The following is a 69314-nucleotide window of genomic DNA, read 5'->3' as shown; positions in this document are numbered from 1 at the left end:
CTGACAACTGAAAGAAAAGCTGCCAGCAGGCTGTGAGGCAATAAGATGATATGGGTGATTGGAAACAACGTGCCCTATAAACACGACACGTTAGAGATCAGTTTAAACAAGCTACGACAACCAGCCATTGTGTATGCAGGTGGGTGGGATTACATCCAGAAAAATGTAGGCAAAAACGAGCCCAGATTTCTGTGCAAGCCTTAACAAGTGGAGAGGAAACGGGGTGACTCACAGCAGTGGCATAATTTCTATTATTGTGCTACTGCATAAAGCTGAATTAGCAGCTTCAAACGGCATCATTGCTTGTTAGAAATGCTTTTGTTGGTACTTTTCTAATATAATGAGATGGCAAGATGTCAAAATGAGCAAAAGCACCCAATTAGCTCAGGTCAAACTGGGTCAGGTCATTAGTTTGAAAAATGAGGATTGTGGCAAGAAGGGTCAAACAGGGACATACAGGGAGGTACAGACACATTTCCCATTATTCTATTTTTTTACTCACTATTTAAACTTCTGTTATTCTATCGTTACCCATGGAATTTGTTCACATGAATTCTTAGAATGTTCTTAATGAATTAACTTTATTATGGAAAATCAAGATTGTATTTACAGAAATTTTTAACAAAGTTTAAAGACACTGATGTCATGAATTAATATTTACAAAGATAGTATTACTAACATATTTTTCTTAACAGGTGAAGAAAACCAAATTTAAGGCTTCTCTTTTGTAATACGTAAGACCATCACTAGGTGTCGCCAAATTGCTTTTTGCACAGAATATTGAATCCAAGTTCCTTTTATTTGATACTGTGTGTGTCCAAATGTTGAGGACATATAACCAAGTTCATCAGACTAAAGTTAAGAAATATAATCTTAAGAACTATCTACCTGCCTGTTTATTTAGTTAATTTATTTGATAAATGCATTTTAAAAGTGTAAATATGTTAAGAAATACTGGCAAATAATTGTTTTTCTAGCAAGAGAAATATTATACCAGCCTTTCAGTTGCTATATTTATTCATTTTGGATTACAAATGAGAAATGAACTGGAATTGGCAGTGATTGTCATCCTTCTCTTATCACCATTTAGGTTACATTCTACACAGACATTCTAGAATGCTGCTACTGGTATGCATGCTCATGGAGCATTATAGCATCCCTAAGCGTACAGTGCAAACCAGCCAACATCATCCTATCATATAGAGCAGGGGTGTCAAAATAAATTCCCAGGCAGCCATAGTATATGGGTTTTTGTCATTTCCTTTCAATCAGCCACCAATTAAGTCCTTGAGAATGTGTGTGGAATCTTTAGCCAATCAATGGTCAATCACTGTACTTGCCTACTCTTGAGTACACAAGTTGAACACATGTTGCATCTCAATAGTAGGTAAGTGTGCTGATTCGGACACAGTGAATGACTTAAATGAACTACTGATGAGTGCTGAGAACACCTGAAAACCAGAAGACACTGCGGCCCTCCAGGACTGGAGTTTGACACCTGTAATAGAGAGTAATTACCTGAATATCGACCATATTCAGCATATTCCTATAGGGAAACCTGGACGGAAGGGCATAGTATTGACTATTGTGATGCATTAAGATCGGCCAGTAACTCAAATAGCATCCAGTCTGCTTTCCTGTAAGCAGCATTATCACTGTAGGGTTACTAGTATAATTTTCTAATATAATGAGATGGCAACATGTCAAAATGAGCAAAAGCGCCCAATTAGCTCAGGTCAAACTGGGTCAGGTCATTAGTTTGAAAAATGAGGATTGTGGCAAGAAGGGTCAAACAGGGACATACAGGGAGGTACAGACACATTTCCCATTATTCTATTTTTTTACTCACTATTTAAACTTCTGTTATTCTATCGCAGGGGTGGCCAACCCAGGTCCTGGAGAGCCACAGGGTCTGCTGGTTTTAGTTTTTACTCTGCACTTAATTGATCAATTATAGCAGTTGATTACACAGTTAACTCACCTCACCTGGTTCCTTCAGTCTAAGTGGTTGCTGTATTTAAGGTGAAAACAAAAACCAGCAGACCCTGCGGCTCCCCAGGACCAGGGTTGGCCACCCCTGTTCTATCGTTACCCATGGAATTTGTTCACATGAATTCTTAGAATGTTCTTAATGAATTAACTTTATTATGGAAAATCAAGATTGTATTTACAGAAATTTTTAACAAAGTTTAAAGACACTGATGTCATGAATTAATATTTACAAAGATAGTATTACTAACATATTTTTCTTAACAGGTGAAGAAAACCAAATTTAAGGCTTCTCTTTTGTAATACGTAAGACCATCACTAGGTGTCGCCAAATTGCTTTTTGCACAGAATATTGAATCCAAGTTCCTTTTATTTGATACTGTGTGTGTCCAAATGTTGAGGACATATAACCAAGTTCATCAGACTAAAGTTAAGAAATATAATCTTAAGAACTATCTACCTGCCTGTTTATTTAGTTAATTTATTTGATAAATGCATTTTAAAAGTGTAAATATGTTAAGAAATACTGGCAAATAATTGTTTTTCTAGCAAGAGAAATATTATACCAGCCTTTCGGTTGCTATATTTATTCATTTTGGATTACAAATGAGAAATGAACTGGAATTGACAGTGATTGGCATCCTTCTCTTATCACCATTTAGGTTACATTCTACACAGACATTCTAGAATGCTGCTACTGGTATGCATGCTCATGGAGCATTATAGCATCCCTAAGCGTACAGTGCAAACCAGCCAACATCATCCTATCATATAGAGCAGGGGTGTCAAAATAAATTCCCAGGCAGCCATAGTATATGGGTTTTTGTCATTTCCTTTCAATCAGCCACCAATTAAGTCCTTGAGAATGTGTGTGGAATCTTTAGCCAATCAATGGTCAATCACTGTACTTGCCTACTCTTGAGTACACAAGTTGAACACATGTTGCATCTCAATAGCAGGTAAGTGTGCTGATTCGGACACAGTGAATGACTTAAATGAACTACTGATGAGTGCTGAGAACACCTGAAAACCAGAAGACACTGCGGCCCTCCAGGACTGGAGTTTGACACCTGTAATAGAGAGTAATTACCTGAATATCGACCATATTCAGCATATTCCTATAGGGAAATCTGGACGGAAGGGCATAGTATTGACTATTGTGATGCATTAGGATCGGCCAGTAACTCAAACAGCATCCAGTCTGCTTTCTTGTAAGCAGCATTATCACTGTTAAAGAGTAGAGCATGAATACCTGCCTGTGTTCCTAGAATATAATCTAATCTAATATATAAATTAATACACAAGATTAAGAAGATCACATTATCAGTTATGCTCAATAATGTAAGGAAGCAGGAGAATATGGATAGCCAGCATCCTCCCAATCCTGGCTCCAGCCATAATAATAATAATAATAATAATACTTAGTAGTATTTTTAATAATACAGATTTTTATGGCACCTTGTCACACAAAAAGCAGCCTAATGTGCTTTATACAATCATAGAAGTAAAAAATTAATAGGAATAATAATCAATAATAAGTGAAATCAGTCTATCAAATCAAAAATGATAATCCCAGGGTGCATTGAAAACAAAACTAAAAAGCAAACTTCAATATAAAGAGATAATTTAGCGATAAATAATCCTCCCACATATGGGGGAGGTTATCGTAGTGCAGTGATAAGACTTATATCTACTTATATCTAGAGTTATACTGTAATTGGATGCAAACGGCCATGGCATTTCCCAGAAAAACTTTCCAACAGCTGGTGGTCCGACGCAAATCTCAACGACAGGTTCAACGCTGGCGGAATCTCAGCGACAGCTCTCACTGCACAGGCTGGCAGAGCTCAGACCACGCCCGTCTGGCTGCTCTCCAGTTTGAAACGCTGCCACGGAGGCATACGCAAAACATAGCACAGGAGAGCTCCGACGCACATGGGCACGCAACAGCGCGGCTAGGCTCGCGCCGGCCCCCTCGGCCGTTAGTCCGACCGCGACCGAAACGCACCTAGCAGCGCTCCATCGGCGCCTAAACGGTCACCGCGACTGGGGAGGCGGGAGGTGAACGGGATTTCACCTTGGCAAGATTCTACACGCAGACCGCTCCGCTCAACAACAACAAAAACAATCTCCACAATGTTTCTCTTGAAGCGGGATGACAGGTTTTCACTGGACTGTCAAGTACATTTGCTATGGTGTCTTAACCAGGCCCCGCTCTTCTTTTTATATAAAAGTTAAGCTTATTTACTGAATTACTGATAAGTGAGGCCTGTCTAATTAATCTTTCTCAGAATAGAATACAACTTTATTGTCCAAACAGGGCTGGAAAATAGTCTTTGATCCGATCTCAAGACCATTAAAAACAGATTGACAGATTACAATAAAACCGAGAAATGCTGAGAAATATGGACTGAACACCGCTACCATACCGTCCCCGAATAATCATTGCGTCCTAGGTGTGAGCAGGTTAATTGCATTAGGGGCCTTAAATTACCTTCTGCACAGCCTACAATTGCCAATGCTGTTTTTAAAACCACATCCAGGAGGGAGAACCTCAGTGGTCAGAACGGAGAGGGTGGTCACGGTCATTTACTGCAGCCTGAGCTTTCCTGTGTCCGGCTGAGTCACGAAGGGCTTTAGCCGCGTTCTGCCGCCTGCCTACCAACTTACCAAACTGCCAACTCTGTTCAGCTTACTCTTTCAGTCAGTGCCAAGATCTCTAAACCATACAGTCACATTAAAAACAAGGATGTTTTCAACAAGGACAATGCAAATCTTCTCAAGAATACACTGACTGACTCCAAAACTCTTTACACTTTCTTTATCATAAACAACCTCTGTTTGCCTTTTTCAAGGCTACCCTGTCAGTGTTGTGTGCAAAGCTCGGCCTGTCATCTGTACAGCTCTGCCCCCAAATACTACAAACATTGTGCCGTTTCAACTGATTGATCACAGAAAATAAGTGATGGGGGTGGGGGTCACTGCTGTGAAGAATCAGTTCCTCAGTTTTGTCCACATTTGTCAACAAACAGCCGGACCGACACCATCCCTGAAGTCTGAAGACCCGCTCAAAGTATTTCCGTCCATCACAACCTCTGCTCTAAGCACATAAACCAACCAAAGCCATACTGACTGCATATTTCAATAACTACACACTGTTGTCCTGTAGCCTCATCTCATTGGTATAGCTTCTCCCTCCGACAGCTGCACCCCAAAGCAGACCTGGCAACGCTGTCACGGGAAGCTTCACGCTCCTTACGAATATCAATGGGGTCCTTCTGCAGCTCTGGATGAGACAGGGGAGGCCGAGCATGGGATCTGCCAACGGGACAGTGCCGGAGACGGGGCATGTGAGGTGAGAGCGGGAACCTGCCCAAGAATTCCAGTACCTAAAAAGCAGCACAAGAGTGCAGAGCGCGGGCCCCCCCCTGCTCCCGCCGGGGCCTGGCAGCGGCTTCTGAGCGCGCGGCACACAGCCGCCACAGGTCCTTTCATACGGCACAACAGAGCCCTTCGAGAGCCGACATCCTGCTCTCACAGAACTTACATAACGAGAGAGATGAATAGCCGGCTTTTCCCCAGCTGTGTGGTCTGTGGACTCCTCACGCACAGTGTAAAACTACCAGGTGGCATCGTGCTCTTATTAATACCCCCTGTTCTTCAACCAGCCATTAGATGGACCTCCACAACTTACACTACCGGGGGTGGTGCGGAATGTTTCCGCAACGTGCTCATGCAAACGATTGTTTGCCACCATTTTATGTGACTGCGTTTCATGATATCAATCTGCCAGTTTCCGCTAATTACCGCTAATTACGCTCCACAGAGCACCATGATAGACAACGTGCCGGATCCCTATGAATCAGTGTTTGATTGTCAAATTGGTAACCTTGTGGCGAATGAAATGTCTTTTGAGGACAGGGAGTATTGGGTAATATAAGCGTACCAGCAATCCAGTGTTAGTTTTTTGACAAGGGCCTTTCTGTCTGGTCCGTTCCAGACACACTCATTTTGGAGATTTCTGGTTGCATGGAACGTCCACATCCATTTTATTGAAGTTCATAAACAAATGGGGAAACATATTTTTACTTATATTAATTTACTTGTAAAAATTGGGAGACTTTAAAATAAAACCAGGAACAATAATAACACTTGGGATATTACATAACCAAGCAGCAATCTAAGGCCTGCTTGATTAACTTCTGGTTTCAAATAAATTTAGATTTTTACTGCAGTAGTGATGGAATTACAGCCAAATTAATGCAAATGCTTAAGAAAAAAAAATAATTGAGTCCAACAAATTTTTAACGTATAAAAATAAAACATATTATGTGAACCCTCTGGGTACTGGTGATGGTTTCTCTCAAGTTCCTGTTTCTTAAGAAGGAAGACATCACAAACTTCACTCTTTGGGTGGAGCTGATGACTCACTTTCTTAATTTGTGAAACCATAACTATAATAAGCATTCACTCTTATTACAGTACTGCTATGCTAAACTGATATTCGATTTCAACAATTTAATTACTCTGAACAAAAACTAAACATGAAATAAAACGGATTGAAACTCACATGCTACTAGCGTATTTTTGAATAAAGCTATTATTTAGTAGGCTACAGCGGATCATCTTTCGTGTGATATTGCAAATGTAACCTGTGTTTCCTGTTCTTTTCTAATTCGCTGCGCAGCCACAGAGAACATATTTTTTACAAAGTTGCTTTTAATATTTTAGCCTCTTAATACTTGTTCTACTCTTATTTATATATTTTTTTTAACATCCTGTTATTTACTATATTCTTTTAATCTTGTATCTGTATATGTTCCTCTGTTTGGCCCTCTTTCATGCTGCTCCTATCTTCATGTTAATTTATTCATATAATTTGTTTTAATGTGTCCCTTAAGCTGTCGTCTACATCTTGTATTATTTTATTTCTTTTTATGTGTGTAAAGCACTTTGTAACTTTGTTTCTGAAAAGTGCTATACAAATAAAGTTTATTATATTATTATTATTATTTTCTTTATTGCAGCAGGTCTATTATCAACGCGTAACTCACAAGCCTTTGGTTCATTTTCCTTGTTATAACCTCTGACCCGCAAAAAAACCATCGAGATAGGCTTGCATGCCTATGACTACCATAGTAACAGATTGCAGGTTATAACTACTTCATAATTTGTATCATTTTTGAAACCTACACTACACTTACAGTCATTGCCCAAATCAGAAATAATTAAATATCTGCGCTAACAGGCTAATCAAAACGCTCCTGAACAACACTGCCGCCAACTGGAATTATTCAATAAACCTTGCTTCCATAATATAGGCTATGTATGTACAGTAACTTGCCCATTAATTGAAATGCAGAAATCCAATAAAACCTCATTACGCAATACATATGAATATAAGAGGAATATAAGAGTTCGTTATAACAGACAATCATAAATGTCCATATTATTTCATTCTTATCCTGCTATCTACCCAACTGCCATTGTTTGTAATGCATGTGGAACATTGCAAATACGATTTTGTTTCAGTGTACTATGAATGGTATGAGGTCAGAAAATGAAAAATCTAGTATCAAGCTTTTCCTAAATCGTGCTATAAATTTCTTCCTTTTTTATTTTATTTATTTATTTATTACTTTTTTTGCGAATAGCTTGTGAAAGCGCGGGGGTTATCACTCTCATTTGATGCTTTAAGACATTAGTGCCCCCCTGAACACATCGCACTCTCACATTTCTCATTTGCTGTGTTGTGGTATAACTGCGAACTTGGCAGCGCTTTGATTCTACGTTATGAGACAGATTTGAAGTCTTTCCAAACCGCCAGACCATCCCACCTCTCTCCATTCCGTCACCTCCTGAAAAGTCTGGCTTTAAATGCATCGGAGGGAACGCAGCTCAGCCATCTCCAGCAATTGCTTCCAGGATGAGCAGATCGCGCGCAGACACTCGTGGGCAACTGTGAAGTAGTCGGAACCGATCGGGACAAACGAATTTTGGTTTTCGTAGAACATTCATCTACACTCTGTCATAGACAGCTGAGACAGGATATAGAATGGCACTTCTGAAGCAAATGCGGCATCTTTACCTCAGGAGACCCTCAGGCAAGGCGGAGAACAGACACTCTCTGCTCTGCGCTCTCGGTTTCCACAAACATTCTGCAAGCCAGTCTCCACCAACAGTTGAGGAAAATGTGCTGCCCGGAAACGGTATTCCTTCGGCAGCAGCAGTCGGACAAGACACTCCAGTAAAGACACTGAAAGATATGCCAGGACCAAGCACTGTCAGTAATATTATTGAGTTCTTTTATAGAGACGGTTTCAGTCGAATCCACGAAATACAGGTAGGTCTGGTTTACATTGTGGACAGCTAACATAGCAAAACTACACTAAAGAGTGCATTTAGGGACACATCCATACTACACACGTGCGCGCACTTTGTTGCCAACTTACATTTACAGAATTGTTTAATTGATGGAGAATTGTTCACAGCGATTTCTGCTACGTTAATCCTGACAAACAGACCACATTCGTAATTTACAGTTTTTTTGGGAGATTACCTATTTCGAATGAGCAAAGGTTTTACACGACAATCTAAATATTGTTGCACTTTCTTTTTCTTCCATTGGCAACCCCCTGCAAAGTACTCAAATTTCTCTTGTGGGGTAGGGGTAGAGGTCAATTATGCAACTCAAACTTGAGCACGCGCCTTTTTCAAAGACCTAAGCGCACAGGGCTCGGGCTCAATACACGTCGCCACCTCCGTCTGTACGATACATTCTGTTCAGTGACATTATGCTAGAAGGAAGTACGAGGAATAAAATATTTCATTGACGTCTTTAGGCACGCGCAAGCCCGTGTCTCATGTACGGATGTCATGTACCTCTATTTGCAATTAGAATCGCGCACGGAAAAAGGCGCGTGCTCAAGTTTGAGTTGCATAATTGACCTCTACCCCTACCCCACAAGAGAAATTTGAGTACTTTGCAGGGGGTTGCCAATGGAAGAAAAAGAAAGTGCAACAATATTTAGATTGTCGTGTAAAACCTTTGCTCATTCGAAATAGGTCATCTCCCAAGAAAACTGTAAATTACGAATGTGGTCTGTTTGTCAGGATTAACGTAGCAGAAATCGCTGTGAACAATTCTCCATCAATTCAAATGTAAGAACATAATGTTATAAAGCAAACTAGGGGAAAAGGCAAACGAGGTGAAACTCCCTAAATTAACTTCTTTATACGTGTAGGCTACTAAATTAGAAACGAATTCAATTGAAACGAACTCTGACCATATAGTAATTTAAATCCACGCTTTCGTGTCTATACAAACATCAAATACCTTCAGATTTCCGCCCCGAAAAAAAACATACGTAGTACATGTCTATTATTATTATTATTATTATTGTTATTATTATGAATAATGTTTAGCTCATGTAGGCTATTGTTCGTCGGCTAGGCTACACAAGATTATTCCAGAGAAAAATAGAAAATCGCGCCTTTAAACCTCTAGTGTAACAGCTAATATATGGAATTTATGGATTTTTAACTTTCTCTTGTTAGCTTTGGTCTATACTTTATACACCGCAGTAGGGGGAATAGCAGTGACACAATATCTATAAAACCGTAAGCATACATTTCAGAAGGCGGCCCAACTGTTTCAATTCAAAAAGATATATATAATAAATGTATTTTTGGGTTACAAACAATCATAAGGTAGGTTCACATATGTGAAAATCGAAGAGATGCCAGCACATTTTGTAAAATGTATTCTGGGTGGTGTTCCTAAATTTTGTACACAGTCTTTCTGATTGACCACTGGTGTGCCAACATCACTTTCGGCACATTCAAACATCGCAAACATGCTAGCCATTGAAAGGAGATGCTTCTGGGCCGCTGTTTGAACTGCTTAAGGTATGTTTTCGCTCTTCAGTCACGTTTTTGGCCCCTTGCGGCATATCAGCGAAATAATATGCTTACTCTTGGTTGTTAGGAGGACCTCACAAGCGAACATCCTCGTGAGCTCGAGGAAATGCACCAATGGAATGCGCTTCTGTCGTTTTTCCCTGGCATATAACAAATTCTATAAATTGTGCTTCAGGACTACTGCTTTAAATTGGTTTGAGATTCCTAGAAAATGTTGCCACAAACCTGGAAGCTCTTGGCGTCCATGGTTTTATTGTGAAGCTAAACTACAAAAAACACAAACGCATTTTGCATCTCAAAGAAACTGAGGTTTGGCATCAGTTGAATTTACTTGCCACGCTGAGAGAGATCAAATTGCACAGTGTTTATTCACATGCAGACACATTGTCCCCACTGCACAGTGCCTGCTTGTCTCTCTCTTTCTTTCTCTCTCTGTGATGGCTCCTGCCAGTGCTCTTTGCAAGAAGGTACGGTTTCAAAGCAGTCCGTCCATGTCACATGGGGACGGGGGATTGATGGGTGTGGCCGTTTATGAGTGCCAAGAGGAAATATGGGTACACAGAGCGTCCTTTGTGTGCATCTTGAGCCACCCAGTTGACAAGAGGCTTGAATGCAGACCCCTAAATACTGCAGATCAAATCACTCGCAGCTGTGACAGCATTGTTCAAATATGGGCGGCTGCATTCAGTCTAAATGAATTGCCGTGTTTTTTATCTTCCATTAAAATATTATTATTATTAGTAGTAGTAGTAGTAGTATTAGTATTAGGATTAGTATTAGTAGTAGTGGTAGTAGTATTAGTAGTAGTATATTCTGCTTCCTGCACAGTATCACAAGTTCAGCGGTTACTGAATCCACCAACAGCACTGCAACAAGAAATGAAATTGCAAAAAAAACTTTCTTGTGTTCCAGCCAGAATACCATAACCATAACCATAACACTCTTTACATGCAATTAGGGGAGAGGCATATTTCTCAGTAGTGACAGCTGGTAGCCTGCAGCTCTCCCTGAAAAAAAGGCTTCTTTGGCTTGTCTCCATAGTGGAACCCTCTATGGTAGGTGTGAAAAGTGTGAAAGCTCCCCAGATCAAATCATTTTGCCCACCAGAGAACCCCAGCACCAGAAAGGGCTTCTCTATGGAGACACAGAAGAACCTCTGAAACCCTTTCTTTGGAGAGTGCGGACGCTGGAGGGTGTTGTTGGGACGCACAAATGCAGTAACCCACACCTCAGGGGAGCCTCGTTGACGTATTAACCCACAATAGCCCTGGGTTCAGCCCAGTAGTGTTCCACCACTGCAGACTCCTTAGTCAGCTAAGGACAAACCCCAGCCATGACTCGCACCCATGACTATGACACCATCTACGAGGGTTCACCTTCTGTGTCAGTGGACACACTGTATTCAGCATCGGTGTTAACGGTCACATCGTTGAGCCTTTTTGCGTTAACAAAATGTTGTGCCCCCAGTATTAATCTCAGTGCCTCCTCTTTGCAGCTACAGCACAGTCAGAAGTACGGAAGAATCTTCAAGTCGCGGTTCGGTCCGCAGCTGGTCGTGTCCATCGCCGACAGGGATATGATAGCCGAGGTTCTAAGGGCGGAGGGCGTGGCCCCTCAGCGTGCCAACATGGAGTCATGGCAGGAGTACCGTGACAAAAGGGGACGTGCCACGGGCCTCATCTCCGCGTGAGTGTGTTTCACCTTTGACCCCCATCTGCTTCTGTTCACCTGAACATCTCAGGGCTCGATTGGTGGCTTCTGAGAACCGTCTGTACAAACAAACAAAGACTTGCATTTCATTTTATTCCACTTGCATTGTTACTGAACAAAAAAAAAAAAAGGTTTTCCAGATGGAATCTATTAAGCGCAAAAACCCCAAAAGTTTTCAGGAAAAGCTTTCCCCTGTCCCCAGAACGCAGATGGAGAGAAACATATCGCAAAATAGCGATATTATTCTCGGGGTAAATTCAAAGGCTCTCTGGCGGTTTGAGGGATGGACTTTGCCAGGGACTACAGGCTTGGGGGTATGGGGGTCTGAGTTTGACTGTAGCGATGTAGGGTAGGGGTGCATGCTTTCTGAAGGCACTGTTGGTGGCATGGGTGGTTAAAGGTGTCTGTGTGATTCTTGTACCCGACCAAAACCAGCAAAAAAAACGTTTTGAAATTTCAGGAAATAAATTAAGCGGTAGATCAAAATAGAAAAATGACACTTAAGGTAGGTTTGGCAGTGTCGTCCCTGGGAGTCGGCTGAAAGTCGTTTCATTGGCGGGTGCCTGACGGGCGTTGCTTTTTCCCGCGCCGAAGGGAAGGCGAGGATTGGCTGAAGATGCGGAGCGTGCTGAGGCAGCTGATCATGCGGCCGCGCGACGTCGCCGTCTTCTCCGACGACATCAACGGCGTGGTGGCGGACCTGGTGGCCCGGGTCCGAGCGCTGCGCGGCCAGCAGCCCGACGGCCTCACCGTGCTCAACGTCAACGACCTCTTCTTCAACTACGCCATGGAGGGTGAGGGACGCACGGGCGGGGAGAGAGGGAGCCGCCGCTGGCCTGCGTTTGGGACGCACGGCTATCATAACACGTGTGTTCCACCAGTGTGAGGCTAGGCTACACACCCCAGCTAGCTAGCACAAGGTGGGCTTGGTTTTAGACAGATTGTACGTAAGGAATGTCAGCCGTGTAAGTTAACAGCACTTCTATGCTGCAGGTGTTATAGGGAGAGTTTCGATTCGGAATTAGTCTCATAAATTACCAACAAAAAATTAGGGATACCAATAAAGGGGTACAATTATGAACTTTGATCATAAATAACAGGAGGAATTTAGAGACCTGATTGAAGTCATACAACCTTATGCAAAATAAAAGTTATTCAAAAAGGAATCACAAAAAGGCTTAACATTTATAAAGAGAATGCTAGTAAAAAATGAAATGAAAAGACAATCATCAGAAGATGAGGAGGAGTTCATAGTTTCTTCAAAGTGATGAAAGTAGGCAACCGTTAGGGTCGGCAGAACTGCAACCATTGCATCCTGTCAGGTTAGCTTGGTACCTAGAGTCCAGAGCAGTGACTGAACTGAAGTCCGCGATGTCGGCGATGGGAATTACATTACATTACATTACAGGCATTTAGCAGACGCTCTTATCCAGAGCGACTTACACAACTTTTTACATAGCACTTTACATTGTATCCATTTATACAGCTGGATATATACTGAAGCAATGCAGGTTAAGTACCTTGCTCAAGGGTACAACGGCAGTGTCCTTACCCGGGAATCGAACCTGCGACCTTTCGGTTACAAGCGCAGTTCCTTACCCACTGTGCCACACTCCGTCCGTCCGGGAATGCTAACAGACGTTGGTTTTGGGGCTGCAGGCATATCCGCGATCCTGTACGAGCGGCGGCTGGGCTGCCTGGAGGAGCAGATCCCCCGGCTCAGTCAGGAGTACATCGCCGCCGTGCACCTCATGTTCAGCTCCTTCAAGACCTCCATGTACGCCGGGGCCATTCCCAAATGGCTGCGCCCGCTCATCCCCAAACCCTGGAGAGATTTCTGCCACTCCTGGGACGGCCTCTTCAAATTCAGTGAGCAGTATTATGGGCTGGGTGGAACCTTTTGTTTGTTTTAGGGGGTGGGTACCCATAGAAGGGTGGGGGAAGGGGGAAGAGGGGGGGGGGGGGGGCTTGTGTGTAGTTTGGTGGTTGGGACTCAAAGAGGGGAGGTGGGTACCCACAAAGTGGAGGAGGGCTTGTGTCAAACCGACCCCTGAAATCTAGACCGATTAAAATTAACTCATGTCATCAACAAAAGCCCAATTAATTTCTCCATATACATAGAATGTAGAATCAGTGTAACCATCATGCATCTGTGTGAGTCTCCAGCATCAGGGTAGGCAGGAGCACCTTGACACACCTGTGTTTAGGAGTATTTGGCATAACGGTAAGAGTGGGGCCTCCGTTCTGTCTGTCCACAGGTCAGGTCCATGTGGACAGGAAGTTGTCAGAGATTCAGGCTCAGCTGGCTGCTGGGCAGGAAGTGAAGGGTGGGCTGCTGACCTACCTTTTGGCAACCAAGGATTTGACTTTGGAGGAGATCTATGCCAACATGACAGAGATGCTACTTGCTGGAGTGGATACGGTGAGGACGGGGGACGGGTTGGGGGGGGGGGGGGGTTGATGAGAGGGTGAGGGACTTCTTCCTCATCTACAGGGGTTTAAACAAAAACAAAAAGACATAAATGCATTGGAACAAATATTATTAAGTAGTGCACTGAGGGAAACAGAGAGAAACCATGCATCAGTATTGTGTTATAACACACCGTTCTATTACACAGAATTAACTTAAAGTTAATCATTTGCCCACTTAATAAGCTCAAAACAAAAATCATCATCAATTACATTTTTGTTTAATGAAACATCTCAAATGACCATGTTAATAGTCTCCTTTTTATGTAACTGGTGCTCTAGGTCTACCAAAGAACCGTAAAATTCCTACATTTCTCTACACACAGAAAAGGCTGGGGCACAGGCTGGGATACACACCGATCCGAATGTGTTCCCTGTTTGTGTCTTATGCACGTCAGTGGAATGAAACCTTTTGTGCGCTTTAATGTATGTATTGCACAATTTTATTACTGATACTGATGCCATAACCGAAGTCCCTTCGGGAAAAATGGCATTTTTCTCTTCCATTCAACCTGCGAACAAGAGACAGCAAGGAAGTAACCAACGCCCAAACGAAAAGAAGAAAAAGATCAAGTGGAACGTGAGACATGAGCTAACACTGAGAGAACACAAACGCCTTCAGCACACTTCCAGTCAGAGCTGAAAACGCAAAGAGTACATGAAGATTTCTTGGAAGGCTCAGCAGTGAATTCACTCTTTGAACTCAGATTATACACTTTGTTTATTCAACTTTTTCCAGCCAGTTGGGCATGGACGAGAGGGGGAGATGGATGAGGTGCCTGCTGTTAGAAATAGCGTTGGAGTGGAAGTGTGTGGTGGCTGGGGGTGGGGGGGTGGGGGGGTGGGGCGGGGGCTATATCAACAGAGCAGTTTAAACTGTAGAATGGCCAAGGCTGTCTTGCTTTACCTCATTCTGTGATGTAAGACACAATTGATCATCACAGCTATCGTGACTAGGGCCTCTCCGGTCTGATCTGCGTCGGGTTAGTTTCCCAGGCGAGGATGGCTGGTGGCTCTCGTGCGCGAGGCTTAGTACTGCTCTAGAAGACTTGTACATATACAGTCATTGTTGGTAGCCCGTTGTATATAAGTGGAATAAACCCCTCCGGGCTGTCCCGGTTATTAGAAAATAATGTAGGCTACTTCGGTGGTAGTATGGGGTTACAGAAGAAATCATAGGGCAGATGGACGGACGGACGACAACGTCGCTTTTTCATACGTCAGTGGGCTAATTTGCCTAATCTTCGCGGGACTTTAGACCGCGGTGGAAACGCAGACAACCATGGGCTGAAGGAACCTTTTAGTTCCTTGAAAAGTAGTTCCTGGGACTAAAAGTTCCGGGGTAATTTTGGTGGAAACGCGGCTTTGGTTTTGGTTTGTGGTTTGTTTCTGTTCTTAGTTCTGAGGTTTTATACTGGAGTTGGGAGCTCCTGGTCCTGTTGCAGGGGGCATGAAGTAGAAGCTTGGTTCTTTGATGTGAGGCTTGGTTCTGATACGGGGGCCTTGGATATGGTTCTGGTGTAGGGGGAGGGGGGGTACTTGGGTTTCAGCTCGACGTGGCTGCGAGCACAGCTGGCCGAGCACCAGGGTCAGGCCAAGGAAAGCGAAGCCGGGATCGTTCTCAGGGCTTTCCTTTCATTAAACTGATCAGTCTGGCAGTCCTGCACAGGGGGGGCCTTTGTTTGCGCCGACTTCAAGAGCTGTCTGACACCTCTTAGCGTCTCCCTTTACCCACAAGCCCCCGGGGCTGTCAGGGGGTGTTATGTGCCGTCAGATTTATGGGAGTCCGCGGCGACGCTTTCTCTTTTGTGCGCTTGGTCAAAAGGGCATGGCAGATCGGGCCGAGCCGGGCGATGCCCCACTGCGTCGCTCACCTCTCTGTTCTGTTTGACGTGTCGCCAGATGAGGTGTTATTGAGGTTATTATTGAAATGTTGGATGAGTTTTTCTCAGTGTGTGAAACTCCAGGGCTGGCTTTCTTCTGATCTTTTTGTTTGTGGGGACCATTATGGGCAGTTTCCATGGGGAGTTTCTGACCCAAGCCAAAGCTAATGCGTCTCACGTTAGGGTAAATACGTCAAACAGGCTTGAGTTCAACTTAGACTTAAAGCACAGGAGGGGCCTAGCTTCCTGCCAGTTTTGTCCTGCACGACATACAACGCAGTGCGTTATCATGTTGGATTCACAGCTAAGCGCCTTGTTTCGCATCTGACGCATTCAGTGTGAAACGAGGCGGCCATTACGTTTCCTCTCAGAGCCTGACGGTTTCTTGTCTCCTCCCTCAGACTTCATTCACTTTGGCCTGGAGCACCTACCTGCTGGCCCTCCACCCGCAGGTGCAGCAGCAGATCTACGAGGAGGTGGTGCGCACGCTGGGGCCCGACAAAGTCCCCGTCTCCGAGGACATCCCCAGCCTGCCCCTCATCCGAGGCCTGGTGAAGGAGACGCTCAGGTGCTCCCTGTCGAACAGGCACACGTGCAGGCATGGATGCAAGCAGGCGTGCATGCACACGTGCAGGCATGGATGCAAGCAGACGTGCATGCACACGTGCAGGCATGGATGCAAGCAGGCGTGCATGCACACGTGCAGGCATGGATGCAAGCAGGCGTGCATGAACACGTGCAGGCATGGATGCAAGCAGGCGTGCATGCACACATGCAGGCATGGATGCAAGCAGACGTGCATGCACACATGCAGGCATGGATGCAAGCAGACGTGCATGCACACATGCAGGCATGGATGCAAGCAGACGTGCATGCACACATGCAGGCATGGATGCAAGCAGGCATGCATGCACACATGCAGGCATGGATGCAAGCAGGCGTGCATGCACACATGCAGGCAGACGTACAAGCGTATACAAGCAGATGTGCATGCGCACATGCAGACAGGCCGGCATCCATGCACACATGCAGGCACACACACACATTTGTTTAACCAGGACAGATGTATTGTGGGTGTGCCTCCTGAATGTAATTTGACTGAAATTAGCTCTCTCCCTGCGTGATTCCTCATTATTATCCAAGACAAACCCCCAAATTCCAGGAAGCGGATGGGGGTTGAGAGGCCTGTGGGAAAGTTATGTGACTCACAGGTTCTTTGTTCTCTTCTCCTCTGCAACTCTGCTCTCCTCTTTCATCCGTCGTCTTACCTCTCCTGTGATCCCCGTCCATCTGCCGGCTCTCTCAGGCTGTTCCCGGTGCTGCCGGGAAACGGCCGCATCACGCAGACGGACCTCGTGGTCGGGGGCTACCTCATCCCTGCAGGGGTAAGAGCCGGTACACGGTGAATAAGAGCAGAGAGCCCGGCCTCAGACCGTTAGGAGTGTGATGCCTCAGAGCCTCAGAGACAGAGTATAATGTTTGGCCTCAGATCCAGTGTACAGAGTGTTGGCCTCAGAGCCAGCTTACCGAGTGTTAGCCTCAGAGCCTCTGAGCCAGCATACAGAGTGTTGGCCTCAGAGCCAGATACACAGTGTTGGCCTCAGGGCCAACATACAGAGTGTTGGCCTCAGAGCCAGATACACAGTGTTGGCCTCAGAGCCAGTGTACAGAGTGTTGGCCTCAGAGCCAGTGTACAGAGTGTTGGCCTCAGAGCCAACTTACAGAGTGTTGGCCTCAGAGCCAGCTTACAGAGTGTTGGCCTCAGGGCCAGTATACAGAGTGTTGGCCTCAGGGCCAGTGTACAGAGCGCTGCTGTGGGGATCATGTTGCCTCATTACTGTGAGATGTTGGACCTTCATTCTCAAGGGTTTGTTTTGCTGGTTCTGACTAAACAAGAGTAAACACATTGTGCAACACACACAAGCCAAAGCTTCAAGTTACACAATTGTCCTGTAAGTGAATAAATGTGAAAACTTTGAGGGCTAGGAAAATATTACTCATGCAGCCCAAGCATAAAAGCTTCAAAGGGTTTTGCTTCTCAGTGGTTGGTGCCACGGTACGTAAGGGTCCTGCTTAAAAGGCGCGTGATGCATTGTGGGTCCACTCAGCCGGTCTCCCTGCCTCCACCCGCAGACTCAGCTGGCTCTGTGCCACTACAGCACGTCCCTGGACGAGGACACCTTTCCCGGCGCCACGCAGTTCCAGCCGCAGCGCTGGGTCAGGAGGGACCCCACCGACCACGTGGACAACTTCGGCTCCATCCCCTTCGGCTACGGCATCCGCAGCTGCATCGGCCGGCGGGTCGCCGAGCTGGAGATGCACCTGGCCCTCACGCAGGTACGCCTGCGATCCTTTCACTCCGTGACTCTCGCAGGTACGCCTGTGATCCATTCACTCCGTGACTCTCGCAGGTACGCCTGTGATCCTTTCCCTCCGTGACTCTCACAGGCACACCTGTGATCATTTCCCTCTGTGACTCTCACTCACGCAGGTACGCCTGCAGCTTCTCTCCTTTCAGATACATCCTTTTCTGTGTTTTACTGTTATATTCTGACATTCACAAACTGTGTCCAGTTTTGTAAAGTCATGCATGTGCTTAACGCGTGCTTTTTTCTAAATCCTTAAGCTGGGGTGACTGCTTACATGAGGAGTAGTGTCACAAACGGTTTGATGGTGGAATTTCTGTTAAAAAATAGCACTTGAGGAAAGTGTAGCAGACATGAATCCATTGCTGTAAAACACGGAACGCCTTGAGCTCCTGTTCAGCAGTATGCCGGTGCCTTGCCCAGCCGTGGTTGAGCTAAAGGAAAGACAAAGCGGTGCTCTGGTTTTGTGATGCTGTAATGATGGGCTGGTATGGTTTGTTGCAGCTGATCCAGAAGTTCCGTATCCAGGTGTCACCGCTGACCCAAGAGGTCCACGCCAAAACCCACGGGCTGCTCACCCCCGGCGGCCCCATCAACGTCCAGTTTGTGGACCGGCAGTAGGGCCTGCCCTGCTCAACCGCCTCGTAAAGCGCTAGGCCATCTACCCCTGATACCCCGCACTGTGGGACAGGGGCATCACTTTTACCCCTCACTTCAGGACAGGGGCAACAGTTTTACCCCTAAATGTGGGACAGGGGCATCACTTTTACCCCTCACTGTGGGACAGAGGTATCAGTTTTACCCCTCACTGTGGGACAGGGGCAACAGTTTTACCCCTAAATGTGGGACAGGGGCATCAGTTTTACCCCTAAATGTGGGACAGGGGCATCAGTTTTACCCCTCGCTGTGGGACAGGGGCATCAGTTTTACCCCTCACTGTGGGACAGAGGTATCACTTTTACCCCTCACTGTGGGACAGGGGCAACAGTTTTACCCCTAAATGTGGGACAGGGGCATCAGTTCTACCCCTAAATGTGGGACAGGGGCATCAGTTTTACCCCTCACTGTGGGACAGAGGTATCACTTTTACCCCTCACTTCAGGACAGGGGCAACAGTCTTACCCCTAAATGTGGGACAGGGGCATCAGTTTTACCCCTCACTGTGGGACAGAGGTATCACTTTTACCCCTCACTGTGGGACAGGGGCAACAGTTTTACCCCTAAATGTGGGACAGGAGTATCGGGGTTAGCTATGTAGGCTGCACTGCATTGTCCTCCTCAGCCAATCTCACCCACAGACTGCCTAGCCCCAAATGAGTGTGCCGATGACGATGATGACGATGATGACCCTGAACCAATCCCAGTGAGGGTCACACTTCAGCCTCCTCGTTCTTCCTTCTCTTCCTTTCGTCTTCACAAAATAATCTTAGTTAGAACAAGAGAAACTCTTAGACGTTGTAAAGTGAAGGTGCTCAGGCGCTGATTGGCATTGTAGTTGATGACGAAAGACAAGTCAGAGGATGTCTGTCAGTTTAACGGGAAAAAGATCTCCCTCCTCTGACACCGTCCCACAAAGAGGAGCTTTTGGTTCGGTCAAGATGACATTCTGTCTGATAAATTTAACAGTAAATGAGTTTTGTAGACACTGTATGCTTATAACAATGACATTTTGATATGTTAATTATTAGGATCACTACGACATGTCCTTAAGAGGATGTACTTAATGAGTAATCGACTACACCATCAATTCCAAAGATATTAGGATATGTAGTCTCCCATATTATTTTTACAAGATTTAAATATAGACATATGTATTCAGTTTGTGTTTCCTAAATTTCATATTAGATTTTATGCATTGATCTTCAGAGTACCAAATAAATCAAGCTCTTATTAGTTCATGTAGTCTTTACAAACACATAGACACACAAAGAACTCACAGATAAACGTGTTTTGTTTCATTTAGTTAAATTTCTAATGTAATAATTTCTGTTTTGATCTTTGGTAGATGTAGATCCATTATAATTGGCATGTTAGACACTGGATTTATTTAACAAGTCATTACAGCTGCTCGAATGTGGGATAGACCAACTAATGAAAGACATTTGGAAAAATGAACCTGTTAAAGCTCTTAAGAATAGAACTATTTAATGGTGGAGAGTAGGCCTATGTCTAAAAGTGTGTGCATGTAATTAGGAAGGAAATGCAAACAAATGTGGCAAAAGCTTTAGCATGTTGGCTGAAGGAAACTGTTACTCTAATTTAATTCACTGTGTCTAATTTAATCCATGTCATTAAAAATGATGACCCCCAGGACTAACCATGTATGTTTCACTGAACAGAAGAGTCTGAATGTTCACATGTTTATTTGAAATTAAAGTGCTTTGTAGGAACTGTGAGATGGCTTTGTTACTTCTGTAAGTTGGACTGTGCTACCTACAATTGAGGTTTTCGAAATGAGAGACCAGTGCTTCAAACTGCTCACTGAATTCACTTAAAATGTATGCAGTTTGAAGACATGACTTCTGGTACAATGATCAAGCCCTCAGGTAAACGCAAAACTTGCACAAGTCGCTGTAGACCCTTTAATGTAATCCTGCCGTCTGGTGGTTTGGCTAAATTACTGCATCACATTGGTTCAGAGGGACCAGCAGACGTATCAATACTTTAAAATCCCAGTGTCTCCTACTTTATAAATTGGCACTGCAGCAAATTACCAAACGACTAATCGATTTTTTTTTTTAAAGAATATATTATGTATCTTCCTAATATGTATCGCGCGCATTTTCCTCAGTGCCATGCTATCTATCTGAAACCATTCACCTCAATTCAGGGTCATCAAAAATAATTAATACAGCGTCACAACGTAAGGGCATGCGTGAACGATTAAGAACAATAAACATTTTATTTATATAAATGAGCTGACCTTCAGTCCCGTACCTTGGTGATATTTGATGCAAACGTCGGAGCTGAAATATCACTCAACTAATTCACATCCATAAACTACATGGGTGTGTCTGTGTTGAGGATCGCACTCACATACACAAGCACTGTATATTGCATGCCTGACTTTTCAAAGCAAGCAAAATTAATAAATTACCTACAGCCTATTTGCAACGTATTTTGTTTATAATATGTAGCCGGGTACGTGCACGTTATTTTTTGTGGGATGAATTTGGTAGTGAGCATGCAGCCAGAATCACATTAACTGCACAGTAACTGTTTCAGGTTTGTGGCAAAATGTCGTTTTGCCGTCCTTCACAAAGATTTCTTCGCCACCTAATTTGTACATTAAGTCACGATGTTCACTTGGCTTTGAGTAGTTCCTGCTGTGCACTTATCATGAGTAAGGGCTGTAAGTTATATCCAAGAATGCCTTTCCCTGTCGGGATTTTAAAAACAAGTGCTCATTTTTTAACCTCACGTGACAAGAAGTGTCACTCAAATCTAACAGTAGCTGTCCCTGGTGCTGAACAACCCAAATGTTGTAGCCTATGACTTCAGTTTAACCAGGTATTAAAATGTAACAATAAGCTCAGATTGTTCGGGGTCTAAACTCAAAAAAACTGCCTAGACCTAAAAAATGATTCCACATGTCATGGCTTTCATATGTTGTTAGTAACTCTTGAAACGCTTATTTTTTGGTTTGACGAATTTTCGCGGGACTTCCCCGATAGGTTTGTTTCTCAAACTAAAACTATGTCCTTACACAGGCGATTTCTATCAATCAGACTGAGGAGATAACCCGTGGGTTTGTTTTCATAAAAAGGACATTGTTAATGCAGCGAATATTCAGCGAATAAGATGAATAAACCGCCGCTGTCTTACGTCCACTTCATAAACATAGAAACTATAAAAATCAATGCAGTGATAGGACATCGTTCATACGACCACATTAAGACATTCATCTGTGGGCATACTGTGAGACCCTAGGGGATAGACTAGTTCCCTGTGTTTATCTCGCGCAGTTTTCATGATCAGTAAAACACGAGAACCTGTGACGCTACGTCTGACACTGGACCACTGTCGTCCTCCTCGGGTCTAACATACTGTGCTTCCATCTGCTGGACAAAAGCGACATTAGGCTATCCGGAGAGATTCAGGGCGCCTCGAAACTGAAAATATTTATGAAACAATGATGTTCTTTGCTGTGTATGTGGAAAACATTTTTTGGGCTTGCCGCCTCCCTCTACAGCTATCCCTCTGCATCAGAGCCATAAAACTCGACGTTATAGCTCACAAAAATAAATCAACAATTCAATTTAACTTAATTTTTGTAACATTTAGCAATCCCCAGTGTGAATTTCTGACAACCTACAATACAAACACCGAACAGGGCGGAACTATTTCATTGCCTTACACAGATGCATTCTGTTGCGTTAACAGCGAACATCATTCTGTGTCTTTAAGAGGCCATAAAACACAGTACGAACGCTGGGAAATTGCTCCATATTGGGCCGACTGTTCCGTAGCTTCATGCTTCGGATGAGAGGCAGCACAAATACCAGGGTGGTCTGATTAACCTTTTCTAGAAGGGTATATTTAAATACCACTTTTATTCAAATAGAAGGACATATATTTGCGAAACTTGGCGTTTTCAAACCTTTAAAAATCAACGGAAAAGGCGTAGAATTGGCTATCTAGCTCTAGCAGACCGTGTGGTGTGCCTTTAAGAAGGTTCACCACCCCCAACTGAACGTAGTACCAGAGCACAGTATTCGCGGTAGCTACGTCCGTTGTTTTTTTCTCTCGACGTTTTTTGTCTCTTCATTATCATCTCACATCCCATTTTATCTGATCTGCTTGTTGAGCCTAAAGGAGGCAAGATGGCAGAGAAAGGAGTCACTGCAGGGAAACTGGCAAGCAATGTACAGAAGAAATTAACCAGAGCGCAGGAAAAGGTAAGGGGTATGGGATAGCAATCAGTAGGTAAAGGCTGCTACATTTAGCTTATGTGGTTGCGGCAGAGCAATTTGGGGTTACCTTTTCCGAATTGTCAGAGCACTCGTGTGATGCCTCTTAGATGCTGTTCGCGTGCTCATGAAAGACAAATGATGGGCTGTGCGTTCTTGCAGGAAGAGTAGTCTGGAAAATATATTTTTTAAAGCTAGATTTTGTAGCAGTACTAACCCGTTTTCTATATTCGATAGCTAGATAATTCATTAACGCGCAGAATTGTCCATCAGAGATGTGCTGTTGAAAATATTTCTTATAGCTATCTAATATGCGGGCTTTCGATGGCTGGCTTGTTTGCAATGTTTTGAATGACTGTTAGTCACCATTATGTTTTCATCATTGGGCTCTGTCAGATAGGCGACATTTTCACCACACCGTCATTTCTGGTTGTTAGTTTTTTCGTACAAGGCATTTTGCGGAGTCCTCATGGAAGCATCCAATGTCATAGGACTTATGAGTCATGTCGTTAGAGGAAGATTTCCATTTCCTGAGGACTTACTAGCACAATTGTAAAAGCGCTCTTGTTCTAACGTTAGCCAGCGTTCTATTGCCAAGGTGCTGAACGGGTTTCACTGTTTATTGCCTGACGAGGATTTGACCGTTACCGGCGCATGAAAATGTAGTTTCAACGTCCCCTCATACTCTCGCTGCTAGGATAACCGGGATTTCCAAATTGATTATCCTTATAGCTTCATATGTGGCGTCCTGTGTGGTTGTTAAGCGCAAAAGGGGGGTTGAGGTTCGGAAATTATTCAGCTGCAGAGGTCGATTGAAGTCAGCGAGCTCCTGGTATGCATGCTTCAGACAGTATTTATACATCATTGTTTTCTTTAATGAGAAGATGTACCAGCGTTCGCTAACCCAATGGGCACATTCGGTTTGTAAACCAGATTCTACAGATGGACACTCTGAGAATCCTCTGAGCCTCGGTCTCCTCGTCTGGTCATCTTGCCAGCACATTTAGTGGAAGCTACAAATTGTAAAAGTACTCGCAACGAAGTATTTGTAGGCTAAATACGCTGTATTTTGGAGAGAGGTAAAAATATGAAGAAAAGGGGAACCCCCTCCCCCTTTCCAGTATGGACATGGGGGCAACCCTCCCCTCCCCCTGCACAAATGGCCGGCCATGTCAATGCTGCAGTGCAGAGCAGGCCCAGTTATGTTCGCTCGAGCTTATTTACGTCCGTGCGCGTTTGATGCGAATCATCACGCTGGTTTGGGGGGTTGGCCAGTCCATCTCTGGGAAAGACTGTGGAGTCATTACAGCCCCCGCCCCTTCTGTTTTAGAGCCGGTTGCCCGTTTGACGCAGGGAGAGGGAAGCCCTCAAGGTTGTTCAGGATTTCATGTCCGCGGCAGCCGTTCTGTCCTCGTACACACTCCTACTCTTCCTGTTCTTCAGCCCTATCTGTGACCTCAAAACTGTACGCCCAGAGAGAACACAGAATCCCTATAGCAAGTCTGAACAGTGTTCAGGTTTGTACTGAGGTCCATTGATCATCTGAGCTCATTTTCAGGTAGTAGTAAGCCAAGCCAAACGAAAGACTAAAACTCGAAGTGTTACCCAACCCTACGACATGCACAGCAACATTGGTGTAAATTAGACATAATTAGGAGGACAACCCCTAATTAATGACAGGCACGTCATTAACACAGCTGAGGTATGTGAAGGATGCATTTTGAGTTCCCCCTCCAATCAATGTAGAGAGATCTTCTCAAACCTACAACCACTAGAGTTCAAATAGACTCCATCCACCGCACATCTGTGATGGTTTGCATACACATTAATTGCCCTCAAAAGTTTGCTACTAAAACCATCTTGAGATTTCCCATAAATCTTTCCTTAAAGGAAAAGTTCACTTTCTCAAGTTTTAAAAATGTATGATTTCAGTTTTAGTGTCGGCCTGTGTTTTCAGTTGGTCCAGACAGTTTTTCTACGCAGTGAAGGATATTTTACGGACAGGTTCTTATGACCTGCTGGCTTTGCAATGGAGGGTATCAGGGCAAGTGCAAAGCAAGAAGATATAGCCTACTTAAAGTAACATGAAGGTAGGCTGAACAGCAATTCTCCATTAAAAATCAAATAAATTTAATGCTCCAGAAAATTAAATATGCCCTTTAAACTTGAACTGAACCAATTTTAATGCACTTTAATTTCAATTACAATTATGTTTTCTACCTACTTGCTAAAAAATAACTTAAGCCTAAATATTTACCAAGCTTAAGTTTAAAATTAACCATTACAATAATACACATTGAGGAGAAATTAAAGTGAGTTAAAACCTTAAGTGACCTGTGGAGGGATCTAAACTGTGAATTCACTGTAGAAGAATTTGAAGAAATATTAATTAGATCATTTTCACACACTCTCACATACACACATCTACTCTGTGCACTCTCTCATACACACATCTACTCTGTGCACTCTCTCATACACACATCTACTCTGTGCACTCTCTCATACACACATCTACTCTGTGCACTCTCACATACACACATCTACTCTGTGCACTCTCTCATATACACATCTACTCTGTGCACTCTCTCATACACACATCTACTCTGTGCACTCTCACATACACACATCTACTCTGTGCAGTCTCTCATACACACATCTACTCTGTGCACTCTCTCATACACACATCTACTCTGTGCACTCTCTCATACACACATCTACTCTGTGCACTCTCACATACACACATCTACTCTGCGCAGCACTGCAGCTATTGAAACAGAAGTTACAAATGTCAAAAAAATGTTCAAAATGACACCTGACTTCCAAGGATGGAAAGAAGAATAAGCAGTTTTTTTTTTTTTAAACCAGCTGGCTTTCCAAAAATACGTTGGGTGATAGATGGTGTACACGTTTAAATGTTCGCAAACAAGTTGGTGCACCTAATTACTTCACTAAAAGAGCAAATCAAGTAGGCTATATCAGGGAAATATTCAATGCTACCATACATTAGCTCTTTAGATCCAGGCAAGACTCATGAGAAAAGAGATCACATGAAATGTAGGACAGAAGTCAAATGTAGGAAGTGTTTTTTTTTTTTCTCACTGTCTACTGGAACCACATGCTGTTTCCGTGGTAACTGAGGAGAGCATTTGTCTTTTAGCCATTGCTTCATACTGAAGTCTACACTAAAACCTAAACCCAGCTCATGTCAACTCAATGGAGAGCCTCAACAGAAAGTGCTCTGTAGCCCAGGAATAGGTTTAATCTGGCTCTGGGAAACTGACCAATAAAAGTTCAGCTTTACAAAAGCAAACAATGTTTTCCTTTGGGTAAATCATTTTAATGACTAGGGGTGATACTCTAAGTTGATCCATGCGATTAGGCTCTGATGTTGTTTATTCAAACCCTGTCCCTCACATACCAAGGTTCTGGCACTGTCAGTACACTCATGGCTCAAACCCTTCTTACCATACTCAGAGGATCAAACACTGCCTGCACATCCATGGCCCCGCCCCATCACCTATCTCTGTCCCGTATACTTCTTGTAGGATGTATTGGGTATTACTGAATACCCTACAGGGTGACAGGGCGCCAGTTGCTGGTCTGTTCCCCTGGGACCCCAAGGAGAGAGGTGTGGAGGCTTGTCTGTGTGATATCTTAGGTTCTGGACTGAAACTGAACACCCAAACTGGGCACCATTAAAACAGAGACAGTAAACCTGCACCTACCCCTCCCCCATCTCTCCCGCCTTTCATCTGTCCACAGCTTTCCTGTTAAAGGCCCAGACCCGAGGGGTAATTACACCCATACGCAGCGATGTCTGGTCTTAGGGGCAGATGCGTGTGTGTGGGAGGCAGGCTTGGACTGAAGGATTATAGCTCTCCTGAGTACGAGCAGAAAGGGCTAGAATGGTGGATACGTGCCCAGCAGACTGCTCACACAGCGGAAAGTTCTGATGTAATTCTTATAAAGAAACATTCTGGTGATGATTAGACTGGAGAAGTAAAAGAGTAGCCTAACTAACGTGAAGATTTTAAGGTGTTTCCCCCCCCCCAGGAATGTGTGTGGCGGAGTGCCTGGGATCATCTCGGGATCATAAATCCATGGCTGCTCTCACAGACCGCCCTGTGCGATGGAAGTGGGGAGGGGGTAACTCACTGCGGTATTTTGGAGATGGGGTGCAGGGTCATGGGATGAACTGGCAGTGTGAGAGAGAGAGAGAGTGCAGCAGGGACGTTGATGGAATTTTCAAAGGCTGTCCGTGTTTGCATGGAGACCAGCCGGTTGGACCTCCTGGAAGCCCACTGTATTACTTCTCTGATCGGGTGAAGATTGTTGACTAAAACCTCCCTTTTACCCCTCGTCCTTGAGTCTCATGCAGAGGCCGTGATGGCCTTAGAACCACACGACCGTCACTCTTTCAGAGCCAGTCCAGATCGAAGATTCGGAACGCGACAGGCCGCAACTGCCGACTCTGCAAAACATATGGTTTGCAACATTCTAAAACTGATCTGTTCAATGTCTGAGATGAGACATTGTTTACAGTAACAGTTACAGTTATAGCAAATATTCTCTCTACTTCCTTGTTGACAGTCACTTCCTAGTTGGTTGCAATACACATCTGGAAAATAGCGAGGTCAATATAGCAAAAATGGATGAAGGTAGCAGCAATCGAGGGATGCTTGCAGGTAGCAGCAGTATTGTTGATAAAAGCAAAGCTTCGTCAAGGTAAGAGCCAAAGATCCAGACCTGGAGCCAGCAATGCTGGCTAGAGCACCCAGTGTGCCGAGTGTAAGCGCGGTTGTGCAAGGACCTCGTTTCACCATTGTTTATTCATTTCACCCACCTTTTCATTGTTTAGTATGCACACCTGGAAGAGCTGGTGTCACTGTCGATTCGGAGAGGAAATACAAAGTAGTTTGGCTAGAAATGTGTAACTAAAGCACTGACGTACGTTGCCTTCTAAAACTAGCCATCTGCGATTAGACAAGAGGTATCGTCTGCAACTGCATACATTCTGAGATGGGGTGGTTCACACTGCTGCAGTCCATTTCTGCAACATTCTAAAACAGTTATGTTGTGACATGACTCTTTTGTCTGGCCTGGCCGTAAGGCCTTTTTAAAATACGTGGCCTAATTAACACGGCTGGCTCCACTGTGCTCCTGAAACCGCAGGGCTCTGATTACAGCTTGTTCATTTCAGTTGTGTAGAATGTAGTTCTGTGTGAAGGCTCACAGTGTGACACAGATCAATCCCAGCGGCCTCTGACAGAGTGAGCCCCCAGCAAGCCGGCTTGTCCTGCCCCAGGGTTCCTGCATGCCTGTACGGCACCAGCCGCTGGTCTCTGGCTGCCTGGGCCCGGAACGGGTGACCAGATAGCCTTGTGGCTGGAGCACTGAGTCAGTGGGGCTGAGACCAGGGTCTGGATAATGGTCTTACGGTGCCAGTCTAGAGGCTAGTTCCCCTTTCTTTTTTTAAATTCTGCTGTCTTCACTAGTTGTTCTCATCTCAGGGCTGGCAGAACAGTTTCACAGTTCAGTAGCGAAATGCAGTAGCGAAAGTGTGAAGCAGTGAGAGATTTCCGGATAAGTTTTTTTTCGTCTCGTAATGCTTACACAGATGCTGACCCGTCTTTTACCATCATGAAAAGGCCACAGGAAATAACCAAGAGTCCAAGAAAAGGGGGCATAATATATTACTCCTGAATTATGAGATTATTACAGTCATGAAAAGGCGTTATGTGACATTCTGACCTAACACCAACATGAGAAATACTGGAATCATTAACCATGATATCAGTATAAATTATCCAATTCAGTGAGAATAGAGTGATACTCTAACCCCCCCCAAAACAAAAACAAAAAAAGTAATGTAAGAAGGGCATATTTATTTTTACCTCAGAGTTACATCCTACTTTCAAAGTGAATAGGATATGAAGAACTACAAAGCATTTTTGGGTGGGGTGGTGAAAGGTTGGCTGGGGTGGGAAAGGGGATTTGGGGGAGGTCCTGTGGAGGGGATTTTTATGTAATAGCACATGTGAATGTGAAAGTGGGGACCAATGGGTCGTATTTCAAAATGTACGAAAGACCTCAATTTGAAATTTGCTGCACTCATTTAATAAATGCTTTGAAGTGATACCTAAAAATAAGCAAAGCTCTAAGTAGCGTTTTGAATAAAAAAACTCAAATGTGCGTGCATGCAGTGCTTACAAACGCCAGATAGTACTTGTGTTCTTTGTGTGTGCATGTGCGTGTGTGTGTAGTAATTGCGGGGGATGTGCACTTGCTGAGTTGCAGTTTATTAATGGCCATAATTCGTTTGTGGTGGAGCATTTCCTGTAAGCTGTGCTCAAAGGAAGTCCCAAAACGTGGGCAATGCAGTGTGTTACTAGAGGACATCCGTATTTACAAAGCGTTTAGTGAAAGAAGTGTTATTTGTGTCATCTTGGCAGGGACCATTTGTTATCTTTATTTAAGAAGGTAGGCAACCTGGGGAATCATAGTGCAAATGCAAGTGATTATGTGCCAACCAGATACATGGGGTAATTAGCTTGGGAAATTTAGAGCCTGTTTTTTTGTGGGAATTTAGCCAGGACACCGAGGTTATCGCCCCTACTCTCAGAAAAAGTGGCAATTTTGGTTTTTATTTTGTTACCACAGTGTGTCAGGACCAGGTTCAGCAACCCATCCATCCCATCTACTTTCTACAGTGCAGCACCCCCATTGCCGTGCAGGGGCACTGGATTTCGGTTTGGTTCAGAGGGAGAAGTGCTCCCCATCCCTCCAGCTCCAATCTAGTTTTCTTTGGAGGTCTCCCTTCCGAGTATGAACCAAACCCAAAGCTGCTCAGTTTTAGCATTTAGCAAAGAGAAGGGCACATGGTACACATCGTCTTTTTTCTTGTTTTTTTTTTTTTAATTTGCTTTCCCCAAGTCGTGTTTGAAATGTCAGTACTGCGGCATGTTTTCTGGGAGCTTCTGGCAATCAAATTGGTCACCACAATATTAAGTGTGGAGGGTTGTTGGTAAATATCAGGATGAGAAAGATGGTGTGCCGATTCCTCTACCAATTCTTGTGTGTCTGTGTTGTGTTGCAGGTTCTACAGAAGCTTGGTAAAGCAGATGAGACCAAGGATGTGGCGTTTGAGGAAGGCGTGATTAACTTCAACAAGCAGCTGGTGAGATTCGGGTCCCTCCTTCAGACCGTCCCCTCATTTCACCCTTTAACCTGAGCTAAGCAGTTAGGCAGATTTTAAAATCTCATAATCCTCTCAATTTCGCTACCAAAGAAGACAGAATCATGTTAAACGCAGGCAAAATAAAAAGGCAACTCATTTTGGAAAAGGCCAATAAGCTCAGAATGCCAACTGACTCCTTACAACAGACTTTTCTCTAATGTAACGTAAAAATATCTATTTCTACCCAGGAATGAGGCCATCTTGTTGTGACAACGCCAAATCTAATGGTCCCCCGAGAAAAAGACAGTGTTGTCTCAACTATAGCCAGGGGATGGGGTTTGGGACATAATAAAATCCACCTTCCCAAACAGCAGGAGGCAGTAGTTCACTTGTCCTTGTTTTCTGAGACAATATTCAGCTCAAGAGGAAGAGAAACCACAGCTCACCCAGAGGAAGTGCTAAACAAAGTAGGGAACCCCTATAGACATTGCAGCTGTACAGTACCCTGCAGCATATCAGTAACCTTCACTCTTAAATTATGTAGCAGCTCTGAATAATTAATGCTTACTTATGTTTGTAAACTCTATTCAGTCAGCACTATAATTATATATACTGTTGACGGAGCACTCAAAAAGACATCATGGATGACTATCATTACTTATTTACCCAGTTACTTTTTCTCAGAGCTGACAAAGATATAAATATAGTCCTGACTTTGCTAAAGAATGCTCTCCTATCCTCTCTCAGCTACCAAAATGCCATATATGCTCTGATCGTTCATCTTTAGAGGTTGGGTACTGCAGCCCCTGCCTGCACCCTACACAGCATGGAAGTTACGTCTGTGGTTTGTGCAAATGACCTGGTGCTGCCTTCACTCACTGGCTTAGGACTACGGCAGCATCAAGCTGCTACAGCAATACTGTCAGAACCGGGCCCTGGCAGTCATGTTTTAAAAGACTATATTTATGATCTTTTGTAAATTCCAGCTACCTTGTAGCTTTATTGTTACTGTTAATTTACATTTTATGTCAATGATGCTTTTGCAATACTATGCTTGTGTGTAGTCATGCCAGTAAAGAATAACTGAATCTGAAATTCTGGACAAATCATTCTTTTTTAAGGCTATCTTCCATACTAATGCACAAGGGTGATATTTTTGTGGTTTGGGCCAGAGTGACATTGTATAATCCCCTTAATTGCGGGTATTATTTATCTTTTTTCATAAATCAGTAGGCAGTGGTGCATCATTGCTGTGGTTTCCTCCCTCTCAGTGTTAGGGTATGCAAACGAAAGTATGTTTGCTTGAACTGACAGTGTTGAACAGCTTTATCTTTAATCTCAGTGTTATTTATTGGGTGTGTTTCTAGGTAGAGGGCTCCAAGCTGCAGAAAGACCTGAGAGCTTACCTGGCAGCAGTCAAAGGTATGATGTCCTCTGTGTGCCTTTGTGTCTTTTGGTTGGTTGCATCTGCACAGCCTTACAACTCCTCTCTCATCCTGATCAACACTACGGCCATTTTGGTTTCTGCCATGAGAAAAACAGACAGAATCGCGGAATTCAGTAATTAACATGAAACCCAACAAAATCTTCAAAATGCATGTGTGTAACATCTGCTGCATTGTAGTGGAGTCAGCAACACCACAAAATGTCTGACTGCTGCAACGTCTGAAAAACACACAAAAAAAAAAAAGCAACACAGTCAGCCGATTGAAAGACAAGCTGATTCTTTTTACTGTAATTTGGTTATTTGTTTGCTGTCGAGTTGTTGTTGAAAGCTTCCGCAGAGCTCTCTGTAATCCGCTTTTAAACTCCAAATTACAATCATGTATTGGAAAGTCTACAACTCCCCAAACGCAAGGCCCCCCTCCCCTCCCCTCCCTTTCTTTTGTCTCTGCTCAGCTCCAGCTTTCCACTTTCAGTTTCATGTTATGTTTTTAGATGTCAGCGGTTAGGGTGTTTCTTTTGGAGGGGAGGGAATGTTGTCTTAGATGATAATCAGGAAATTCCAAAGCAGGAAAAATAAAACCGAGAAATAGTTACACAGAAAAAAAATATCTGAAATGGAATTTAAGGGAAAATTAAATTGAGTTTATAGAGCCCGATAATATCCTACATTCTGCCTACAGTCAGACAAACCAGTGCAGTATTAGTAAGTGTAAACAATATGAAATATACTAGTATAAAATCATACAGTTATTGTTAAAGTGTGTCTGGCTGTCTGTCTCCCCACAGCAATGCAGGAGTCATCCAAGCGTCTGCAGGATTGTCTGGTGGACATGTATGAGCCAGAATGGAACGGCAAGGAGGACGTGGACTCCATAGTAGAGGTCTTTATCCTCAGTGCCACGTCTCTGTATTTCCATCAATCTCTCCAGAGCCCCTGAGCATCCACACCTCCAACCTTTTCTCTTTCTCTGTTTTCAGGTTTAATATTTTAAACATTTTCAGTTTCCATTATTGCGGTGACAGACGATGAGTCCGTATTGTCCATGCGTGTGTGTGTTAGGACACTTCCTCCCTCTCATCAGCATGAACACTTTCTACCATTTCCCCCCTATTTCTCTTGCATCTCTCTCTTTCTCCACTCTGTCCTCCATCTTCTCTGTAAAGGAGATGTAAGAGCAGGAGCAGGATATCATGGAGGTAAATGTGCTTTGTTCCCCTGCCCCCAGCGTGTAGCGATAAAGCCCTATTCATGTGGGAGTAGATTTGCTGACATCTCTAAGGTATTTGTTTGGGAGTGGAGCTTTCTGGTAAAATACACTGGGTAATTAGGCCCAGTCCCATGTGAACAGAGCTGTAGACTGAGGACCATTTAGGCTGTGTTTGAGCTGCTCTTCCTGTATTTAGTTTTCTCCTTTATCATATCTTTCACAAGGCTGCAATTAGATGATGAGTAGGTTGGCTGAAGTCCTGTGTGTGTGTGTGTGTGTGTGTGTGTGTGTCTGTGTGTGTGTCTGTACAACGCTCTATTTGTGTTACAGGACACTGACCTCCTCTGGACAGACTTCCATCAGAAACTTGTGGACCACGCCCTGATCTCCATGGATACGTACCTGGGCCAGTTCCCGGATATTAAGGTGAGGAGGATTGTGGGACTGATTGTTTTGCTCTGTGGCGCTGGCGGCCGGCTCACCGCCTCTCTGTCCCCCCTGCAGGCACGCATCGCCAAGCGAGACAGGAAGCTGGTGGATTTTGACAGCGCGCGACATCACTTCGCTTCCCTGCAGAAGGGCAAGAAGAAAGACGAGGTCAAGATGGCGAAGGTAATTCGCCCCCTGCACCCACAGCACCTCCAGCCGAACGGCGCCGCGGTGCACGTCAGGTGGAAATCGTGGTTCTCAGCAGAGGAGGTGCAGGACTCTGCTGCCTGTGTCTGTGCTGACATTACAATCGCAACGGAATTAACCAGTACCCGTACAAACAATAAGACTGCTGCAGCTGAAGGGATTCTGTGTATGCGTGTTTGTCTATGTATGTGTGCATGTACACGTGCACGTGTTTGTAAGTGTGCGGGCATGGGTATGTGTGTGTGTGTGTGTGTGCGTGCCTGCATGTCAGCGTGTGTGAACCACAGTTCTGGGCTGTACATGTGTGTGCTTCCTGGTTTTCTGTATTCATAGAAATGTTCAGAATGTGTATCGTAAATTCAGGACCATGTATGGTCAACAAGCTCCTTGTTCATCAGTGTTACACGCACTTCTTACCTCTCTCTCTCTCCTTCCCTCTCTTGCTCTCTCTCTCTCTCTCTGTGCATGGCCAGCCGGTCTCGCTCCTGGAGAAAGCGGCTCCTGGCTGGGCTCAGGGCATTCTGTCAGCCCACCATGTCGCTCAAACTAACCTGTCAAGAAACCAGGTGACTGTGAGCAATCAGCACCTCCTTACCTACCCCCTGCACGCTGCCTCCCGCTAGCCCAATGCTAATGCTAACACCTCACCTCTGTGTGCTTGCAACTCTCGGTCAGGAGCACACCTCCCCTGGCTCCCCTGTTTCTAGCAGTTTTTCCTCCCAAACAGATGGGAAAGTGCGCATTTACATTAGAGCATTTTATTTACCAACAGGGAATACATCAGTCAGATTAACAATTGTTAAGTGGTAGCCCATTTCATACTGTCATGTATTGTCCTTGTGATTTGTACAAAATTTGTATTTATCACCTAATCATTTTCAAAATTATGAGTTCTACGATGGGGTGTTTTTTTTCTTTGCAACAAATGACTTAAAGGAAATATGTCATTTGCTAAAATTGACATTTCTCTTCTATAGTGGTCAGTCTGTCCATATTTGAAAACAATGCATTTGTGCTTGTCTGTGTATGCATGTGCATGCTTGTGTGCGTGTGTGTGTGTACGTGTGTGTGTGTGTGCATGTACGTGTACGTGTGTGTGCGTGTGTGTGCGTGCGTGTGTGCGTGCGTGCGTGCGTGCGTGCGCACACGTGTACGTGTGTTTCCAGGCAGAGGAAGAATTGGGCAGAGCTCAGAAGGTGTTTGAGGAAATCAATGTGGACTTGCAGGAGGAGCTTCCATCTCTGTGGAACAGGTGAGCCACACCCACACCTGGGAGAGAGGGTGGTGCTGAGGGGTAAGGCATAAGGCAATAAAACCATGTAAAATGGTGTATGATTTGTGTGTCAGTCTGTCTCAGTTTTTTTTTTCTTTGATGGGGGCCTGAATGGTCAATTAGGAATCTGTAACCAGAACAATTATACAAACTTTGATTTGTACTGTAAATATTTTGAAAAGTAAAATATGCCCCGGGCACTGATTGGGCGATTAGGCCTTGCTCACAGTTGGCTTTCCAATTGATCCCAAAGGTGCTGAATGGGGTTGAGGTCAGGGCTCTGTGCAGGCCAGTCAAGTTCCTCCACACCGTTCGTGACAAAACCATTTCTATACGGACCTCACTGTGTGCCTGGGGGCATTGTCATGCTGAAACAGGAAAGGGCCTTCCCCAAAAGTGTTGGGGAAGCGCAGAATCGTCTAGAATGTCATTGTATGATGCAGCATTAAGATTTGCCTTCACTGGAACTAAGGGCCCTAGCCCAAACCACAAAAAACAGCCCCGTGCCAAGTGGTGTCCAGATATTTTTAGTCATGTAGTGTGTTTAAATAATCTGTAATTTCCTCCTCTTCGAATAGAATGACTATATTTGTGAGGGACGTTCGCCATTGCAGTCCTTAGCGCAGACCACACACAAAGGAATGTGGGAAAGTCAAATGTCAGCAAAGTTGTGGGTAAGAGGAAAGCACCACGAAATGTGCCATTAAAAATAAAAATTCTCTTCCCCTCTCTACACTCAGTCGCGTTGGCTTCTATGTTAACACATTCCAGAGTGTTGCTGGTCTGGAGGAAAAGTTCCACAGAGAGATGGGAAAGGTAAGAGGCTGCCCTCCTTCCATAGTGTGAATGATTGGTTGATTAATTAAGCAAGTAAATGCAGATTTTTATGATACCACCTCGTGTTGGTATTATGGCCAGTAAATCTGCTGCTTGTAATCTGAGAAACTGTTGATAACTGTCTTTCTCTTTCCCTTTGTCCATCTATCTGCAGCTGAACCAGAACCTAAATGATTGCTTGACCAAACTGGAAGACGACAACCAAACTGGGTGAGCAACTTAGACGTGACAATTGACGGTCGGTCACCTACTTGTACATCTGCCTTTTAGATACTTGCCAGAGGTTGCTTGTATACACATGATTACTCCAGCAGAAAGTAGTCTCATTAATTTACCAGACCTCTTACACCTGGTCACACAATCTTTGCCCTCTCTTTGCACACCTGGGTCACATGACTTCTCTGTCCTCTAAGCACATGACTTCTGTCCTAATTCTCGCCAGGTCCCAATGTTATACTAGTAAATATCCTATGCTAGCAAGGTGTGAAAACGTTGTTTTTGAGGTGGTGAACATGTTTACATCCCTCGCAGACAAGCAGGTACAGTGGATGTGAAGACAGCCGGATCAGTGAAGAGGTACTGAAACAGCACTGGGGATGATGAGCTTGCTGCTGTGCTTTTTTTTAATGCATGCCTGAGCCTGCGATTGATTCGCCACTGCGCGTGTTGCGCTTGAGTTGCAAAGGATGAATGCATGCGCACATTGTAAAGGCGTGTGCTTTGAGAATGCACAGCTTCAGGTTTGTGAAGGAGTCGTTTGTGTGCTCAAAGTTGTGTTTTTATTGTGTTTTTATCTTACTACTTAGCGTAGTTTAGGTTTACTGGGTATAGCAAGCATGTTTGGAGTCAGCTTGCTTGTTAATGGGTGGATTGGGGGTGAATGTCTATAGTAACAGGCGCAGAAGAGGATGTTTGCCTGACAATGGTTGGGTTGGAGTGAGTTTGCATGCTAATGGGTGTGTTGTAGAGGTACGTTAGAGTGAATTTGACTGATGATGGCTGTGTTAGAGGGGACCTGCAGCCATGCTGGAGTCGACCTGCATGGTAATGGGCGGGGTTGCATGGTCAGGCATGTTGTGATTGGATGACTGTTTTTCTTGTGTAACCTTAGCCAAGCTCAGCTGCCCCGGAGTGGGGGAGGGGCAGGGAGGGGGGGGGTTACAGTGCAGAGGGCACACGTGTGTGAGTCCAGACAAGCCAGAGTGCATCTGGTCACGGTGGGACATGGCAGTGATGTACACCTCATTTATAAAGAGTGTGTGTGTGTGTGTAAATTAATCAAGTAGGTTAATTAAGAACAGTTCTCATTTTGGGGTATAGTGAATGAAAGTGACTAGGAAATAGATGTACAAAAAAAGGTTTTTTGAGGTATTCAACTCATATCCTTTTGTTTCATGAGCTTTTGTGAGCGCTGTCCTTCAGAGCCATGGTTCAGTGTCTCACCGAATGTACAGAAACGTCTACATCCCTGTCACTGCTCTGGGGGTATCAGTTTTTCTGCTTGGATCAGTGGGAACACTACCAAGTACTGGTCCACCAACACAGTATTCCCAGGAGGTCTCCCATCCAAGTATTAACAAAGCCTAGCCTTGCTTAGCTTCAGCTGATGGACATGGAAAGGCTACAGCGTGGTATGGCTGCTGGCATATTTACAGCAATACTGATGCCACACTTTGCAGTGAGGCTAAGCTATTCGCTGTGACTTGCCTGCAGAATGCGCACTCTTAATTGGGAAGGAAGCCAGAGAATGAGCAGCTCAGCTGTCAATCACTGCCTGTCTCCTCCCTCCCCAGTGTGAAGCCACAGGAGGCCGCCAATCACAGCCTCTCTCCTGCAGGAGGGTCAGCACCAGCCATTCCAAAATCTCCGTCCAAGGTAAAGCCTCCGAGCCGGGTATCCCCCCCCAGCTGACAGACAGGATCAGTGCATCTTCGTATGGAGTGCTGCAGATCCCACGCCTGTCTGGTAGTTTCAGAATGGTGTGTAGTCTGTGCGTTTCGTGCTAGCTACTAGATAGCATACTACGTAGCATATAGTCTGTCCCTTACGTAGAGGCTGAGAGGTGTTTGAGGTGTGCGTATGTGAGATGTGTCATGGTGTGTAGTCTGTGTGTTTCGTGCTAGCTACTAGATAGCATACTACGTAGCATATAGTTTGTCCCTTGCGTAGAGGCTGAGAGGTGTTTGAGGTGTGCGTATGTGAGACGTGTCATGGTGTGTAGTCTGTGTGTTTCGTGCTAGCTACTAGATAGCATACTACGTAGCATATAGTTACGTAGAGGCTGAGAGGTGTTTGAGGTGTGCGTATGTGAGATGTGTCATGGTGTGTAGTCTGTGTGTTTCGTGCTAGCTACTAGATAGCATACTACGTAGCATATAGTTTGTCCCTAGAGGCTGAGAGGTGTTTGGGGTGTGCGTATGTGAGATGTGTCATGGTGTGTAGTCTGTGTGTTTCGTGCTAGCTACTAGATAGCATACTACGTAGCATATAGTTTGTCCCTAGAGGCTGAGAGGTGTTTGAGGTGTGCGTATGTGAGATGTGTCATGGTGTGTAGTCTGTGTGTTTCGTGCTAGCTACTAGATAGCATACTACGTAGCATATAGTTACGTAGAGGCTGAGAGGTGTTTGAGGTGTGCGTATGTGAGATGTGTCATGGTGTGTAGTCTGTGTGTTTCGTGCTAGCTACTAGATAGCATACTACGTAGCATATAGTTACGTAGAGGCTGAGAGGTGTTTGAGGTGTGCGTATGTGAGATGTGTCATGGTGTGTAGTCTGTGTGTTTCGTGCTAGCTACTAGATAGCATACTACGTAGCATATAGTTACGTAGAGGCTGAGAGGTGTTTGAGGTGTGCGTATGTGAGATGTGTCATGGTGTGTAGTCTGTGTGTTTCGTGCTAGCTACTAGATAGCATACTACGTAGCATATAGTTACGTAGAGGCTGAGAGGTGTTTGAGGTGTGCGTATGTGAGATGTGTCATGGTGTGTAGTCTGTGTGTTTCGTGCTAGCTACTAGATAGCATACTACGTAGCATATAGTTTGTCCCTTACGTAGAGGCTGAGAGGTGTTTGAGGTGTGCGTATGTGAGATGTGTTGCAGAAACTGCTGAGAGAGCTGCTCAGAGAGCTTGGCGTAAGGATGTGACGTGCCAGTGTGGAGTTTTCACTGACTGCGCTCTGCAAAACACACGCCCGGCGCTATCGTGCTAACCTTGTGCTGTGTCTCTGTGTCTCTCTCGCCAACGATTCGTGCGTGCTCGCTCGCTCGTGGACGCTGCAGCTGAGGCCTGGCCCGCCCGTGCCCCCCCCGCCCAAAGTCACCCCGTCCAAAGACCTCAAACAGGAAAACATCATCAACCTGTTTGATGACGCGTTTGTGCCCGAGATAAATGTAACGACCCCCTCGCAGGTTAGACCTTGTTTGATGGCGCGTTTGTGCATGATGGGAAATGCAGGATAGACCTTCCCCACCCGCCTGTGTCATCAACAGCTTCTTCTGACATGACTACCGTCCTCCCCGCTCACCTCTCCTTACATCACCCAGGTTCCCTCCCCATTGCCCCCCCCCCCCTTCCATCACCTCCTAATTGGTCCTCACTCTCCCATTCTTCAACATGGTAACAATGATATCCCCAGAAAATAACCATCTTTCCTTTCTTTGGCTTTTTTGTCTTATGTTTATATTCTGTGTTCTGTCTCTGTCTTAAAATTATGTTTGTTCATCTTTCGCAACCTTTGTATGCAACTGTGTATTCAGCTTCTCCTGCTCTGTCACTTCCTCCAGCAGTGTCAATCAACCATAAAACCCCCACACCAATTATAATGGGGAATAGCAGTTTAGAAGGGGTTCAACAAACTCACCTATTTAGGAACTGTGATAAGTGTTCTTGGGGGCACAGATGCTAATGTAATTCCAAGAATCAATAAAACTGGAGCAGCCTTCATCCTGAAGAATATTTGGAGAGCAAGCTCCATTGCCCTTAAGACCAAACTCGGGATTTTCAACAAATCCAGCCCTGTTTTCTGGTTCTGAGCCACGGAGAACCAATGGAAACATGCTCAGTGGCCTCCAAACCTTCATCAACCACTGACTACGAAGACTCTGCTGTATGTACTGGCCGGACCTCACACCATCGGCAACCCGAGACTCTCAAAACAGAAGCAGATACAAATACGGCTAAGGAAGAGGAAGTGGAGTTTGTTGGGTCACAGTAAGATGGTCAAATAATAACATCACCAGTCTCTAACTAGAACCCCCAGGGGAAGTGCAGGAGAGGCGGACCCCAGAGACCACCCGGAGAAGAGACTCGGAGCAGGAAATGAGAGCAGGGGGGGAAACGAGCTGAGCGGAAGGCCCAGGACAGGAGGGGGGGATGGCTGTGTTTGGTCAATGGCCTGCGTTCCCCAGGGAACACGAAGGCTAAATGGAAAATTAAATGAATGTCACTTCCTCCCCTTCCATTACCTCATCCGCCTCACCTCTTTTACAACCTCCTCCACCGCAGAGCCACATCACAGAGCAGAGGCAAAGACCCTGGGGGTGACTCAGTGGTAGACACTCTTGTCTGTCGATAAATGGAGCATAGACTGGCTGAGTGGCCTGATCTTATCGTTATGTGTTCTTATGTTTTTATTTTCTATAGCCAAAAGGATTTCTTTGAATAGTGATGATTTGCATGAGAAGGCAGGAGAAAATTACCTTTCCATCTCAGCTCCTTCTGCGGCTCCTCCTCCTTCAGGCCTGAGCGGTGTTTTTGTCTCCCTCTTGTGGCAGGCCGATGCACCTGCGGGCGGGAATCTTCTGGACATGGATATGGACTCACTGCAACCGGCTGCCAGTCCAGGGGGCGTGGCCACATCCCCAGCTTCGCAGGTAAGAGGTTCTTCTCTAAGCAAGCCTGCAGTGGGTACATGGGGCTGGGGGGGGAGTGCTTGTTTCTGGCAGTGACACTCCAAAAGGGTGTGTTCTGTCATTTACCTGTACCTCTCTTCATTCTTGCTGCTTCATGGAAGGTGACTTCCTGGGACGCGTGGGAGGTAAGCACATCCTGGTTTCTTACCAGCCGAAGCGATTTCCTTTGTGTACCCAATGCCTGTTAAACCTCGGTCAATAGGTTGGCAAGATTGGTCCAATGGTGTGTCCTGGTCCCTCATTGGCTGTGTTTTACTCCGCAACATGCAACATCCTGAAGACTCTCAGCCTGGGTCTCCTGTCAGGCAACAGGAGGGGAAAAAAAAGTGTACATTCATAAAAATAAATAAATAAACACATTTTTTTTAAAAGAGTAAGAGCAGCGTTTTCAGAAGATGAGCGGAGATGGTTCTCCAGAAACATGCTGCCTCACTAAAACCGCCCCTCAGACACAGCTCTTCTGCACCCCTGTAACAGCGCCTCTGTTTTACATTCCTGTGTCCTGGTCCCTGTTTTACCACTGGCCCCCGTGCCCCGTGCCTGTGCTCTTCCATACCCTTTTACCCCCCCCCCAAACTGGCCCCTCCTGCATGCCATAGACCTCCCAAGGCCAACCCCAGCAGTGGGATGATGGGCAGAGAAATGCATCGGCAGGCTGGGATAATGAGGCTGCCTCAGCTGCGCAGACGGGCTGGGGTGATGAGGCTGCCTCAGCTGCGCAGACGGGCTGGGGTGATGAGGCTGCCTCAGCTGCGCAGACGGGCTGGGGTGATGATGGGACCCAGGTAGGGTACGAAGAGGATACGGTTCCAAGGAACTGCAGGAAGACTGCAGCTGCACAGATGGTTTTGGCAGTCCTTCTGCTGACTGCAGCTGCGCAGATGGTTTCAGCACTCCAACTGCGCAGACAGGTTTGGCAGTCCTTCTGCTGACTGCAGCTGCACAGATAGGTCTGGCAGTCCTTCTGCAGACTGCAGCTGCGCAGACGGGTCTGGCAGTCCTTCTGCAGACTGCAGCTGCGCAGACGGGTTTGTCAGTCCTTCTGCAGACTGCAGCTGCGCAGACGGGTTTGGCAGTCCTTCTGCTGACTGCGACTGTGCAGACGGGCCAGGCATTTTCTGAGCACACTGCAGCCACGCATACAGCTTAGACATGCTAAGCAGCTGCAGTAACTGCAGTGTGCCGTTGCTCTGTTGCTTTGGTAACCTGTGCGCTCACCTTTACTTGGCTTGGTGCACTAAAACCAGTAAAACAAGTTGAAATACAATCATGAAATGGTTTGCACTCAAAGGTAGATTTTGCAAGCTTTAGAAGTTCACTTTATATTGCTTCTTCTTTTTTTTTTTTTTTTTTTTTTTTGCAAGTACACTGCTTTCATAAATGTTTCGGCTAATGCCTTCAGTGTGCAGTCACGGAAGCTGGTTTTTTTTTGAGTACGAACCATTTTGCTCTTTCGTTTAGTTAGGGCCTCTCAGTGGCGAGAAACGCGGCGGAACTGGAGCAGTGTTGCTATCTGTGGCGCAGGGTGGTGAACTTCGCCCTCTCTCTTATTCTACTACAATAGATTCTCAGCTGCGTGCGAGATAAGAAAAGCGCCGCGAGCTTAAAATAGAGGTGCTGCTGGTTTGATAATTTGCAGTGCGGTTGCACGGGTGTGCTGCTGACAGGGCAGGTGTGTGAACCGTGCAGGTTTTTAAATACATCGCTCGCCGCTGATGTTTGCATCGGTCGGCACATGACGGCACCTCCAGCACGCCCACCAACTGGGAGCGAACGAAGCGCAGAGACTTCTGCAGGACGTGGCGAACCATTTAGAGAACGTGAGAAACAGAGCAAGCCACAACAAAGTGTGCGAACTGAGCCCCTCTCTCTTCTCAGGCCCAGAGAATCATGGGAAATATGAAAGCGTGGGGTGCGTGTTAATTTCCACGTGCGAGCAGATGTTTGTATGTTGTGTGTTGGTATGTTGTGTGTTGGAACAAGGTGCTCTTGTATGCGCAGGGAGTCAGCTGTGCTCACCTGTCTCTTCACTTCTCCACTTCTCAAACACAGGCAGACACTACTGTAGCAGCAGCCACCACTGCAGGAACAGACTCTGTAAGTAATGTACACACACACACACACACGTACACACACACACACATGCACACACATGCACACACACACACACACACGCACACATACACACACGCACACACACACACACACACACACAAACACACACACACGCACACACACACACATGCACACACGCACACACACACATACACACACACACACACACACACACAGATGAAGAGACCATGTTTATTTAATGATGGCGGGAGTTAATGGCCTGCTGTAGCAGGGCAGATAGTGGATCAGGTTTCCCCAGAACAGGCCAGTGTGCATCAGGAGGATTAGCATGAATCCATTCTTCACGTTCTTCAAGTGTCATTTTTTAACTTAACGTTGAAATTAATGAATTAAGCTATTGAAGTGACATAGCATCACATTTCTGTATTGTTGTGAATAGTAATTAAGGAGTGTATTGTTCTGTTAGTAATGCAGCATGGTTGCTAAAGTATTTTAATAGCTGCAACTGGCCCTTGGGTTGACGCATCATCTGTCCTTCTCTTTTCACCCAGAATCCCGCCCCCCCTGCAGTGCCAGAGGCAGGGGCGTCCAATGGCTCCCCAGAGGCAGCAGAGATGCCCCCGGGGTTCCTTTTCAAAGTGAGCTAGCTGAGGCCAAATATATCAGTGTGTGGGGACGGTTTACAACAAGCAGCACATGATCAGACAGTGCTCTCTCTCTCTCTCTCTCTCTCTCCCTCTCTCTCTCTCTCTCTCTCTCTCTCTCTCCCTCTCTCTCTTTATCTCTCTTTATCTCTCTCTACAGGTTATGGCAATGCATGATTATGTAGCCAATGATTCGGATGAGCTGGAGATGAAAGCTGGGGAAGTTGTGTTGGTCGTGAGCTTCGACAACCCTGAAGAACAGGTGTGTGTGGCACAGGGTCACACAGCACAGTTACTGCTCTGACACAGAGTCACACAGCACAGTTACTCTGTGGCACGGGGTCACACAGCACAGTTACTGTCTGACACAGAGTCACACAGCACGGTTACTCTGTGGCACAGGGTCACACAGCACAGTTACTGTCTGACACAGAGTCACACAGCACAGTTACTCTGTGGCACAGGGTCACACAGCACAGTTACTGTCTGACACAGAGTCACACAGCACAGTTACTGTTCTGACACAGTCACACAGCACAGTTACTCTGTGGCACAGGGTCACACAGCACAGTTACTGTCTGACACAGAGTCACACAGCACAGTTACTCTGGCACAGGCTCACACAGCACAGTTACTGTTTGACACAGAGTCACACAGCACAGTTACTCTGTGGCACAGGGTCACACAGCACAGTTACTGTCTGACACAGAGTCACACAGCACAGTTACTCTGTGGCACAGGGTCACACAGCACAGTTACTGTCTGACACAGAGTCACACAGCACAGTTACTCTGTGGCACAGGGTCACACAGGGCAGTTACTGTCTGACACAGAGTCACACAGCACAGTTACTCTGTGGCACAGGGTCACACAGCACAGTTACTGTCTGACACAGAGTCACACAGCACAGTTACTCTGTGGCACAGGGTCACACAGCGCAGTTTCTGTGTGTGGCGCTGAAAGGCCGCGCTTGTGTGTCTGCAGGATGACGGCTGGCTGATGGGGCTGAAGGAGGCCCACTGGCTGCAGAGCAAAGACGCCAGCCCCAAAGGAGTGTTCCCCGAGAACTTCACCCAGAGGCTGTGAACCGCACAGCAACGCGGTCAGCGCCCTTCCCCACCCTCCTCCTCCTCCTCCTCGCCCCTCTCCTTCCTCCGACACAACCAGTCTGGCGGACGTTGGACACGAAGAAGCAAAGCTGCATCATCGGCTGCCACCACAGCGAACCCAAACATGCAGCGTGTGTGCTGGTGAAGTGATTCAGGTCGTGTGTCGAGAGTTGTTGTCGGTGGCGGTGGTGCGTTCGTTGTCGTGTTTATTTATTTTGTGCTCGTTTTATAAATTGCCCTGAAAGTGGCCCAGGCAGGTTTTGTGCCACGTTGAGCCTCTCAGCAAGTGTATCAGTAGATCCTCCTCACAGGTACAGTCAGACCTTCCTTCCCCCTCCTCCGACTGTGTTACTTAAGATCGGAAAAGTATTTACGTTTTGAAACCTTCTGCTCTCCGCCAGTGTTCTTGCTGTACACCTGCCTCGCTCGCTCACCCTTGACCCCCTGACCCTGGGGTCAGCAATAAAAAAAGACCACGCCATCACCCACACCCTTCCACCAGACCTGTCTCTGTACCCCAACCCGGCAGTCCAGGCCCGAACCCCAGAACCTTTTACACCTGACTGAGCTCCAGAGTATCCAAACTCTTCGCCTTCTGTTCCATTCACCCCAGGGGGTGTTTCCACATTGAACAAGAAACTAAACTACAACAACGACGACTTGAAATAAATACAGCCCACATTCTGGGTTTTAGTTGCGTATATGAGAGTGAATGGAAGTGCACTGAACGAAATTGTTTGAACACTATTTAAAAGTAATACTGTAAAAAAAAAAGGGAGGTTTTGAACATCCACTGGAGGAACGTTGCATGATGTTCTATGGTGACGTAGTTTGTGAAAGAATTGAGAACTGTAATGTAACTGTGTGGATTAACCTCTGGGCTTTTCTTCATGTCACTGATGTCAAAATGTGTTTACCCTGTGAGCTGCTGGTACAGACAGGATGCAGTCAGAGCAGCGCTGGCTATGCTAAGTCCCTCTTGGCAGTTGTGCTTTTCTCTAAGCTTGATTAATACGACTCTCACTACTAAGGTTCTGTGTTCTGGGGCCAACTGCAGTTTAGAATAAGTGTTCCTAAGTCAGGTAATGTGTCGTGCTCTATATATTTTACAGCATATCAGAGTTTATGTTTTATCTTTTAAAAGGCCAGTTATTTCTGTTCGTGGCATTAGGTGAATTGGGAAGCCCTCCAGCGAAGTCTTTAAAGGGACAGCTGTTGCAGGCGGCCATGCTTTCCCAAGGCAAAGAGATCTGAAGTGCAAGGTGAAAAGAACCCCTCTCGATGTTCAGGCTGCCATTTTGGTTCATACCTTAAAGTACAAAACAGGTCCGACTCCATGTCCTCCCCTGACTCAGTGTGAGAATCCGGGTTGCCAGGTGTTGTAAATTGTTTCTCCTTCTGCGGAGTCATAGTTTGTGCCTACCCTTCCCACCTCCAGAATCTTCCAGCCAACGAGGTTCCATCTGTTCGAAAAAACCTGGAATTTAAGAAAAGGGGAGATTTTCACTCTAGATAATAAGTCATGTATTATGCTAAAAATGTGAGTATAATGATGAATGAGGTTGGCTTAAACTTTCGTGGTAATAGTCTTTTGTTTGTGCACCAGAAAACTTGAAATAGTTCTTTTTTGTTATTGTTTTTTTTTTTTTTTTTTAAACCTGGAGGTGAAGAAATTCTCTAACTTCTATATTTACTGTAAAAACCCATTTCCTCTCCCACAGGGCTGGCAGTGTGTGAATAAATGTGCAGTGAGTAAGACTGGCAGCCTTACCATTTGCTGAGAAAGAATCCAGAAGCTCTTCTGAGCACAAGCCCCTGCAAAAGGGAGTTGCGGCTTGGAACAGATACGAAATGTGTATCAGATTTATGCAACAGAGTTTTGATAGTTTTATTTTTGTATGTTTTTTGACTGTGAAACTGGACCGGGCGCGGTGCTTGTGACGTGGGGGAGTGCTTCAGTGCTGAATCCCTTCCTTCTTCTTTTTTTGTTTGCCCTGGAACTGGACCGTGTGTGTTGCAGCATTAGATGTGTGATGTCATCCCTGACCCTCTCCTGGAGCCAGCTGTCACGCTATGTCGTTTCTGTTGTTGCCACAGAAACAGGAAATGAGAATTCCTGTGCTGCAGGGCTCGCTCTCAGCCTCCTGCTGGAAATGGAGAATCACTGTGCGGTGCAGAGGGTGTGAGAGCGTGAGTGTGTGTGTGTGTTTGTGTACGCATGTGCGTATACTGTGTGTGGTTCTGTGCGAGTGTGTCTGATTGTGTATACTGTGTGTGGTTCTGTATGTGTCCTTAACTGATATAGCAGCTCTTTTCCCTTTCCCTGTTTCTCTCGGTGTATTTAGCTTAGCTTAGCTACCTGCTGACAAGCAGAAGAGATTTGGGTTCCTTTTAACTCCAGAGTGATTGAGACGGGCCCAGGCATTGGTACTGGCTCTGTTAGAATTGGTTTAGGGGAGCTCTGCACTTGGTCCAAGCCCGGTAAAAAAAAAAAGCCAGTACACGTGGTGATGTCATTGCTCTGATGCATTTGTGATGTTTCGTTGTGGTCGATCACGTCATATTATTGTGCGTACATAATCTCTAATGCACACACATCCCCGTCTCTGGGCGTGTGTGGAGGGGTGGGTGGCCAGTGTTCGGAGCATGCAGAATTCTGTGTCTGTGTACATGTGCCGCGTGCGGCTGTTTCTCGGGCTGGAGCGACAGCAACCTCACCCTCTTCTCTCGGTGACCCGTGAGCGTCTGTCGTTTCGTCCTGTGATCAGCTGTCCAATCGGCGAAAATAAACTTTTATCCAAAACATCCCAAAACCGTGCCTCTCCTTTTGTATTTCCGATGTTATAGCCCTTTTTTTATTGATACTTTTGTTGACGGCATTAGTCTGCATATACTGTATATGTATACTGTCAACTGTTATCTGTTAGGATTAAGCTACTTATTATTTTTCCAACCACAATAAAAAAAAAGATTGCAGATTTGGAATAGTGTCACAGGTAAATTTTAAGGAAACTTCTTACATCATTTTAAACGTGAATGAAATCTATGAAATAACGTTTCAATGACATCAATTGATTAAGCAATTTAGTTATACTAATGATTTATGCTAACGAGGTTCACCATCATAAAAGCACCTGTGAGTGAACACCTATTTGCATACTAAAGAAGGCTTGGTTGGAATGAAAACATTTAGAACAGAAAAGTAGCTGCAGTAGCTCTATTACAGCTTTAGCAGCTTAGCCATCAGCTATCTTAAAGCAACAGAAAGGTCAAAGGTGAGAAGAGCTATGAACCGCACGCTGCCACCTCTGTCTGCTGTTACTGTAATTGTCAGTGGGAAGATAATGATTCAAGAGGGAACGTGATTAATGTTGCACTATGGCACGCAAGCAGGAGGCAAAGGTCAGCACGTGAGCGGTGAGCACAGATTATGGGCAGTTTGTGAGGGGGTGGGGGTTGGGGGGGAGAGAGGGGGATGGGCCAGGAGGCGGAGCTCATGTAACACAAGCAGGGGCCACAACCCACGGGGATCAGATGCACAGATCGCAGCTGGACACGGGGTGAGAAAGAGAGAGAGTGAACGAGAGAGAGAGAGAGGGAGGTACCCGCGATGCCCGTGTGCGGGCGCAGGACGCTCCCAAGCGAGGACCCCGAAAGTCCGAGCGGAATTCGGAGGACGGAGGAATTCCGAGCGGACCAGCCCCTGCCCGGCCTTCTCAACCTGTGTCTGGCACTACAGGTACGGCAAACACACACTTATACCTCAGGTATGGTAAACACACACTCATCCCTCAGGTACGGCAAACACACACTCATCACCCTCAGGTACGGTAAAGCCATTCTGACCCCACACCAGGAAGAGTAAATGTACAGTAGGAAGACGGGCGTTTCATATTTAGGTTATTAAATCACACTTATTTCGGCTGCTCTGTATCGTTCCTGTACAGCTGCAGTTCTGCGCAGTTCTCTCTGACCTGGGCAGGACGGCTAAAATAGTCTCAGCCAAGACAATGATTCATTAAGGTGTTCAGGTGCGTGTGCTCTGAGCGCAGAAGGGAATATTATTTTAATGTGTTATGGTACACTATGCTCTGTTTGTCTTGGCTGTTTTTTCACTCCCTCAGTTAGTTGTACTTCGACCTTTCGAGATCCTTATTTCCTTTCTCATTGCTTTTCTATCACTCTTTCCCTCTCTCACTCCCTCTCTGTTGGTTTGTCATTATATTCTCTCTCTCTTTCAATCTCGATATCTCTCATTATTCTCCACAACCCACTGATTGGGTGAGAGCCTTTAGGGTCAGCTACCCTGCAGAGGCAGCTCATCACAGTGGAAGTCTGTAAGCTGGCTCAGCGAGGGTGCAGGTTGATGACACCTCAGAGAGCGGCATGCTGCAGAGGATTCTGGGGGATGTAGTAAAGCAGGCAGTGCCAACAGTGAGCATAGGAGGAATGGGCCAGGCGCTTATGGGGGAACCTCTCTCTTTTCTCTCCAGTAGATTTGGCAGCGGCAGCTGGGGGGGGGGGGGGGTGTTTGTCTGTTGGAAATGTTTTGTTTGCAGCTGGGTGTTGTTTTTTCCTTAGGGGAGTATGTGTTGTGGGGCTAAGATAAGGTTTTTCTGAACCTTCTGTACAGGCAGGAAAAACTCACCACATGGGTAAACACATAGGAATAAACATCAGGGACGCAGGTCCACGGATGTGCATGTTGGTTTTGAGGGGACTCGTCTCTGCATGCCTTACAGTGGAGATGCTCAGGCTGAGTGCTCTGTTTTGGGTTTTATTTTTTGCATTCATTTTTGCGATTTGAGGGGAGGGGAAGTCTGAGGGGAGTTAGGGTGATATATTACAAAGTGCTGTTTATTTATTTAATGGTGGAGGTGTCTGTGTGTCCAACAAAATGAGATGTCAGTGAGAAGTCTACCTCTCTCTTTCTCTCTCTGCAGCAGGTTCTGGTCCAGTCGTCCTTGCTGGTTCTGGTCCTGGCGTTCCTGCAGCAGCAGATGTGGTTTCTGGAGGGGCAGAGGGACCATCTCCTGTCCTCCGCCTTCTTCTACTCCAGCCTGTCCACCCTGCTGCAGAGCTGGCTGGGGACACGGTGAGAGAGAGAGAGAGAGAGAAAGAAACATACACACAAACAACCACACACACACATGCATCCACACACACACACAGGTACACACAGGCACACACAAAAACACGTACCCACACACGCGAACGCACGCATGCACACCAACACACATGCACACACACACCCACACACACACACACACTCGGCTCACGTTGTCTCCCATGCTCACAGCCTGCCGCTGATCCAGGCTCCGTCCCTGGAGTTCATGGTTCCTGCCCTCGTCCTTACCTCCCAGCAACGCCATGGCAACGGTAAGTGACCCCACCCCCTCTCAACTCCGTACCCAACACGGCCACCCGGAGTGCCCCCGTTTCTCCAAACTATAATAAACATGGCAACCCTGGGTGACCCATTCCCCAAAGCAGAATGAGTGTGGAGCCCAGGAACTCTGTACAGGGAGGAATTGTGAGTTTGTGCTTGCTTGTTTTTTTCCCAGCAGGGACTGCATCAGCATGCAGGGGGCACTGTGGAGAGAAAGACAAGTCCATAGCCCCCATTGACCTCCAGAGGGAGGTACGTAGGAGTGCGGTCCTGTATCTGAAGTGCCTCCCCTGCTCGCTCTCTCTCTCTCTCTCTCTCTCTTTCTCTCTCTCTCTCTCTCTCTCTCTCTCTCTCCCTCTCTCTCCCTCTCTCTCTCTCTCTCGTGCATTTGGGCTTTGGGTTTGGTTCTTTGTTTCCACTCAATAACTTCATTGCGTCTCCTCCATCACTCTCTCGCATGCAGTAAATTCAGATCGTCATCCGTCTCAACAAATGCCTCGCATTCTCAGTGTACTTAAATCAGGACTCCACTCTTCACTTGCATTGATCAGTTCTGACTGTGGGGATTTGTTTGTTAAACCCCTTCTCGCATATGCATCTGTGTCAGTTATATGACTGTGCGGTTCTTGAAGCGGAAGGAAATAAGTACAGTACTCACATGAGCAAAAAGTGCCAGTCTGACATACCGGAACTTCCCTTTTTTGAGCCAAGCTAACGTTGAAAAGACAGGTTCCTTTGCAGTTGGCCAGCATTTACAAAAATATTTCGCAGGGTCAAGAAAGTCATCTAACAAGTAATTTACTCAAGACGTAATCTACAGTTTTACAAGCAGTTTGTTAATGGCATCAAGCAGATATGCTCAGAATTCTAAACTCCAGCAAATATGTTGGGAGGCGTCAGCTGTAGTCAGAATCCTAATCTCTTAAACAGCGCAATAAGAACTCACCTTTGTTTTGGCAGTAAAAGTTAAAGCAAATACAAACCACAAGTCTGAAACTAGTAGTGCCACTGTGGTAAATAACTAGAGCTTGCGTTTCTAGATCCACTAGTAAGTGGCGGTACGCAAAAATAAGTTATGCTACGCTTTTGGATAAACATTTAAAATTGCCGGTACTCAGTACCGGTGAGTGGCAGTCCAATTCAAGCACTGGGACAGTGCTAAATTGTGGTGAATTCCAGAACAGGTACTCCCTGCCTGTTTTAAAATTAATTCAGTTATTTTTTGAAATCTCTTTTTCCTGTCCTGTTTCCCCCTGCAGCTGCAGGGCATGGTGCTGTGTGCTGGCCTGGTGCAGCTGGCTCTGGGCCTGAGCGGACTCAGTGGGCTGGTGCTCACGCACTGCGGGCCCCTGGTGCTGGCCCCCCTGCTGTGTGTGCTGGGCTTCTCCATCTACAGGGAGGCAGCGCTGCTCTGCTCCGACCACTGGGGTATCACTGCACTGTGGGTCCCCCGTCTGTCTGCACCGGTCTGTCTGTCACTCTTTTCTGCCCTCCCGTCTGCATCAACCTGTCTGTCTGTCATTCCACTAGCCTGTCTCTCTGCATCAACCTGCCTGTCTGTCATTCCACTAGCCTGTCTCTCTGCATCAACCTGTCTGTCTGTCATTCCACCAGCCTGTCTCTCTGCATCAACCTGTCTGTCTGTCATTCCACTAGCCTGTCTCTCTGCATCAACCTGTCTGTCTGTCATTCCACTAGCCTGTCTCTCTGCATCAACCTGTCTGTCTGTCATTCCACTAGCCTGTCTCTCTGCATCAACCTGTCTGTCTGTCATTCCACTAGCCTGTCTCTCTGCATCAACCTGTCTGTCTGTCATTCCACTAGCCTGTCTCTCTGCATCAACCTGTCTGTCTGTCATTCCACTAGCCTGTCTCTCTGCATCAACCTGTCTGTCTGTCATTCCACTAGCCTGTCTCTCTGCATCAACCTGTCTGTCTGTCATTCCACTAGCCTGTCTCTCTGCATCAACCTGTCTGTCTGTCATTCCACTAGCCTGTCTCTCTGCATCAACCTGTCTGTCTGTCATTCCACTAGCCTGTCTTTCTGCATCAACCTGTCTGTCTGTCATTCCACTAGCCTGTCTCTCTGCATCAACCTGTCTGTCTGTCTGTCATTGAGCCTGCCTGTCTTTCTGCAAATTTGTCCAACCCTGTGCCGGTCCATTTGTCACTCTGGCTGCCTGCCTGTCTTAATCACTGCCCGGCCAGTTCTATATGCTGGTCTCCCGGCCCCTCTAACTGTGGTTGATTATGTTAGCAGTGTAACTTCATACATCAGCTGCGAAGACCAAAAGATCTGCTCTCATGAAAAATGAAACCCCTTTTTTGTGAAACTTGCTAAGTAAATTGCATGCCATTTTGATCACCCACATAGTTAAGCTCTTCTGTGATACCTTTGATTTCTCTGGATATGTTAGGAAAGTCCTCTTAGTTCTCAGTGTCTGCTACCCTGCAGCCAGTCTGAGGGGCATGAGGGCTGTATAACACACTGATGCCAGTCTGTGGGGAATGAGGGCTGTATAACACACTGATGCCAGTCTGAGGGGAATGAGGGCTGTATAACACACTGATGCCAGTCTGAGGGGCATGAGGGCTGTATAACACACTGATGCCAGTCTGAGGGGAATGAGGGATGTATAACACACTGATGCCAGTCTGAGGGGCATGAGGGCTGTATAACACACTGATGCCAGTCTGTGGGGCATGAGGGCTGTATAACACACTGATGCCAGTCTGAGGGGCATGAGGGATGTATAACACACTGATGCCAGTCTGTGGGGAATGAGGGGTGTATAACACACTGATGCCAGTCTGTGGGGCATGAGGGCTGTATAACACACTGATGCCAGTCTGAGGGGCATGAGGGCTGTATAACACACTGATGCCAGTCTGAGGGGAATGAGGGCTGTATAACACACTGATGCCAGTCTGAGGGGCATGAGGGCTGTATAGCACACTGATGTCTGTCCCCGCTGTTCTGCAGGGCCGTCGTGCTCATGGTGCTGTTGTCTCAGCACCTGGGCTCCTGGTTCCTTTCCGCCCCCCTGGGAGGGTCCAGGTACCCGGTCTGCAGGATGGTCTCGGTGAGTCACCGTCCACTGGGGTCACCTGGAATAACGCCCCAGACGCACAGTAAAAACAAAACACAGAAATCCGCACGTGGTGCAGTGGGACGTTGGGTAGCGGGGAAGTGGGTGGGTTGTAGTGGTGTGGGGACTGTTGTTTAGGTTGGGTGGTGGATGTGGGGATGGCGAGGGGGGTAGGATATAGGGGAATTCCTATGGGGTAGAGGGGAAGAGGGTGCTGATGTTCAATGGAACGGAATGGAAGCAAATCCACGCAGCCATGTTCCAAAAAGAGAAAATGAAATTTCCCCTGGGAGTGTGTACTCCACAGCGCCCCCCCCCCTGAGGCCCGGTACCTGTGTGCAGGTGCTGCTGTCTCTGCTGAGCGCGTGGGGCGTGTGCGCCGCTCTCCAACACCTGGGACACTTCCGCCCGCGTCAGCTGTCCGAGCTGCTGCCCACATCGTGGTCTCCCAACCCCTCCCACTCTTCTCCCTGGCCCGGCCAAAACTCCTCCCACAGCACTCCCTGGCTCCACCCAAACTCCTCCTACATTGCTTCCTGGCCTAGCCCAAACTCCTCCCATATTAGTCCCTGGCCAAGCCCAAACTCCTCCCACAGCCTGACCAGCACCGTTCAGAATGACTTGCACCACGCTCCCTGGCTAAGTCTTCCTCTGACAGGTGAATACTTCTGATTTCTACCATTTTCACAAGTCTGTCCGTTGTCTTGAACAAAGACTTAGACAAAAAAAGGATGATTAGCATGAATGATTAGCAATCCTGACTGATAATGGAGATTATTTTTGAACAACAATCGTCAATAGCCAGCATATGTCAATGAATACATTGTACAGAGAGGTAAAGTAGAAATTACATTTAAAAAAGTTTACCAAAAAAAGACATTTCCCATTTAAACTGAAGCAGAAAACTTGATGCCTCTGTATTGTGAGTATATTCATGCTGGCTGTATTATACTTGTGTACTTGCTATTTATATTCTGATCAGTGCTTTTTCATATTCAGTCTATTTGCCAAATTAATTAATATTCTGGGGCTAGTAATGGGTAAATATGATGCTCACTGTACTTCTGTGCTCTTTTTGGGCAAATAGTATTTCAAAGACATGTAACTGAACAGGAAGGAGGCTCAGGGGAGTTGGAGTTTTAGCATGCACGGCAGGAGGAAGTGGTTGAATGAATGTCTTAGGTCACTCTGTGTTTCCTGTGTGTGCGCAGCAGGGGTAGGGCTCCCCCTGCTGTCAGCTCGGGGCATGGCAGCAGGAGTGGCCGCCGCCCTGGCTGCGTCCATCAGCTCTCAGAGCGTCTACCTGCTGACGGCCAGGCTCCTGGGGGCCCCGCCCCCGCCGGCGGCAGCCTGCAACCGGGGGCTGTGCGTGGAGGCGCTGGGGAGCGTGAGCGCCGCCCTGCTGGGCGCAGTGGTGGGGGTCAGCAGCAGCGTGCCCAACGCCTGCGCTCTGGGACTCAGTCAGGTACCACCGCGCGCCTCCGCCCAATCAGAGAGAGCCCAGCTAGGGCAGAAAGGGGGGCACTTCACCTGCGCCCGATAAATACGCTCGGCTAAAATCTGTGTCGTGAGTGAGAGAGAGATCCGTATTAAAATGAAAGGTTTCGATAATAAACGTAAAACAAAATAAAAACCTGCCACTTTCAAATAGTGCAACATATCTTTTGAAAACACTTCTGTGAAAAATTTCTAATACGTTTCAAAATGTTAACATGTATATTGCAGGTTAACATATGAAGTATATTGCAGTATGTTCCATTTTCTTAAGGAGAGACAGAAGGTGAGAGTGTGAGAGAGAGAATGAAAGGACAGATAAAGAGACTGAACATATCTGACATGTGAAGGACACGCGTGGCCGCAGTACCTGAGCACGGAGAGGGAGACGCGTTCGGTTTCGCAGGCTGTGTGTGAAAGTGTCCTCGCTGCCCTCTCTCCCCCCCCCCCAGTGTGGGTCCCGGAGCACAGTGCAGCTGGCTGCCATTTTGGGGCTGATCTTGGGCGTCTCCCCCCGTCTGACGCACATGCTGACCTCTGTACCCCTGGGCATCCATGGTGAGAACCCCCCAGGCCCCAACCTCCTCCCCCCCCCCCCCCCCCCAACACTGCCTCCCCTTCCTCCCATTCAGTACCCCTCCCACACCACTGACCTCTGACCTTTTAACATCTTATCTTCCCAAGGGGCCGTTCTCAGTGTGACCTACACCGTTGCCATAGCGACGGGCGTGACCTACTTCCAGTACACGCACATGGACTCCGGGCGAAACATTTTCAACATCGGCTTTGCCGTGTTCATGTCCCTGCTGCTCCCCCGCTGGTTCTCCCTCCAGCCCACCTTCATCTTCACAGGTAATAAAATCGAAAACTAAATTTCGAGTAAATAAATAATAATAACCACAACAATGCATTGTCATTAAATAACACTGTTTGCTGATCTCAGTGCTTCGCTGAAATTGGTGTGATGACACACCCACACCAGGTCTTATCTGTGATAACCACAGAGGCTAAAAAAAACCAGCTGCTCCTGCATGTGAATGTGACAGTGAATTGGTCTGTGTGTGTGTGTGTGCGTGTGTGCGTGTGCGCATACACACAGGTGTGTCCAGCCTTGATGTGCTCCTCCAGTCTTTGCTGACCTTACCGGTGTTCCTGGTGGGACTCCTGGCCTTTCTCCTGGACAACACCGTGTCAGGTAGCATCCCCAACACTCCTCTAACACTCTAGCCAGGTACACAACAGCGTGTTTGCTCAACAATCAACTCTGAGGACAGTGTTCTTATATCTGATAGAGCACACGTGATCCCTAACGGGTTTGCATTAACAGTAAGGACTGGTTATAAATGCTAATTCCTCTTTTCGTTTTTTTATCCCATTTTGGAATACCCCATTTTGTGGTTACGTCTTTCCCAATTGTCTGTGCTCCTAAATCATTTTGTGACAGCACGAAAAGTTCTATACAAATAAAGCTGATTTTTTGGAATGGATTTTGCGGTGTAGACTCACCTGCAGCCCTGTAAACCCAGTCAGGCAGCTCACAGTTCTCTCTCACTGTATGAAGTAACAAAATGGCCGCTGAGTGGTGGTGTTGCCCGCTGCAGGGTCCGCGTCAGAGAGGGGTCTCAACTCCGGCGTGATGGTGAAAGGGTCGCGGCCGGAGGCCGGCAGGGCTCCCGAATATTCCCGGCGGGCGGCGGCGGCGTACGACCTCCCGTCTCCGGTGAAGAGGCTTCTGGAGCTGCCGGGCCTCAGGACCATCCCCTTCTGTGCCTGCAGGACCCCCGGGGGGGAGGAGGACGACGCCCTGTCGCCGCAGGAGACCGCCGACCTCATGGCGGGCAGGGCGGAGCCCGGAGGAACAGCCCCAGAGGGCACAGGGGGCACAGGGGGCACAGGGGGCACAGGGGGACAGGACTGAAGACTGAGCACAGCCACAGCTCACAGTCAGACTGGGGCTTTCACCAGACACAGGTTAAACTCCAGCTGTCAGCACCATGTGACAGGGTGATGATGACCACTGCATCATAAACAGCAACTCTGGTCTTAGTGCTGATGTCATGAAGCTCAAAAACCCCTATTTCTGAGTCTGGCAAAGACTGCATAGGCACAGAGAAGCTGATACAGGGTGGCATCACTGATGATGGTGTTGTTGCTGAGATCTAGAGGTCTAGACTACCTACACATGTAAAACAGGAGATGGTTTCTAGGACTCGGGCTTGTTCAACAGCTTGAGGACACACACACACACACACACAGACGCACCCAGACATATACATACCCACCCACACACACACACACATACAGACGCACGCAGACAAACACACACTCAGACGCACAGAGACACCCACCCACCCACACAAACACACACACACACACACACAGACGCACCCAGACATATACATACCCACCCACACACACAGACGCACCCAGACATATACATACCCACCCACACACACACACAGACGCACCCAGACACATACATACCCACCCACACACACACACACACACACACACACACACATACAGACGCACGCAGACACACACACACTCAGACGCACAGAGACACCCACCCACCCACACAAACACACACACACACACACACACAGACGCACGCAGACACACACACACTCAGACGCACAGAGACACCCACCCACCCACACAAACACACACACACACACATACAGACGCACGCAGACACACACACACTCAGACGCACCCAGACACATACATACCCACCCACACACACACACACACACACACACACACACACACACACACACACACACACACACAGACGCGCGCAGACACACACACACACAAAACAAGTTTCAAGTTGCTTCATTCCTCAAAGAAATGTACTATTGTTAGGGCGAGTCAATCATTGCAGTTTTATAGTTATGCAGGAATTCCCTGCCGACAACTGTTAAAATACAATCAGACCTGGGTCAAGTACGCATTTGTTTTGGATTCATTGGAGGGGGAGAGACACGTGACAAAAGGTCGCGCAGTCGGATTCGAACCGCCGACGTCGCAGCTCGTGACGAACACGCGGACGGCGCTCTCCGGGCCACGCCCACGAGACACCGGGACGACAGCGGAACTGAAATGGGAGGAGACCCGAGAGAGGAGCCGCCGGTCGTTCCCTTCTGCCCCCGCCGAGTCTGCTCTGCCTGCGCCAAGCACTTATTACCCGCCCGCCCGCCTCGCTCTCTCCCTGCGCTTCTCTGCCAGCGAGCCAGCCGCACTCTGGACCAGCCGGACCGAACAGGCCTGCATCAGCGAGTGAACACACGCACACAGAGCCGTCTTCCAACTCTGGTGTTCAGGAGCGAGATGAATCGTGTCGTTCGGGACAGGCTTCAGAGAGGACACCCAACACCCAGGGCCTGCCGCACATCGGGGGGGCCTTGTCCCTGACTCACCTCCCTGTTCACAATGTGGAACCCTGTTAGTGACGTTAGACTTGCAGTGAATCCATCAGTGAGCGATGTTTTACCTTTTTAGACATTCCATTATGCCATAACTGAAGATATGGCTATTTGATTATTGCTGTACCACCTCCACCACCCCTACTACTACTACGACTACTATAAATAAATTACTATAAGGAAATTAATTATAAATTGATAATCATCACTATTATTTTTACTACTAGAAGTAGAGTTAGGAGTCTTTAAAATAGTCATTTTAATCTGAATGTAGGAAGTCATCAGTGGAGTCAGTTTCGCTTGTATAACTTGTCCGTGACGCTAAGTGATATAGATTTTAATATTCAAGCTTTCCATCACACACACACTCAGATGATCCTCGTCTCTGCGGTGAAGGCTCACGTAACAGCGTGTGTCACAGGTTTGCTAAAAGATGTTTCTTCTGACAGAACAGCTGACCGCGCAATTCCATATTAAAATGCCACGGTCGTCCGATGATAATTCACCAGGTACGATTTGCTGAAAACCTGCAATGATTTCCAAGTCATGTGCATATCACTTCCATCAATGCTCTTTACAAGTTCAATATATCAGACGGGCTCACAGCAAATTAGCCAGCAGCTCCAGTCAATATAAATGACTGACACGCACAATAACATTAGCAGCGATACTAGAGATTGACACTTTATTATATAGTTTCACACCAATAAACCAATTTATTTTAAAAAAAAGGGGGGGGGGATTAATGGATTGTTTAAAAAAACTTGTTTGTTGGAAGAATAGATACTGCCCGAGATCAGTCCTTAAAATAGAGCGAACACACCAGGATGAGCATCCACTGGGACAGCGGTCACCGAAACAGGCCGACAGCTTTCTTCTTCCGGGGTCGCGAAGAAGGCCTATCAGACTGGACGTTGTTGAGGGGTGCAGTCTGTGAGACAGGAAAGAAGACCAATGAGAGACCAACTCAAGAGAGGCAGAAGTCTTTGATGTTAATATTCAGGTTAACATCTTGTGATAGAGATGAAATACTGTCCAATTTGTTGACAAAAAAACATTAAAAATTCACTGTATTTCTCTGGGAAGGGATCATTACTACTGAATGGGGGAGGTTCAATGGTACAACTGGTAACATTCAAGAGAACTCAGGAGTTGAAGCGATTATTATTTATATCATTGATGGTTTTGATGAGATACTGATATTGTGGGGGCGACATAGCTCAGGAGGTAAGACCGATTGTCTGGCAGTCGGAGGGTTGCCGGTTCAAACCCCACCCTGGGCATGTCGAAGTGTCCTTGAGCAAGACACCTAACCCCTAACCCCTAACTGCTCCGGCGAATGAGAGGCATCAATTGTAAAGCGCTTTGGATAAAAGCGCTATATAAATGCAGTCCATTTACCATTTACCATACTGGCGTTGTGTCTGAGCATGTCTCAGGATGCAGTTGGGCTCGTGGAGCGTACTGGATGGCATTTTTAAAAGATTTGCTGATAATCCCTGTGTACACACAGTAGGATGGATGCTGTCCTTTGTAAAAAAAAATTTTTTAAAGGATGGATGCTTCCAGAAGAGATGAAAGTTATCAATGAAAACAGTGTTGTGATTTAGCCATATGTGTAGGCTCAGAATCCTACTAAAAAGCCCTATTGCACATCCAAGAGTACAGAAGAGGACAGACCTGTTCACCGTGGGGACCCTCTGGTCCTGCTGACCCGGGCCCTGGTTCTGGCCCAGCTGAGCTGCTCTGTGTCTGATCCAGAGCAGCAGCGAGCTCCGCCCCTGTGAGACACAGCAGCGTGTGAAACTCCAGAACCCTCGCACTCCTCCAGCCGAAAAATTATACAGTTTGAATTTTTACATTGATTATTATATCATCAATGTAATCAAATAATATACATTGAAAATGAGTGTGTGTGTAGGGCAGATGGTCTTAATCTTATTAAGAGTAGGTTTTTTCCTCAAAAATTCTGTCTGTTCTAGGACTCCATTGCTTCCAAGTACCAGTAGTGATTGTTACATCTGCATAAGTATGTTCAGTTAAGATCACTCTATTCCCATTATTTGTTTATTTAACATTCTCGAGGACACATTGAGAGTGGGACCCTCATTTGCAATAATTCAAAAAAAAAAATGTTTCATATGAAATTAGAGAAGACAAATAAGAAATAATATCTTATAGCTTAAAGGGTGAAAGAGGTGTTCGGGTTAAAATCAGAATGGAGTAAGGCGCAGAGAAATTGAGAGGTGGGCACTGACCTGGGGCTGTGGAGCTGTTGGGGGCCTCATCCAGGGTGCTCTTTTTTTTGGGGAAGTGGTCCCCGGGGGCCTGGTTGTCGGAGCTCTTCCGCTTGTGGCTGCTCCTCTGCGCAGTCACGGCTGTGTACAGCTCCTGCAGGTCTGCGTCGAACCCCAGCTGGTCCTGGGCAGAGCACACCTCGGGCAGTACCTGAGCGGGGGTCGGAGAGGGATCAGACAGGGGTCAGAGAGGGGTCAGGGGTCACACCATGTCCAGCACAGCCTCTGTTCCAGCAGCAGGAGTCCCCAGTCAAACTGACTGTGGAGAGGAGTCCAGTGGAGGCGCCACAACAGAGACAGAGGAGGCGCAGCACTTCCAGGTTCCTCTCAATGCAAACTCAAACTGTGTTTGTGTGTGTATGTGTGTGTATGCATGAGTGTGTGTGTGTGTTTGCGTGCATGTGCGAATGTGTGTGTGGCATGCTGCAATGCAACTCACCTGTGTGATGAAGCTCTCTCTGTAGCTCTGTTCTTCAAACACCTCCGTCTTCAATCGAGCTGCAGGAAACAGACACAATCCACAGGACTCAGACTGTCTGTCTGTCGCTCTGTCTCAAATTCAAATTCAAAATGCTTTATTGGCATGAGAAGATACATCTTATGTTGGCAAAGCAAGCAAAATAACATACAATTGAACACATAAATACAGATATAGACATACAGCAAACACTGGCTGGCCATCAGTTTAGGGAATGCTGCAGTGTAATTTGCCACGAGTGTAATACATTTCCTGCGTTCCCCTAATAAGCAGGAGGTTTTTTGGTGGTCACTCTGTGTGTATGTGTATCTGAGTGCTGTGAGAATGCTACCTCTGCTCAGCACTGCTCCACTCTCCTTGTACTCCTGGATTTCTGCATCCTTCCTGGTGAGCAGAGCCCCCAGCTCCCCCACCTGCCTCTGGAGCACCCTGCTCACCGCCAACAAGGGCTGCACCAAGTGACTGCACACCTGTATGTCCACACAGCCAGCCAATCAGCTACAGACATGTACACAGCCAAGCAATCAGCTATAGACATGTACACAGCCAAGCAATCAGCTATAGACATGTACACAGCCGGTCAACCCCAAACTGAGCTCTGCACTCAGACACATCTCCTCACTCTCACTGACACACACACACACACACACACACACACACACACACACACACACACACACACACACATTTGAGCCCTCTCTCCCTTTCACTTTCTCACACACACACACACACCCCTGCGCGTGCTCGCTCTCTCTCCCTCCCTCACACACACAAATAAACACACCCCAACTCTCTCTCACTCTCTCACACACACATCTTCTCCCTTGCACACTCACACAACTCTAGTGGAAGAGACCATGTATTTATTCAGAGAGACAGTATGCTGTATGTGGAGCGTACCACTTTCACAGGCGCAGGGGTGCAGCGGAATTCCCAGTAGAAGGGCATCCCTGCGAGCTCGCTCTTGAGTCGGATGTCCAGGCGGCCCTGCGATCGCTGCAGGGAGAACTCCGCCACGTCCGCGCTTTCCTCAAACTCGCCTTCGCCGCCCCCAGCCAGGCGCGGACACGCCACCGAGCACAGGTGTGAGAAGAAGGCGGAGACTGGGGCAGTCAGACGCCTGTTCAGTGCCTGCAGAGACACCGCGGAAAAGCTGAGCGCGAGTGCGGAGCGCTAAGACTGTGAGCTCTGACAGGCCTACACACCAGCATTCTGCCCTCGAGGGGCAATTTACCTCACCCTGTCCTGCACACCCAAACTCCCTAGCCTTTTACCCCGTCTCAAGCTTCATGTTGTGATGTCAGCACTTAAAGAAGTATTTATCTCAGATTTGTCCTCGTTTGCTTACCTGTGCAAAATGGTTTACTTGAGTGCCAAAACAATTTGCCTGTGCTCAATACTGATTGGTTTATCCAATATCTGTGTGTCCTGATTGGGGCAGCAGTGTTGCATAATGGTAAGAGAACTGGGCTTTTAACTCTAAGCCCTGCAGATCTGAGTCCCAGGTGCAGCGCTGACATCACAACATTAAACACAGTGCAGGCTGATTGGTTTACCTGTGCTCTGCCGTCAATGGCAGCAGCATCCATCTCTTCTTCCCACACACACTGAAGGTCACTCAGCAGAAGCCGGTACGCCGTGTCTGCAAAGCACGACTTCGCCAGGAGCTGGACGCCCCCCAGGCGGACAGGAACCCAGGACTGTTCCAGCAGAAGGCCCTCTGACACGCCCACACTCGCCATATTGCACACAGCGGACCCCACTGCTCTGCTAAATAAGACATCAAAAACACATTACCATTCAAATCAGAGAGACTGCAAAGGTACTATTAGTGCACTTGGCTGCAGGGATACTCAAAACTTAATGTGCATATTTTTGTTAATAACGGGTTTTTTTCTCCAGTTTAGTGCATTCAGCGTCTTTGTTCACAGTGACTGGTGCAAATGACAAAGCTCTACTTTGCAAAGGCAAATAAAATCGTGCCTTCTCAATTTCTTCTCCTAAATCGGTAAGGCATCATCTTCCAGAACAGGATTTCCAGATTTAGTCATCATAAAATAAGACGTCCAAATTTTGCTTTTGACTCCGAAAACTATAAACAGCCGAGTGTGTTTTATGACGTTTATAACGAAGGCGTACACGCTTCGATTAATACTGGTTCCACTTTTCTTTATGCCTCATGAATGTATTATCAATCATACCGATTCACATTTCACAAATCGAAATGGTTTAAGTTAAAGATAAATGCCTGAATGGGATCAACCATATAGCAAGTATACGAGCCACAATTCCTAGATATCTTTAGTTTTACGCAAATGACGGCAGGTGAACACATATTTACAAAGAACAACTGATTAAGGTATTCATATTTGCTCCCTAGCTAATTACCATTCTATTTGTTATTTAGGTTATTTCACTGCTTATCTACCCAACATCGGATCACTCGAATGTTTGGGAAACTTCCGAGTTACGATCAATGCAGTTCAGTGTTTTGAACTGAAGTCCAGCAAGATAACCAGGGCTTGCGAACTCCAGTTAACCTTATATCTCGTGCAAGACACAAACACAACGACTATAATGTATACATTAAATATAGCTAATACAAGTGTATTGGTTTCGTGACTAATGTGTCTTGTAAAAAGGAACATCATACACACTTGCCTCAAAACCTTTTAAAAATGTGTGCTCCAGCTCAGTCTTCCGTGCTAAAATAAGAGTAACGCAAAAAAGGTTCCGTGGGGACATGTTCTTATACTTTGGGATTTTCAGGTAGTGCAGGTTTTCTGTACTAGACTACGCATACACGGGAATCTGAATTGACACGTAAGACGGTAATTGGTCCCTTATCACGAGTGTCCATCTCAGCACAATTTGACGTTTCACTGTCAGGCGGTCTTTGAACGGCTATTTTAAACTTGATGCGTGAAGCATTTTCAGAAGTTATTTCCTGTCTTTGTCAAGACAATTTTCGCAGATGTATGCGAAATATTAATTTTGCTGTTAATACTTGTCAAGTTATTGGTCTTGATCTGTCCTAAAATATGAAGAGGAGACTACTTCTTGTGTCAAACTCCACCCTACATGGTGCCGGAGGATATCTGGGACACTGTCAACAACAGATACAAGAATTTTTCGGAGAGTAAGGTCATTTAAACTTAAACCACCAGAACGAGCTACTTGGATCAGACGATCTATTAAGTGTATTCTAATTTAAGCTTGAGATTTTGAGAATCACTTTGTCAAGGGGAACTTCAGATTCTCTCCTTATTACAGTTACTCAAAAGATTGTTTTAGCATGCTATGAAATGACACGCAATGAAAATGTTTTTGCATGCTGTAAATAGCCCCTGGGAATAGCCATTTTAAGATTTAAATTACATTCTGAGACCAATATTGCTGGAGACTGAATTGTATTCCTGAATTGGCAGGCAGGTGAAAAGGATACTGTTCGTTCCTTACGCATTGCACGACAGAGATTCCTACGCGAAGACCGCCCGTGAGAAGCTGCAGAGTTTGGGTAAATTTTTAATATGTTAATTCGTCTGTTTGCAGCGGGAAACGTCTTAACATTAATTTGTATAACGGTAATTTAAAATATGTCATGTTTCCTCGTTTGTGATCTCTTAAAGGTTATGAGGTGGATAGTATTCACGAAGCTGTTGACCCAGTGGAAGCTGTGAGGAAGGCGCAGGGGATCTTTATCGGTGAGATCAAGTGGAATATTTGTATTAACTGCATCCTAATGATAATTCTACTTCAGGGCGTCCACAACTTGGGCTGACGCCTCCACGTGCCTAGCTTTTTATTCATGCCTGTGTCAAAAGTTTTATTTTTAAATGTTTTCGGGACGAAATCAGGTATTACGATTTCCCTGCTTTCGTGTGGCCAGGCCAGGATTAAATTTAATTGCAGAATCTCAATGGTAATTTATTTGTAGAAGATTCATCACATGGAGAGTGACATGAGCTTGTATTACCTTGTGCATACCTTGTGCAATTGCAACATTTAGAGTTGCGATAGCGCAAGCAGCCAGGTATTACTACTGCTGAATATAACACTACAGTCAAAGTACAGTCAGCCATAAAATTGATTTAATTGATAAGCAAATTCTTACATTAAAACCGAATATTTATTATTGGCAGCCATAAGCATATCTAATTGCAGACAACATAGCCACAGAGGGAAAATGTCCATCTTAAATCAATTACCAGTGCTCTTGGGGAGTTAGTTCTATTTGCAGTGAAAACTAGCCCACCGACAGGTCCCAGGACAGAGATTGAGAACCCGATCTGCCCTACTTTCATGCTAATGTCGATACTGTATAGAACTGTGGTGTACACCGAGAAATTAGGCCTGAGATCAGGGAGATTCCTTAGTCACACCCGATTGTGATGTCATTGCGTCCTCCTTAGGCGGTGGAAACACCTTCCGTCTGCTGAAAACGCTGTATGACAACAAACTCGTGTCTGAGATTCAGAAGCGAGTCCTGCAGGTAAGCAGCACACCTTTAGGGGCACAAAGGCCCAGTGTTAATCAAACAAATCTGAGCATTCACACGAGCTGGAGCGTTATACAAAGGGCACGAATAAGAAGCTCATTCATTTCGGTGTAGTAATGTGACATGTTACAGATGCGTGGTTTCGTGAACACGGTGGCCTTGAGGGCGACTAACTTGGGAGTGCTGGGTTTCAGGATGGGATACCTTACATGGGGTCGAGCGCAGGCACCAACGTTGCAACCGTCAGCATCAACACCACCAACGACATGCCCATCGTCTACCCTCCCACCCTCACCGCCATGGGGCTGGTGCCCTTCAACATCAACCCCCACTACCTGGACACCAACCCCGACAGCAAGCACATGGGGGTGAGCGCAGGCCCGCACTCCTCCCTCTTTACCTCCTCCTCCTCCTGCGCTCTCTCCCTTCTGTTCTCATTGGAGCTTTCCTTCCTTCAGGAGACGCGAGAGCAGCGAATCCGGCAGTACCACGAGGAGCCGGACGCGCCCAGTGTGCTGGTGAGGCATCGACGCCCAGTCTGAGCGTTACGGACTCTGACCTCGTACACTTGAGTATTAACGACACGCAGACTCTGATCTCACCCTCATGAGCTCTGCAGAGAACTGTGATTTAACCACGTCAGCGTTCTGTGACACTGGCGCTGTGAGCTGCAGTCATGTGAGCCTTTGCGGAGCACTGACTGGGATCGTACCATTCAGGGACTGAGAGAGGGGTCGATGCTGCTGGTGGAAGGGAACAGAGCGACCCTCCTGGGCAGCACCAAGGCCAGGCTCTTCAGCAGGTGAGAGTGTGAGGCCGTCCCCACCCCCACCCCCCACCGCACATCACAGGTACGTGCGGTAGAGTCGCCTGGGCTTTACCACAGGCCCATTCTGTTTTCCAGGGGGAAGCCAGCCACTGAGCACGAACCCGGGAGCGACCTGAGCTTCCTGCTCACAGACGGAGTATGACCTGGAGTGCGCTCACAGGGACAAAGGGCACAGTTAATGCAAGCTTGGGACAATCCACCAATCCCAAACACCTGCAGTGCAAGTAAAATTCACATTGGATTTTTTTTTCCCCTGTCTGGTTAAACTGAAATAAATCTATCTGTGAAAAAATGTATTTTTGCAGTCTCAGTCCCTTTAGGGTGTAAGATCACAAATATGCAATTTGAGTGTTTTAACTGAACATTCTAATGCTGATGTAACGATCACTACGGGTAATTGAAAACAAAAAAAGTTATTGGAACACAGACTTATGAATTTATGGTCCAAAAAAACCTGATAAACCTCATATGAAGTTGAATCAGAACAGGGTAACATTTAGAGTGCCGGGACAAATATATTTGCCCCATTCTTTATTTCCTATTATTGCATATTTGTCCCATTGAATGGTTTCTGAATCATATGAATGGTATCTTTAGACGAAATGTAAGATCAGACAAAGGGAAACTGAATAAGCACAGAACACATTTCATTTGTTTACTGAAAAAGTTATCAAAAGACCCGTATCACCCATGTGAAAAAGTAATCGCCCCCATAGTTAATCAACTAAATAACCACATTTAATTGATAAATTAGATGAAACCTCACTCGTATTGAACCATACCATCGGTGTGAAGTAGTCACCGCGAAGGTTCTGCGAGCATTACTATGCCACGATCAAAGGAAATTCCAGAAGCGATGAGGGGGGGGGGGGGGGAAAGTTGTGGGAATATCAGTCAAGAAAGGGTTACAAAGCCACTTCTAAGGCTCTGGGACTCCCACCAAACCACAGAGCCATTATCTCCAACACTTGAAACGGTGTGAATCTTCCCAGGAGCGGCTGGCCTGCCAAAATTTCTCCAAGGGCTCGACGATAACTCATTCAGCATGCCACAAAAGATCCCAGAAGTACATCTGAAGAAGCGCAGGCCTCTCTAGCCTCTAGCTAGAGCTCCTCAATGCTGCTCACAGGTGACGCAACTACGAATAATGGGTGTCTGATAACTTTTTTCATTAAATGAAATCAAATGAATAAAAATCGGTTGCACGTTTAGTCAGGTTCCCTTTTTAAATATTGCATCTTGTCTAAAGATCTGAAACAAATACTGTGACATACGCAATAATAGAGGAAATCAGGAAGGGTGGAAAAGACATTTTCACAGCACTGTACTTACCCACCACTGCAAGGGAGCAGCTCACAAGTCGAGCCCCCCCCCCCCTCAGTTGCCAGGATTGGCTGATGAGCACATCCGTGCGTCTCTGGTGCAGCCCGGGGGCCCCAGATTGGGGGGTTCATTCCAGTCCCTTATTGTATCTTGTCCTGGTCTCCTCGGTCCCTGCGTGACCCAGAGATCGACCGAGGGCCGCCATCTTTAAGGCCGTTCCGATCCCTGGACTGCTCCATGTGGGAAGCGAGGAGCGAGGAGGCTCCTGGAGGACACTTCAGCGAGGATACACAAGAGCAGCCTTTGCGGTAGCCTTTTTTTCGGACGTATAAATGACCCGCCTGTGGATCCACCTCTCTACACATAGGGGGCGACATAGCTCAGGAGGTAAGACCGATTGTCTGGCAGTCGGAGGGCTGCCGGTTCAAACCCCGCCCTGGGCGTGTCGAAGTGTCCTTGAGCAAGACACCTAACCCCTAACTGCTCTGGCGAATGAGAGGCATCAATTGTAAAGCGCTTTGGATAAAAGCGCTATATAAATGCAGTCCATTTACCATTTACATCTGAAATTCACATCTCTTGAAACCTACGCTTGACTGAGTAAGGACGCTCCACTTGCCTAATACATGTTGCCTCGATTCCTTTGCCCTCGTATCTCATCCTGGCTTCCTCCACTGGGTGGAGCTAAGGAGCGAGGAAAGGATGCGAGGAAGAGATGCAAGGACTGAAAATAAGCGATTGGAATGAACTCTGTGCCTAACACGGCCCTGTAAACTGAACTCCCGGTTAGGTGTCAGGGTGACATTCTGCTCAGTTCTGAACACAGAGATACTGCAGCATCACAACTTTTTATCCATCGACTTTAATGACGTTTCCACACTTTTCTGTGTATACAAAGCAGTCTTTACAGATCAGCGGAGAACATTAAAAACAACCTGTTACAATCTGTAGTACCTGGAAAGTGCAAAAAAATACATTTCAAATACACCGAAATAAAAATCATGCTGTACATATTTATATACTGTATTTATAAATAATCACAGATATACACACACAACCATTTGGTGGAAGTTACAGAAGAAAGCAGCTAGGATTTTTAGTTACAGAATTTCTGATTTTCGCTCAATCTTTCTCTGTGGTGTCCTTGGAGTTTTCAGGGGCCATAGCCTGTCTGGAATGAAGTTGTTCTTGGGATGGGGGGGGGGGTCACACAGGTTACATGCACGTTCACACCATGGCCCCATTCGAAAGGTCATTTGACGCAGAGTGTGAAAAGGCACTCCATTTATTTCGACAGAGGAATTAGTAAAATAATGATGAATTTCACTTTCTTCGTTCATTGTAGTGGTCTTGTCAACAAAGCACAGAAAACAAAGTCTATGGGGGGGAAAGGAAAGAAAAACGCACTTTCAATGTCTCTTTGGAGAGCATGTAAAAGAAATTGGGGCGATGCGCTTGTTTCCGTGGAGACGGAAGTGAGGAACTTCCTCTGGAAGAGCTTCAGAGGCTGCTGAACCAGCCCTTGGCACAGCATGCTGGTGTACTGCAGGCACACTGCAAAAAACTCAACCTACAAACAACCATTTCACTCCGACTGACCATCTTGGCTCGACCCCTTAACCCGGCAGTACAATACTGTAGAGGGCAGAGAGACAGGTTCGCCCCGGTAATAGGAAGTCTTTACAGTTAAGGTTGTCTGCATTTTGGCAAATATAGATCTGCATTTTTTTCATTACACACACACGCACTCACTCAGTCACGCACGCGCGCACAAACACACACACACACACACACAGAGGAAGGAAATCGTTCCTCTGTGGGATGGGTTAAAACCACTATCGAATGCTCTGGTCAGCACGTGAGAGCGAATAAATCTACACAGGAGGAGGATCAACCAATCAGCCAATCAAGGGAAAACCACGATA

At 46.3% G+C, this 69314-nt stretch overlaps 5 protein-coding genes across 16 annotated transcripts; 4 read left to right on the top strand and 1 right to left on the bottom strand.

The window, feature by feature from the left end:
- Nucleotides 1–7774: 7774 nt before the first annotated feature.
- LOC118213728 (cytochrome P450 27C1) lies at nucleotides 7775–20733 on the top strand. Of its 2 annotated transcripts, XR_004762501.1 has the most exons (10): nucleotides 7775–8332; nucleotides 11405–11595; nucleotides 12214–12413; nucleotides 13279–13488; nucleotides 13878–14041; nucleotides 16373–16539; nucleotides 17278–17356; nucleotides 18105–18308; nucleotides 18842–19008; nucleotides 19233–20733. XR_004762501.1 is itself a non-coding variant. In XM_035392798.1 (9 exons), the coding sequence occupies exons 1-9, from the start codon at nucleotides 8045–8047 to the stop codon at nucleotides 18956–18958; spliced, it is 1620 nt and encodes a 539-aa protein (XP_035248689.1). In that variant the 5' UTR covers nucleotides 7776–8044; the 3' UTR covers nucleotides 18959–20733. The 2 variants fall into 2 exon arrangements, 1 of the variants encoding a protein (XP_035248689.1); XM_035392798.1 differs by having other exon boundaries at nucleotides 7776–8332; nucleotides 18842–20733.
- A 2009-nt stretch (nucleotides 20734–22742) lies between these two features.
- LOC118214061 (myc box-dependent-interacting protein 1) lies at nucleotides 22743–47378 on the top strand. Of its 9 annotated transcripts, none has more exons than XM_035393524.1 (19): nucleotides 22744–23235; nucleotides 30344–30424; nucleotides 31792–31846; nucleotides 32657–32751; nucleotides 33409–33504; nucleotides 33583–33690; nucleotides 34188–34286; nucleotides 34881–34966; nucleotides 35728–35803; nucleotides 35979–36034; nucleotides 36356–36400; nucleotides 37618–37699; nucleotides 39105–39233; nucleotides 40599–40697; nucleotides 40838–40861; nucleotides 42789–42833; nucleotides 43364–43450; nucleotides 43617–43718; nucleotides 44441–47378. In XM_035393524.1, exons 1-19 carry the CDS (start codon nucleotides 23161–23163, stop codon nucleotides 44540–44542), a joined length of 1542 nt encoding a protein of 513 aa, XP_035249415.1. In that variant the 5' UTR covers nucleotides 22744–23160; the 3' UTR covers nucleotides 44543–47378. The 9 variants fall into 9 exon arrangements, with proteins under 9 accessions (XP_035249418.1, XP_035249424.1, XP_035249415.1 ...); XM_035393525.1 differs by having other exon boundaries at nucleotides 22745–23235; nucleotides 34188–34280; XM_035393527.1 differs by lacking the exon at nucleotides 36356–36400 and having other exon boundaries at nucleotides 22743–23235.
- A 718-nt stretch (nucleotides 47379–48096) lies between these two features.
- slc23a3 (solute carrier family 23 member 3) lies at nucleotides 48097–56832 on the top strand. Of its 2 annotated transcripts, none has more exons than XM_035393523.1 (12): nucleotides 48097–48304; nucleotides 49509–49660; nucleotides 49865–49944; nucleotides 50133–50206; nucleotides 51214–51395; nucleotides 52937–53036; nucleotides 53385–53700; nucleotides 54254–54507; nucleotides 54989–55094; nucleotides 55221–55388; nucleotides 55636–55731; nucleotides 56138–56832. In XM_035393523.1, exons 1-12 carry the CDS (start codon nucleotides 48176–48178, stop codon nucleotides 56452–56454), a joined length of 1974 nt encoding a protein of 657 aa, XP_035249414.1. In that variant the 5' UTR covers nucleotides 48097–48175; the 3' UTR covers nucleotides 56455–56832. The 2 variants fall into 2 exon arrangements, with proteins under 2 accessions (XP_035249414.1, XP_035249413.1); XM_035393522.1 differs by having other exon boundaries at nucleotides 50130–50206.
- A 1859-nt stretch (nucleotides 56833–58691) lies between these two features.
- On the bottom strand, nucleotides 58692–63512 carry nhej1 (nonhomologous end-joining factor 1). Of its 2 annotated transcripts, none has more exons than XM_035393534.1 (8): nucleotides 63401–63512; nucleotides 62296–62509; nucleotides 61640–61870; nucleotides 61071–61209; nucleotides 60701–60759; nucleotides 60223–60412; nucleotides 59645–59745; nucleotides 58692–58895 (listed from the first exon to the last, which is right to left on the bottom strand). In XM_035393534.1, the coding sequence occupies exons 2-8, from the start codon at nucleotides 62479–62481 to the stop codon at nucleotides 58815–58817; spliced, it is 987 nt and encodes a 328-aa protein (XP_035249425.1). In that variant the 5' UTR covers nucleotides 62482–62509; nucleotides 63401–63512; the 3' UTR covers nucleotides 58692–58814. The 2 variants fall into 2 exon arrangements, with proteins under 2 accessions (XP_035249425.1, XP_035249426.1); XM_035393535.1 differs by having other exon boundaries at nucleotides 62296–62506; nucleotides 63401–63463.
- Nucleotides 63513–63541: 29 nt separating this feature from the next.
- On the top strand, nucleotides 63542–66352 carry si:dkey-69o16.5 (uncharacterized protein LOC100149419 homolog). The gene is made up of 8 exons (XM_035393536.1): nucleotides 63542–63878; nucleotides 64168–64256; nucleotides 64369–64443; nucleotides 65152–65231; nucleotides 65432–65605; nucleotides 65696–65755; nucleotides 65957–66039; nucleotides 66142–66352. The coding sequence occupies exons 1-8, from the start codon at nucleotides 63781–63783 to the stop codon at nucleotides 66206–66208; spliced, it is 726 nt and encodes a 241-aa protein (XP_035249427.1). The 5' UTR covers nucleotides 63542–63780; the 3' UTR covers nucleotides 66209–66352.
- Nucleotides 66353–69314: the final 2962 nt, after the last annotated feature.

Source organism: Anguilla anguilla, chromosome 15 (assembly GCF_013347855.1).
Source record: "Anguilla anguilla isolate fAngAng1 chromosome 15, fAngAng1.pri, whole genome shotgun sequence".
Taxonomy (NCBI): domain Eukaryota; kingdom Metazoa; phylum Chordata; class Actinopteri; order Anguilliformes; family Anguillidae; genus Anguilla; species Anguilla anguilla.
Note: the sequence above shows the minus strand (reverse complement) of the source record. Positions and strands in the feature narration are given on the sequence as shown.

Coding starts and splice junctions, on each gene's coding strand:
- LOC118213728 (XM_035392798.1), top strand. CDS start 8,045: ATGGCACTTCTGAAGCAAATGCGGCATCTTTACCTCAGGAGACCCTCA. Junction 13,489..13,877: donor GGACGGCCTCTTCAAATTCA/GTGAGCAGTATT, acceptor GTCTGTCCACAG/GTCAGGTCCATGTGGACAGG. Junction 14,042..16,372: donor TACTTGCTGGAGTGGATACG/GTGAGGACGGGG, acceptor CTCCTCCCTCAG/ACTTCATTCACTTTGGCCTG.
- LOC118214061 (XM_035393524.1), top strand. CDS start 23,161: ATGGCAGAGAAAGGAGTCACTGCAGGGAAACTGGCAAGCAATGTACAG. Junction 31,847..32,656: donor TTACCTGGCAGCAGTCAAAG/GTATGATGTCCT, acceptor GTCTCCCCACAG/CAATGCAGGAGTCATCCAAG. Junction 36,035..36,355: donor GAAGACGACAACCAAACTGG/GTGAGCAACTTA, acceptor CATCCCTCGCAG/ACAAGCAGGTACAGTGGATG.
- slc23a3 (XM_035393522.1), top strand. CDS start 48,176: ATGCCCGTGTGCGGGCGCAGGACGCTCCCAAGCGAGGACCCCGAAAGT. Junction 49,945..50,129: donor CCAGCAACGCCATGGCAACG/GTAAGTGACCCC, acceptor TTTTTTTCCCAG/CAGGGACTGCATCAGCATGC. Junction 53,037..53,384: donor CGGTCTGCAGGATGGTCTCG/GTGAGTCACCGT, acceptor ACCTGTGTGCAG/GTGCTGCTGTCTCTGCTGAG.
- si:dkey-69o16.5 (XM_035393536.1), top strand. CDS start 63,781: ATGAAGAGGAGACTACTTCTTGTGTCAAACTCCACCCTACATGGTGCC. Junction 63,879..64,167: donor ATACAAGAATTTTTCGGAGA/GTAAGGTCATTT, acceptor CTGAATTGGCAG/GCAGGTGAAAAGGATACTGT. Junction 64,257..64,368: donor TGAGAAGCTGCAGAGTTTGG/GTAAATTTTTAA, acceptor GATCTCTTAAAG/GTTATGAGGTGGATAGTATT.
- nhej1 (XM_035393534.1), bottom strand. CDS start 62,481: ATGGCGAGTGTGGGCGTGTCAGAGGGCCTTCTGCTGGAACAGTCCTGG. Junction 60,413..60,700: donor GAGAGAGCTTCATCACACAG/GTGAGTTGCATT, acceptor ACCCCCGCTCAG/GTACTGCCCGAGGTGTGCTC. Junction 59,746..60,222: donor CAACAGCTCCACAGCCCCAG/GTCAGTGCCCAC, acceptor TGTGTCTCACAG/GGGCGGAGCTCGCTGCTGCT.